General features: G+C 38.0%; 1 protein-coding gene and 1 non-coding gene across 3 annotated transcripts; one reads left to right on the top strand and one right to left on the bottom strand.

Annotated features, from left to right (window-relative positions):
* Positions 1 to 24,595: 24,595 nt before the first annotated feature.
* Positions 24,596 to 27,364, bottom strand: LOC111025607 (trihelix transcription factor DF1). 2 transcript variants are annotated; one of them, XM_022303496.2, is made up of 3 exons: positions 26,879 to 27,364; positions 25,238 to 26,547; positions 24,596 to 24,865 (listed from the first exon to the last, which is right to left on the bottom strand). In XM_022303496.2, the coding sequence occupies exons 1-2, from the start codon at positions 27,094 to 27,096 to the stop codon at positions 25,278 to 25,280; spliced, it is 1,488 nt and encodes a 495-aa protein (XP_022159188.1). In that variant the 5' UTR covers positions 27,097 to 27,364; the 3' UTR covers positions 24,596 to 24,865; positions 25,238 to 25,277. The 2 variants fall into 2 exon arrangements, with proteins under 2 accessions (XP_022159188.1, XP_022159187.1); XM_022303495.2 differs by lacking the exon at positions 24,596 to 24,865 and having other exon boundaries at positions 24,909 to 26,547.
* Positions 27,365 to 50,284: 22,920 nt separating this feature from the next.
* Positions 50,285 to 50,391, top strand: LOC148212910 (small nucleolar RNA R71). The gene has a single exon (XR_015789576.1). It is a non-coding gene; the product is annotated as a small nucleolar RNA R71 (small nucleolar RNA).
* Positions 50,392 to 72,089: the final 21,698 nt, after the last annotated feature.

Raw genomic sequence — 72,089 nt, 5'->3', positions numbered from 1 at the left:
TAGCCTTTTCGGATACGAAGGCACAGGGGTATATTTTGCTGGAGCAACCACTTGTATGGTTGCTTCAGCTTTCCAGTTACTTTAGGTATGGATGCCCCAACAATATTTCTCTAGGTGCCTCAACTTTTTCTTCCTCTCTGTTTACTTCCTTTCCCTTAAGTTCTGTAGTCTGAGTGTCACTACTTGTTAACTGCCTAAGGTTTGTACTTTTTTTTTTACTGGTATGGTTATAGGTGTCCTGTCTAACTCACTTTCTTCTTCTTTTCGCGACCTACTTCCTTCATCTTTATTTAATTCGTTATGGATTCATAGAGCATTTGGATGGGCAGGAGGCAACGCCTTTCTACTCCTCAAAGTAATAGCTTTACATTGCTTCTTACTATCTCTCTTGGGTTGTTCAGTGTCACTATGTAGAACTCCTCGTGGGCGACTCTTTAAATCCATAGCTAGCTGTCCCATCTGCACTTTCATATTCCATAAGGATGCTGCTTGAATTTGAAGCAACGCTGCTTGCCTCTGCACAGTTGCATCATTTTTCGCCATATATGCCTCATTCTTTGTCATATACGCTTTAAACATATCTTCAAGGATCATAGTCTCCGATTGCTTCTAAACTGCTACTTGATTCTGCCTTGAGAATCTAGAAGAATAATGCCCTTTTAGCTGATATGCTAAGGCATTACTGGTTCCTCCATTTTACCCTGCTTGATTTCCACCCTAGTTAAAATTATAGGGATTTCTCTAGCTCAGATTGTAGGTGTTTCCATAAACATTGTTCCTATTAGGCTGTGGATTGCCCAAATAGAACACTGAATCTGGGTTATCTAGAAAATCTTCAAAATGATGTTCTCCTTCACAATAAGAGCATGAAACGCTCTACACATTGTTTACTTTAGCTGTGAAAGCTCTAGTCTCAACTTGAGTAATATTCTGCGTCACAATGTTTGCTAGTCGTGAAATCTTTGATTTCAGGTCTGCCACTATATAGTCATCTACCAAGCCTTTGAATGTCTTTGCTGAAGTAGCTCGTGATTTTTACCACTGATGCTTGTTACTCGAGATTCTTTCCAAAATATCAAAGGCTTCCGCATACGGCTTAGATAGCAATGCTCCATTTGCGGAAGCATCGACACCAACTATGTAGCCTCATTCAAACCATTGTAACAAGTCTCTATCTGATAAATCGTGGAATACCATGATGTGCACACCTCTGGAGTAAGCCCTTAATCTTTCCCAGAACTCACTCAATGACTCTCCAGGAAGTAGTTGAAAATTATTTATATTATTCCAAAGTTGCGCATTCTTAGATGGATGAGAGTATTTCAGTAGGAACTTCTCTGCTAAGTCATTCCATGAAGTGATGGACTCAGCTAGTAATGCATCTAGCCATGCTCCAGCACTATCCTTCAAGAAATAAGGGAATAGCTTTAGTCTCATTGCTTCTTGAGTTACTCCTTCTAACTTAAATGAGTTTGCCACTTGCATGAAATTGTTGTGTGTGTTACCCTAAACTTGTAGTTTGTAATTTTGTAAAAACAAATTTATATTCAATAAAGTTATGTTTTCTTATTCAATCAAATTTTTGTTGAGTTTACAACATTACATGGTCCAAATCTAATAAACTAAACATCCAAGGTTATTATCATGTGAACGGAACAATATATATACTGGGTATATATTTGATATATCGTCGATATACAAGTGGATAATGTCTCAGGAATAACCTAAAGGGTCTATAGTATATGGATAAGGCTAGGTACCAGATCCTAGCAACACTCAGATACGACCCAATTTGTAAATGTTACAAACGATCCAATCCAGGTCGATCGTGTGAAGACATGCAAGTGTGGGTATCCTATACAATGAGTTTGTATAAGACCGGACCACGAAATAGCCAATCTTTAGATGTAACGCCGTTAATTAACAGATTGTTATTTCATAGGATGACCAAACAACTCATTCTCAATTCTGAGTGAGTTATAGACTCTTGCCCGTGAGGGCTCGTCCTTTGATCTGTATTGGTGAGAGTGGCCCGAGTCGCCGACTCAACATTCCTACCATTTTGGGAACATGATTGAGTGGGGAGCTGGGAACATAACTTCACAAGATATAATTCACTCCTCCCCGACTTTAGGGGAGTAGATGAGTGTTCTCTTAAATGCTGACTCCGGGACTTGAACAAATGGCCCCACCCTCTCACTGGCCCGAGAAGAACTTTCGGTTATTGGTCGGAGCATAACCGGGTTGTTCACTAGAGGAGCAGTGGTATTTAAGGAGTAAGATGTAACTCATGGGTAAAACGGTAATTTGACCCAGCTAGAGTTACGAACACTCATGAAGGATTGACTTGCGGTTAATAGTCGATATCCGTGGATATAGAAATATTCTATAGTGAGAAGAGTGCAACTGTGGGTTTTTAGTGGAGTAACCTGCAGTTAACGAATGTTGATTAACTCGGTTAATGAGTTTGACCGATTAATCTCGCAACGTTACAGCTTCTGATCTATAGGTCCATTAGATCTACCCGCTAGCTCACAACGGGTAAAACAAGGATCAAAGTTTTTTGAAAGAATTTGAATTGTTCAATTTAAATGAGGGATTGTAGTTTAATTGTATAAGATACAATTAACATAATGTATATAGATACATTATAATATAAAATTAATTATGAATGACATTCATAATTAAACTATATATGATGGTAGGTATATTTGAATTACATTCAAATAATAATTAATATGAATTGGATTCATATTAAAACTATAGGTTAAAATTAACGTGAATGAGATTCACATTAAAACTACAGGTTATGAGAGAGATATACATAATAATATCATTCAAATAAAGCTTCAACTAAATATATGATATCTAGTTATTATTATTAATTTATTATTTTTATAATTAATCAGCAACCCACTTCCTTGCATGGGAGGGTGAGGAGGTTGCTTCCTCCCTATTCCTGTCCCTGTCTATAAAATGTGAGAAGTTCTATTTTGGCAAAGGTTGTTGAATTTCTCTCAAAAGCTCTCTCTTGTAAATCAAATTCCCTCCATTTTCAAAAAGACGGTTCCCACAAACCGATCATTGCCTATAGAATAGCAGGGAAGACCCTTTAGTGGTGTCGAGGTTCATCATCATCGATTTTAAGAACGGTCTTCAAAGGTAGGTTTTCTCTTGTTCTTTGCATTGCTTTCTTTTCTTAGTAGCTTTTCTAAAACAAAATCGAAGCACAAGCATTCACGCTTTTCCGCTGTGGAATTTGATCCCTTTAGAAATGTTGTAGGTGTCAATGGAGATCTTATGATGAAAGGCCATGAAATGGTCCTACAGTCTAGATCATGTGGAACATAACTGGCTTCAGCTTAAATCTATCAGTTTTGATATTTGGGTTAGCAATTACTGGATTGAAGTCATAAAATTCTAGAGCTTTTAAATCCGAGAATTGAAGTCTTGGTCACCCTTCAAATTCTTTGTAACCTCCCAATTGTAAATGAAGCTTCACTTTAAGTAGTTTGAAGTGTAGTTCCATTAATTGATAGATGACTTGCAATAAATGAAGCTTGAGATGCACTTAAGTTTATTTAATGCAACTTGAGTTCCTTGAATCCAAATTGGTTTATTGAATGCAACTTAAGTTGAACTCCACTTCAACTTCAGCTCCTTTAAATGAACTTAGAGTTCTAATGCCTCCCTTAAGCTCTACTTGAAAGATATTGAGTTGAAAAGTTCCATCTCTCTCTTGATCATCCCTAGTCGAGCTCACCAAGTGTTGAACATGTGAAAGTAAAGCTTGTTGAAGTTTCTTGGCTCTTGATCTCGTTATGGGTCCTTGAGGCATGACAATGCCACTTCCTTGGTTCACATCAAGTTACTACGCAGGCTCAATAGGCTCCAGCATAGAAACTCTGCCTAGGCTCTAGCATCCCTTTAGCAGCCTTTATAGCTTCCATCTCAAATGTCCCTAATTCTGCAAATCACGCCAAAATAATCAGATAATTAGCTCAACTTCTTTCAAATCAGGATTATTGAGGATTCTAACAGCTTAGGTGCCTACTTAGCTAAATGCATCTCTTTTCTTGCTAATTGTCTAAGGACTCTTACGTTTACACCCCAAAATTGCACAATTTATGCCACAAAATACTCTCTTATGGTGAGTTATCAACTTGTCGAAGTCATGATAACTCAATGGTAGTTGTAACTAACATACAATGCTTAGGTTTAGTTGATGAGCAAGAAACAGTGGATTGTTTCTTTTCCAACTAGGAGATAAGGTTGGAACCTATAAATATGACATACCAATGGTGGATAGACAATCAAAGGCATACCTGCCCAATCAAAATCCAATAAGGTACGAAGGAGAGAGAACTTGGCGAGAAGCAAATGCCCTAAGTAATGGTGCCTTTGACATATCTGTGTATTCATCTAACTGTCATGAGATCAACACTAATTCAATTAAGCATTTGTTGATAGACTTTATTCACTGCAAAATAGATGCCTGCTAGAGAAAAAGTAAGGTATTCAAGCGCACCAGCTATCTGTCGATATAATTGTACATTAGCACTTGAACACAACACAAATGTGGTTGAAGAGGGAACCTTTAGGGCACTAAGAGTGAGACACGATTTGGCGTCAATCAAGCCAAAGCAAACCGGTAGATTAGGAGCATATTTAGACAATGTAATACAGAGATCACTGACTGAGTTATATATCTCCCAACCAAGGAAGTATTTAAGGGCTGCCAAGGTCAGTCATGTCAAACTTGGTCTGAAGCTTAGAGATAAAGTAGTTGACAAATAAATATACATCAATATTACTAGTGAGAATGATGTTGTCCACGTAGAGAAGCTAAAATGTAATAGATCTTTAACATATTGAACAAACAAAGACAAGTTAGCACAAAATGGAGCAAAGTCAAAGGTAGTAATAATGTGCCCTTGAAGACATAGAGTAACTTGTGGAGCTTGCATACATGATGAGGAAGTGTTGAATCACTGAATCCCTAGTATTGAGTCATACAGACCTCTTCAAGAAGATCACAATGGGGAAAGAAATGTTTTACAACTAGTTTACATAAATGCCAATTAAAGGTGGTATAGGAGCCAATATGAGGCGCACGGTTGGTTTCTTGACAATGGGGCTGAAAGTTCCACTATAGTCAATATCATGTTCCTGATGAAAGTCATTTGTCACTAAGCATGCTTTATGAGTGTGCAATAGACCTATCAGGTAGACGTTTGATGGAATATACCCACTTGCAATCAATAAAAAAATTTTCCAGAGATAGAGGAACCAAGGACCACCTTGTTTCTGTAGAGTGGAAAATCCATCAGTCATATACTCTTGTCATTCAATAAATTTGTGTACAATAGTTAATCAACTGGGTTTACTGTTTAGGTTTGGAGTGGCAGGCAAATAATACATTTGGTATTAGAGACTGTTGACAATCCAAAATGAGCTTATGGCAGAGGGTGTGGTTCAAATGGCAAGGAGGAGATGGCAATTTAATGTAATGAGATGTATGTCGAAATGGAAGAAGAATTATTTGAAGGGACAATCGGTGTAGTATTGGTGGAAGGGAAATCATGAGTGGCTGTAGTGGCAGTGTCAACACCTGAGCTAAGAGAATAAGTGATGGTTGGTGTGGATAGTGCAGTGAGCAAGCTCTTAGGCAAATCACAAAAAGTCAGTTGCAGGGTAGAGATCAAGGGGTTTTGAGGAAAAGGTAATGACGGCAATGTCGGTGGAGTGATGATGACAGAAGGAAGAGAAAGTGGTGTGTGGGCTAGGAAGGTTTGGAAGATAGAGCTGAGGGTAGTTCAGCAAAAGGGAAGCAAGGTTCATCAAAGATCACATGACAGGTGACAGAATTTTCGGAGCATGGATCAAAGTAAATGTAATCTTTTTTCTCGAAAGGATATCCAAGCAAAACACATCGATCAAACCACTCAAGTTGGACCACCCAACCAAACCAGACTTGAGCCGACCAGATTCGGTCGAGCCAGTCCGAACTAAACCAAGGACTCCCTTTATAAATAAGAGGCGAGACTTGGGGTGTGAGGTATGCTCTCATAATCCTACTTTGCTATTCTTCAATTGAACCCTTTGCTGATTTAGGTATCAAAGTGTGTTGACTTTGCACCACATTAGTGTGCAGTTTTCTCTTGTGTACAAGTGTTCTGTTGTGATATTCCAACTTACACTAACAGCACAAACACATCCAAAAAATATATAATACCAACAAGCTAAGTTTCAACAATAAATTCAATAAAGTAAATAAGTAAGACAGAAGAAATGACACACTGATTTATAGTGGTTTGATCAACGTGATCCACATCCACTGTGACGACCCATCCATTCCATTCATATCACCAAGAGCAACAACAAAAATACATGGAGTCTTCAGGGAACAAGGAGTAGAAAATTTCAGCACCAAAATCGCCTAAAACAACGCATCACTCTCACTCACCATCAATGGAGTTGATATAAAGGAGAAAAGAAGTACCCAAGGGAATTTTGCAAGAGAAAACCCACTCAAATCTCTCTAGTTTTGCTCACACACTTGAAGGAAGAAGAAGGAGAAGCTCCCTCTCTTTGCTTTCTGTACAGTCGCAAACCACCTAAAAAAAACCAAAAATTTATTCTCAACTTTCACCCATGAGTGGGGTGTCCTAGGCACGTGTCTTCTTCAAGATCCCACATGTTTGTACTTACTCCCAGCCCATGAAGATACATTTTCAGCACAGTTCAATTTAGGCCCAAAGCTAATACATTGCCCAACAAATCTCCACCTTGCTGAAAAAAACTCCACCTTGCTGAAAACTCCACCTTGATTCAAGAACAAATGAATGAAACGCCACTTATTTTCTGATTATTAAGGTCACTGTTTAGCCTGCTTCTAGTTGAAACAGGTTCATGCATTTCTCAAATTTCCTGGATGGTAAAGTCTTTGTAAATGCATTAGTAATATTATCTTCAGTAGAAATCTTCTCAAGAACCATAGTGTTCTGAGCAAATACCTCCCTTACAAAATGTAACCGAACATCAATATGCTTCATTCTCTCATGATAAACATGATTCTTTGAAAAAATGAATTGCATTTTGGGAGTCACACCATAAGATAACAGGATCATCTATGAATCAATTCACCAATTAAGCCCCTAAGCCATAATGCTTCTTTAACACTATCAGCTAAAGCTATGTATTCAGATTCAGTAAATTAAAATGCTACTATATGTTGTAAAGATGTTTTCCAACTAATTTTGTTACCAAATAAAGTGAAAAACATACCCCGATGTACTTCGCCGTTTGTCTGGATCTGCAGCATAATCTGCATCCAACATATCCCACCAAAGGATAAACACCTCTGTAATCTTAGTATATGCTAAGTCATGACTGTTAGTTCCTTTCAGATACTGAAGAAGCCATTTCACCGTTGTCCAATGAACCTTCCTTGGATTTGCCATAAATCTGCTTACAACACTCATACCATGAGCCAAATTTGGTCTAGTGCAAACCATCGTGTACATCAAGCTCCCCACAGCACTATTATATGGAATATCTTCCATATATGTCTTTTCTTGCTTATAACTTGGACACTGTTTCATAGATAATTTGAAGTGTGGCGCCAAAGGAGTTTTTACTACCTTTGAATTTGTCATATTAAACATGCTCAGTAGTTTTGAAATGTACCTCTTCTGAGACAAAAATAAACGTTTGACATTCTGATCTCTTGAAATTTCAATGTCCAATATCTTCTTTGTTGTCCCTAAGTCTTTTATTTCAAATTCTGAGCTCGACTCCACCTTCAACTTATCTATCTCTGTTTTATCCCTGCAAGCTATAAGCATATCATCAACATAAAGTAGCAAATAGAGTTTGGTTGCATGCCCTACCTCTTTAAAGTACACACAATGATCAAACATATTTCTTTTAAATCCCTTAAACAATACAAAGCTATCAAATCTCTTGTACAATTGTCTAGGAGATTGTTTAAGTCCATAAAGGGACTTCTTCTACAAACATACTTTGTCTTCTTCACCTTTTATCTCAAAACCTTGTGGTTGCTTCATATATATTTCTTGCTCAAGTTCACCATGAAGGAACGCAGTTTTGACATCCATTTCCTCAAGGTAAAGATCAAAGTGGGTAGTCAAAGCTAATATCACCTTTATCGATGCATGTCTGATAACCAGTGAGAATATTTCATTATAATCTTCTCCTTCTTTCTGTGTGTATCCCCTTACTACCAGTCTGGCCTTAAACCTCATCTCATCATCATCTATCAGTCTAGGTTTAAGTTTATAGATCCATTTACAATATACAAGTCTTTTACCTTTTGGTTTGCTAACAAGCTCCCAAGTCTTGTTCTTATTCAATGAATCAATTTCTTCCTTCATAGCTTGCTCCCATTTCTCACTATCGTTGCGTTTTATAGCTTCAATGTAGGTGGATGGCTCAAGTTCTGTAAGTTCATCAGTAACTGCTAGTGTATAGGCAACAAGGTTTGCTTCACCATACTTCACCGGCCGTTTAATGGTCCTTCTCACTCTATCTCTGGCAAGGTTATAATCACTCAAATCAGTACGCTTAGTCCCCTGTGCTTTTCATTCTTGATCACTACCATCGTCCTCATCAATCTACTCAGTACTAACTTCTGGTTCAGTACTTGTTGATGTGTTCGGTATGTTGTTAGAAGTGACTTGCCTTTGGATTGAACTGGGCTCTACCTCAATCTCAAATGTATCTAAGCCTTGAGATGTTTCATCTGTTGATGTCTTCAATTTCGAGTATGGCATACTCCATTCATCAAACTTAACGTCTCTACTTATTATACATTTGATTCTATTCGGTTCCAAACACCACAGTTTGTACCCCTTTACTTCTTATAGATAGCTTATAAAGACACACTTTAAGGTTCTAGGTTCAAGTTTACCTTGATTTATGTGAGCATATGTAGTACATCCGAAAGCTCTCAAGTGAGAAATGTCAGATTTTACTCTACTCCATATCTCCTCAGGCGTTTTGAATTCAATAGCTGATGAAGGTGTTTTATTTATCACAAAACATGTTGTAGCTGTTGCTTCCCCCAAAAACGACTTAGGCAAGTTTGATTGTGTTAAATTATAGTTTATTTTATTTTAAAGGTTTCCTATTTTATTTAGGTTAGGGTTTTATTGTTCTAATAGGTAAGTATTTCCTTATCCTAATAGGCAAGAATTTCTTTTTAGTTTCTTCTTTGTGACTGGTATTTATATAGCCTTTGAATCAATCATTTGGAGTAATCGAGGAAGAATTATTTTCTTTTCTTATTATTAACATGGTATCAGAGCTCTAGGTTTATTCTAAATTTTTTTTTTAACTTAGTTTTTGTGCCCTTAGGTTTTGTGCTCATTAGGGTTTTAATGCCCATTAGGGTTTTTGTCCATTAAGATTTTGTTCATTACTGTCACCGCTCAACAGACGACCACCGCCGGCCACCGCCGACCGCCGCCGGCCACCACTGCCGGCGCCGTTTGCTGATTCGCCAGCGCTGCTGTTTTTCGAGTGCTGTTCGTGGGTTTCGTGTCGCCGTCCTTCGTCACCTACAACGGTCACCGTCACCGCTGTTGTTCGTCGCCGCCACCATTGCCGTCGTCTTCCTTTGCTGTTACGTCCGGTCCAGTTAACCCGGTTCGTCCAGTTCGGTTCAGATAGTCTGGTTCAACTGGTTCGGTTCACTTGGTTCGGTCCAGCTAGTTCGGCTCCTTTAGGCTCGGTTCAAATCATTGTTGGACTGGTTCAGCGTTTTTCAGTCTGGTTCAGTTCATTGTCGGATCGTTTCGACAGGCTTCAGTTCGTTTCAGTCAGATTTGGTTTGGTTTGGAATATTTTGGTTCGATTCAACTGTTTTTGATTCAGTTCAGCCCTCTTTCGGTTCGGTACAGTACTGATTTTTCAGTTTTGGATCTCCATTTTTGAGTTGCAGTTTAGTCTTGGTATCAATGTCACAGTCGTCCAAAATTACAAAAAACTTGGACATAAATGAGATCAAACAATTAAGGAGCTTCTTAAAAACTTTGGATAATGCTCCTAGTCAAGGTACAGGTTCGGTAACTTTGACGAATACAACTTCCTAGCCTAAACTTTGTACCTGGATTATTGATTCTGGTGCAACAGACCATATGACGAATAGTAGTTGTTATTTTATCTCTTATAGTAGTTGTTCGAGCAATAAGAAAATTTCTACAGCAGATGGTACCTTGGTAACAGTAGCTGGTCAAGGAGACATCAAGATAAATTCAAACATTACTTTAAAGAATGTGCTTCATATACCACGTTTAACTGTTAATTTGATATCGGTAAAGAATTTGATCAAAGATTTAGGTTGCAGAGTAACTTTTTCTGATTCTTCTTGTATTTTACATGACCAGGACAATGGGAAGATTATTGGACTTGCTAATGAAAAAGATGGACTTTATTATCTTAATGAACTTGTCAGTCAGACTAGTGTTCCAGTCTCCTTAACCTCACAAACTCATCATCCTTCAAGTAAGCTTTTGTTGAATCATTATAGACCTGGACATCCTTCATTTCGAACTCTTAAAATATTGAGTCAATTCACTGTGAAGTTTGTGAATTCGCTAAACACAAGCGTGTACCCTTCCCTAGTAATAATAAACGAATATCAGTTCCCTTCTCTCTTATTCATACTGATGTGTGGGGTCCATCCAATGTTCCAAATGTTTCCAAATTTCGTTGGTTTATTGTGTTCATTGATGACTGTACTCGAGTCTTATGGGTTTATCTTTTAAAACAAAAATCTGATGTTGGTTCTACCATTCAAACATTCTTTCATATGATAGAAAACCAATTCGGAATCAAACCCAAACGATTCCGTTCTGACAATGCTCGAGATAACTTCAATCAAAAGTTAACATCCTTCTTTCAAAAACATGGAGTCATCCATGAGTCGTCTTGTGTCGACACTCCTCAACAGAATCGAGTGGCCGAAAGAAAAATTGGTCACATCCTTTCTGTGACACGTGCCATTCTTTTTCAAAGAAATGTTCCTAAATCCTTCTGGGGGGAAGCTGTGTTAACATCCACTTATTTAATCAATCGGTTACCATCTGCTACTCTAGACCATAGAACTCCTATGAATATCCTATTAAAATATTATCCTGATTTTCGAACAACAAATAACTTGACTCCTCGAGTATTTGGTTGTGTAGCCTTTGTTCATGTTCACAGTCATCAGTGAGGTAAACTTGATCGACGAGCACTCAAGTGTATTTTTGTCGGATAGTCGAACACTCAAAAGGGATATAAATGCTATCATCCTCCTTCAAAAAGGTTCTTCATCTCTGCTGATGTTACCTTTTATGAAGACACCAGCTTCTTTACCTCACCTTATCTTCAGGGGGAGGAACTATTATTGGAAGATAAGGATTTGCCCATTCCCAACCTCACATTTCCTATATCAAATCCTTTACCACCACCCTTAGACACCTTACCAGGACCATCTAACCCTTCTACTACTAGACCATTACAGGTTTATTCAAGAAGGAACACTAAAAAAGATAAGCACGTCCAAGAGTCTGAACATATCCCTGTAACTGAAATTGACGAGAAAATAATCAATGATGAATCAGACATTATAGTATCTACTAATGATGAGTCAGACATTACAATATCTGCTAATGATGAGTCAGACCTGGATTTGTCGATTGCTTTAAGAAAGAGAAAACGGACTTGTACTCAATATCTATTGTCTCACTTTGTATCATATGACAAACTCTCAAGTCAGTACAGAAGTTTTATGGTTAACCTTACTCAGATAAATATTCCAAAAACATATATGGAGGCAATACAACATGAAGAATGGAGGCAAGCAATGAATCTTGAAATGCAAGCTTTAGAAAAAAATAAAACAAGGGAGTTGGTTACTATGCCTAAAGATAAGAAAGCTGTAGGATGTCGATGGATATATACTGTAAAGTATAAAGCAGATGGAACACTCGAAAGGTACAAAGCACGGTTGGTTGCTAAGGGATATACTCAAACATATGGAGTTGATTACCTTGAAACCTTTGCGCCTGTTGCCAAGATGAACACAGTATGAATACTTCTATCTCTTGCTGTAAATCATGGATGGGACATGTTACAATATGATGTAAAAAATGCTTTTCTACATGGTGATCTTGAAGAAGAAATTTATATGGAGATTCCACCTGGATATCAGCAAGCAGGAAATAAAGTTTGTAAATTAAAAAATGCGTTGTATGGATTAAAGCAATCTCCTAGGGCATGGTTTGGTAGATTTTTTCAAGTCATGAGGAAGATGGACTATAAACAAAGTCAAGGAGATCATACATTGTTTATAAAACATTCTGCTATAGGGGGAGTAACAGCATTGATTGTTTATGTGGACGATATTATCGTCACTGGCAATGATAATAATGAGCAAGAGAAACTGAGAAATTGTTTAATCCAAGAGTTTGAAGTTAAAGAATTGGGAAGACTGAAATATTTTCTTGGGATAGAAGTAGCCTATTCTAAACAAGGCATATTCTTATCACAACAAAAATATGTGATTGACTTACTTTCTGAAACAGGAAAGCTTGGCAACAGACCAATAGGAACGTCGATTGATCAAAACCATAGATTATGTGCATCTAAAGAGAGTCCTCCAGTAAATAAGGAAAGTTACCAGAGGTTAGTTGGAAAATTAATATATCTTTCTCATACGAGACCAGATATTGCGTATATTGTAGGAATGGTAAGCCAATTTATACATAGTCCAAAAGAAATTCATCTTCAAGCTGTGTACCGAATACTCCACTATTTAAAGAACTCCAGTGGGAGAGGATTGTTGTTTAAGAAAGGCGAGAAACTCAATCTAGAAGTTTATACAGATGCAGATTATGCAGGATCGATAGACGATAGAAAATCCACTTCTGGCTATTGTACTTTCTTTGGTGGGAACTTAGTGACATGGAGAAGTAAAAAACAAAATGTAGTTGCAAGATCAAGTTCAGAAGCGAAATTTAGAGCAATGGCATTGGGCATCTGCGAATTACTGTGGATAAAAATTATTTTTAGAAGATTTGAAGATTCCATGGGAAGGGCCTATGAAACTTTATTGTGATAACAAGTCTGCCATCATTATTGTACATAATCCAGTTCAACATGACAGAACCAAGCATGTTGAAGTTGATAGACACTTCATAAAAGAGAAGTTAGATAGCGGCCTCATATGTACTCCATTTGTACCAACAAACAATCAAATAGCAGATATTCTTACAAAAGGATTGAACAACAACTTTGAGCATTTGGTTAACAAGCTGGGAATGAAAAATATTCATTCACCAGCTTGAGGGGGAGTGTTAAATTATAGTTTATTTTATTTTAAAGGTTTCCTATTTTATTTAGGTTAGGGTTTTATTGTTCTAATAGGTAAGTATTTCCTTATCCTAATAGGCAAGAATTTCTTTTTAGTTTCTTCTTTGTGACTGTTATTTATATAGTCTTGTATCAATCATTTGGAGTAATCAAGGAAGAATTATTTTCTTTTCTTATTATTAACAGATTGAGATAACAAACACCTTACCCTTTCCAAAATGGTCCTATTCATGCGTTTAGCAAGGCCATTTTGTTGTGGAGCGTAACCAACAGTTAAGTGTCTAGCAATACCATGCTTCGAATAAAGTTCATTAAACTCTCGATTCACAAACTCAAGTTCTCTATATTTTCTTCACTTTCTACTCAGTCTGATTCTGAACTAAAGTAATTCAATTCCTGAACTTTGACCTTGTCTCACCTTTATGCTTCAAGAAATAAGCCACACTTTTCTGCTGTAGTCATCCACAATGGATAGGTTGTACTTGGCTCCTCCATGAGTACTCACATTTGCTGGCCCCCATAAGTATGCATGAATATAATCAAGCTTTTCTCTTGTGCAATGTGTTCCCTTTGTGAATTTTACCCTTGTAGACTTGCCAAAAATGCAATGTTCGCAGATAGAAAAATCATTCACTTGCTTCAAATTCAGAATCCCTTGATTGTTAAGTTCTTTCATGCCTTTCTCACTAACATGTCCCAAACGTAAACGTGTATGCCAAAGTTTGGTAGCTCTAACATTTCTATCCACATCATCAGAGACAAGTGAGAGATTTCCTAATACCATCTAACTACTCAGCACATAAAGCCCATTTTTCAGCTTTCTCTTTAGCTTCAATAGTGAGCCTTTATATATCTTCATCTCACCATTTGCTATCTTGTTGGTATAGCCAAGCTTATCTAAAGTTCCAAGAGAGATAAGATTTCTTTTCAAGTCAGGGACATACCTCACATCAGTCAAAATTTTCACCAAATTATCATGAAGTCTCAATCTCACCATGCCATCCCTTTGATCTCACATATCTGATTGTTACCAAGGTAAACTTTTCCATCTTGCAATGGTTTAAAGTCACTGAAGTATTCCCTTGAATGTGTCATATGAAAAGTACAACCTAAGTCCAAAACCCAGTCATCTGACCATTCATTCCCTGAAACCAACAAAACCTCAGTTGATTCGTAACCATCCAATACATTTTTGAACTCTCCCCCTCGGCCTTTTCCTGGTTAGACTATTTGTTCTTTGCCAACAAAGGACAATTTCTCTTAAAATGTCCTTCCTTCTGACAATTGTAACACTTCTTACCTTTGGCTCTCGATTTTGATCGTATTTCCCTCTCTGCTTGCTGTAATTTTTCTTCTCTGCTCTACCCCGAGTATGCAGTGCTTCAATGTCCTTCTTTTCCAGCTTGATCTCAAGTTCTTTTGATTTCAAAGTATTCAAAACTATCTCCATATCCAAGCTGTCTCTTCTGTACTTAATTGCTGTCTTGATTTCTCTATATGAATCGGGCAGTGAATTTAACAAAAGTACCGCTTGATTTTCATCGACATTTCTTCTCCAATGTTGGCTAAATCAAGGACAATTTTATTAAACTCATCTAAATTTGCATATAATGGTTTTGAAGGATCCATCCTAAAACCAAAGAATTTCTCCTTGAGATATATCTTGTTCAGCAAAGTCTTAACAAGATATAACTTATCTAATTTTTCACATATCTCTAAAGCTGTGGTGACATCATCGACCTGTCTTAAAATATTATCCGAATAAATGTACTAAAGGTTAAATCAAGCATTTCTTCCTGCTCTTGTTCCATCATTTCAACTAGGTACCTTTTTGGATCATCAAGAGCTTTTGCAACCTTTTGTTGCACTAAAAACACCCTCATCTTCTTTTTCCATAATCCAAAATTACATTTACCGTCAAATTTCTCTAGTTGAAACTTAGTAGTCATATTCAAGATTCACGAATAAAAATCTTTCCAAATTTTCTGAAAAATGCTTGCTGTAAAAAATGTTCAAACGAGACTCTGATACCACTTGTTGGGATATTCCAACTTACACTAACAGCACAAACACATCCAAAAAATATATAATACCAACAAGCTAAGTTTCTACAATAAATTCAACAAAGTAAATAAGAGAGAAGAAATGACACACTGATATATAGTCACTACTAGAAATATGAGTTTTAATGTCGGACAAAAAAAAACACGGAGGAATTAATGTCGGACAAAAAAAACTGGAGGAAACAATGTCGGTCAAGTTAAAAAATGCGCTAAATCAAAAAAAAATTATAATTTATATTTCAATGTCGGGCGACGCCTGACATTGTAAATCTACCTTTAATGTTAGGCCCAGCCCGCCATTAAAATTCACTTTACTTTTTTAACCTAACTTTTATTTTCACCACGAAAATGTGTCGATCTAAAAAATTTTTGCCTTCATCCCTACGCAAATAAACCAGCTCTATTGTCGTGCGAATCGAACTTCACTGCGTGCGAACGGCGACGATTCGGCGGCGACAACTTCCATCTCTTCGAACGACGACGACGTTCATCCATTCGACCGGCGGTGACCTCCATTGTTCGGAGCGGCTCAAGCGACGACGAACCCACGAGCAATCTGGCGATTCTTCAAGGTGAGAGGCAACCTCCAATGATTCTGAACGTTGTAGTTCAAACTCCGATGATCATACACCAACCAACCAGATTTGCGAGCTGGAGCTCCTAAGACCTCAGATTTGTACTGATCGACTTCTTTTGGCACTCATCCAGTGATAACTCAAGCTTTTCGGTAAGGGTCAGTAGGTAACAACCATCTTAAATCTCTTTTTTAGTTTGATTAGAGTATTATGAAGTGAATTATGGCCCTCTTAATCGTCTCTAGTACTTTGAATTTAAATTAAAATTGTATTATTCTCTGTGATGGTGATGTGTTCTGAAATCTTGTTGTGAAGGATCTAAAAACATCTATGGTAGTAGTGTTTACATAATTCTAAAGAGTTGGGGGTGTTGGAGAATTAAAGTTTTCGTTGTAGTTTATGCAATGTGTTCTTTGGTGTTTGGAAATCATAATTGAACTCCAAAATTGGTTCGTGCTATTGAAAAATGGATGCAATTCAATCGCGAACCTGTAAGCTGAAAAGGCCCGTTGGTTGGCTTAGAAAAGTTTAATTGCTACCGCTTAGCTTGATTTTTTCACTTTCCTAACTTGTTTCAACTTTCAAATTTTTTTCTTTGAATTTGAGATGTATTAATCTTTTTCTATTGTATTTACTTACAAGCAAACTAGTGGAGTCGGAGAGTCTTTATTTGGGACATGAGCAGTGGTTGTCAAATCTACTTAAGGTGCAGAAACCTCGATCCATGTTCAATGCAGCATCATTAGCATATATTGGTAATTGCATCTACGAGGTACGTTTCGGGCTCTTAAACTTTTTGGAATTGATATCCTTTTGGAATGTAATGTTTGTATTTGATGCCTGAGTTTGGAAGCATTATATTGAAATAGATAGCAACTTCCATGTCTAGAATTATGTAAATATATGAAATGTGAAGTTTGGTTGTCCTCATTGGCTTACCCAAGACATCTTATCGATCTATTTATATCTTTGCTCATTGGAGTGGTAAAGTAACAAATTTTTTGTCTTGAAACAGGGTTCAATTGAAAATATTTCGCTCTTTTCAATTATAAGAGTCATGTCCTTTTTCTTATTGGCTCTTATGGCTATCTTTATGGAAGGTGTCAAGTTTACTCCTGCATGCCTTCAATCAGCTGTGAGTAATTCATGAACCGAAGTTCTGTAGAAATTTCCTTTAGTTTCATATCTTGCTCTTCAATGGTAGTTTCTATCATTATTACATGGATTGAATGTAAAACAAGTATATACTAGTTCTCCTCTTGCTGCCCTTTTCATCCATGCATAGCAACATGTAAGATTTCAAATTTCATGGGTTCTTTCTATTATTTGCAAAGCTCACGAGTCCTGAGTTGTTTGCATTCCAATTTTTAAGTTTCTTTTGTGCCTGCTAAAGGGCTTTCATTGACATGAACATAACTTTTGGGACCGTCCAAATTGTTGTCATTGGTATATTATTTGTGCTTACTTATCTTTAACATACAAATTTTGTAGTTAAATAGTTCCTTGGGAGTCTTGCAGTTATTGGTATGTGTAGTTAATGGTTTTTCTACTTTAAGCTATTAAAGATGGGTAATTTGGTGATAGGAACTCTAAATCCTGTTTTTATTAGAACTCAAGGATACATTAGTATTCTATTCAATAAGGTCGTAACTCTAAATCTTGTTTTTAATGATTTGGCTATATAAAATGTATTTGTTTGTCTCATTAACGTTCTTAATAAGGTCGTAACCCCATATATGGATCGATTTGGCTGCTATGGAAGGATGATTTTCCAGCTGCTTTGGAGGTAATATTGAGGGAGGTTTTGACATTCCAAGTTGTACTTTAAACATTCCATTTGATGTTAAATATGCAGCTAATTGTGTGATGCAGATTTTTCCTCAGTAAGTATGCATTGATCAACTATCATTTGTAGCAGTTGTTGGCTTTTATCTCTGTCATCAATTCTTTCATTTTTATACTTGAGCTTATATATTTTGTTTTATTGAATAATTCATGTCTCCGTGAAAATTTTGTGCGCATCTCAGATAATCTCTTCAATCTGATCATCATCTCTAATGCACTGTTATTTGAAATTCATTTCCTTGCATCTGTTATTCCCTGATGATTTGATTGATTGGTTTTTTTCCTCATTTCCACTACTAGATGTTCACGCAATTAAGATATTTTTATTTACAACATTCAACGTAAGGTATTTCTATATTGTGGTTGTTCTAGATTAGACATTTATTTGTTGATAGGTATCAGAGTAACATAATGTTTATTTTGATTCTTATCATAACAATTTTTTGGTTTCTTCCTTTGACTTATCGGATATGATAGTCTTTTTTTCTTATGTTAATTATAATTGACATTCTTTTTAACTCAATGATGAACATGTGGTTTCTGTAGCAATTTGGGTCATGTTTTCAAGTATGCTTCATGGAGTTTCTGCTCGACATTTCTTTTATGCTATTCTGTATTATGTAGTTGAATTTGTTCTTTTAATCTTCTTGTTCTGTTGAACAATTTTTTTGAGATTACACCATTTTCAATTTTACTAGTGGTAATACATTCTTTCTTGGATTTCTTATGTTATGTTTATGTTTTGCTTTATGAAAAATGAACTTATGAACTTCAGTTTGTCTTCTTCTTTTTTGAACAAATTAGTGTAGCTTACAATTGAAAATGTGGCAAGCCAAACATTCTACTCAACAATCTCGCAGTACTACAATTTGGAAACCTGTAAAGGTAAATTTGCATAACTCATATCAATGTCGCAGTAAATCCTTTGTATAACTCATAATTATGTTATTTTTCAAATTTTCTATATGTAGTGTCCTCGACAATCAGGTTCTATCGAGTGTGGGTACTATTTGCAAAAGTATATATCAGAAATAGTGCGGAACCCTGGTACTCCTATAACTGAACTTGTACGTATTATCATATACCTTTATGTGTTTATATATGATTTGCCCTTATATTAGTATTATCTTTTTTTTTTTGTACTTTAATACAAAAAGTGTCTATCAACAAGAAGAAATCGACGAAGTTCGAATAGAATGGGCATCTTTTGTTGGGCGATTTGTGTAGTACCTATGGATTCATTAGTTTTGTTTATTTGATGTAAGTATTTGGTTCAGACTACTTTCTGTCGAGTACTTGGTAGATTAGAAATGCTTTGTCTTGTTTATAATATGTAGAAGTTTGAATGGTGTATATATGGTATTGCATAACAGATTAGTTTTGGATTATTATAGAAGTATTTGACTGATGCTGAATGTGTTGGATTGTTTTGTTTATACTATATAGAAGTCCGTATTCTTATTATGAATTTAGTTTTGTTGGAAAGACGGGCGGTCCCATTTGCTCTTGTGTGGAAGGGTGTTAATATAGAAGTGTTTGTTTTGTTTATAACCATGCTAGTTTTGAGTTATTCTAAAAGTGGAGAGGTTATGTTGAAATTTGTACTTTTTGATTATTTGTGTTTTGAGTCTAAGGTTAGTTCTTGAGTTAAGTTTTAGAAGATCATGATGTTGAAATTAGTTTTACTTGCATATTAGTTTTTGAGTTTCAATAATATTGAGAATTATTTTGTGAGAATAAGTTGGAAGGAGATATATTGGTTGGTTACTTTTGAGTTATATTCTAAAGTGGAGAGGTCATGATGAAATTTGTACTTACTCTTGATTGTTTGTGTTTTTGTTAAGCTTTTATAGAATAGGTTGGAATTGAGAGATATATTGTTGGCTAGTTTTGAGTTATTCTAAAAGTAGAGAGGTTATGTAGAAATTTGTACTTTTAATTATTTGTGTTTTGAGTCTAAGGTTAGTTTTTGAGTTAAGTTTTAGAATTGATATTGTTTTATAATGGATGAATGTGTTAAAAGTTTTAGTTGCATATTGAGATATTATCATAGGTGTGAAGGAAATATATATAGTTGGTTAGCCACGTCTGGGCAACCAACTATTTTTTTAATTTATTTATTCACAAAATAATGACGGTCAATATTTGTCACGAAATATAGTCATTCCATGACGCACATATCGATGTAGATATAATGACGTACAAACAATGTCACACAAAAGATGTCGTACAAACAATGGCGTACAAACAATGTCGCACATAGAATGACGGTCACAAAACAAGGACAGTCATAAAGATGTCGGTTGTCACCCGTCATGGTTATCCTTTCATGACAGGCACGTCCGTCATGGAAAACGCTATACATGACGGACACTGTCCGACCTTAAAAGGGTCGTTTCATGACGGCCATGTCCGGATGGAAAGAGAATATACATGACGGGCAATGCCCGACCTTAAAACTGTCCGACATGAAAGGGAAACAAGAACACTCGTATAGATGTCGGTTAGTGACCGACATGGTTAATGTTTAATGTCGGACAATGCCCGTCATGAAATAGCAGATTTGTTGTAGTGAGTGGTTCGATCAACGTGATCTACATCCACTGTGACGATCCATTCATTCCACTCATATCACCAAAAGTAACAACAAAAATACATGGAGTCTTCAAGGAACAAAGAGCAGAAAATTTCAGCACCAAAATCCCCTAAAACAAAACACCACTCTCACTCACCATTAATGGAGTTGATACAAAGGAGAGAAGAAGTATCCAAGGGAATTTTGGGAGAGAAAACTCACTCAAATCTCTCTAGTTTGGCTCACACACTTGAAGGAAGAAGAAGAAGCTCCCTCTCTTTGCTTTCTGTACGGCCTCAAACCACCCAAAAAAAAGAACCAAACAATTTTTCACCAATTAGTGGGTGCCCCAGACACGTGTCTTGATCCCACATGTTTGTATTTACTCCCAGTCGGTGAAGATAAATTTTCAGCACAGTTAAATTTGGGCCCATAGCTAATACATGGCCCAACATGTTCATTAGAGCTTTCGTCACGGGAACATTGATCCAAATTTCTGTAACGACACTCGCTATTATTGTTCATTATCATAAATGATGGTCACTCTCCCAGACCTGTTGGTTCTCACACGTCCATTTATTTTATTTTATTTTATTTTATTTTTTCTTTTAAAAAGGTAATACGCCTGTTTAATTTTGCACCCCTCATCCTCCACGTTCAAGCCTTGAAACCATGGTATGGTAACCTTTCCCATTTCTTTATTTTTAAAAAAATCGACATTTTATTTTTTATTAAATAATTTATATTTTTGCAATAAAAATGCATATCTATTAAATAAAAATACCAAATAATAATAAATATGTAATATTATAGTGTTTATTTTATTTTCCCAGTCTCATATTTTTATATGAATATTGTTATGAGTAGCTTCGGAATAGGACACGTGTTCGTCCCTTCACGGATGCAGTCCCATTGGGAACCAATTCTCAGTAGGGATGTCGCCGAACAGAAGGTGTGTCTGCTCACGACGAGACGAACATCCCAAACGATTACGCCCTGTACGTATCCACAGCTGGCGGTGCGTGCTGTCAGTACGATGGACGCATCCAATGGTCCTGGACGACATGCTCAATGGACGCAGCGGGGCTATTCTGCACTGTCAGGGACGCACACCTCTCTGCCCTATCGTACCGCGCGCAACGTCACTACTACTTCCAACTGTCATCCTTCTTGGTCGACCCTTCGGGACTATAAAAGGAAGGGTGATCCTCCACACCAAGTAAGTGAAAAACCTGTCACTGAACCCTCTGGCGTCTCATTCCTATTTTTACTTTGATTACTAACTTGAGCGTCGAAGTATATTAGGCGGGACATCGCACCAGCGTCGAGTTCTTTGGTTTCAGGTTCGGTGGATCCATCTCTGAACTTCTCGTCTTGAGACCGTGTGGCCCTTAACCAAAATTCGTCGTCAACTGAAAATAATTTTTTTTATTAAAAAGGCCCTGACTTAATATTTCAAGTTTTATTATAGGGATAATTTAATCCTATTTTATTTCGAACAAGTTAATATTAAATTATGTATAAATACGATCATAATTTTTAGTATTTATTATATAAATTCGTTTACTATTTATACTAAACAAATTAATATCAAATTATGTATAGATAACGTCATAATGATTATTATAGTTTAGTTTTCAATATTACTCAATAGAAATGTTTAGATTAAATGCATCTAAAACTACATTTGAGAAAATATCAATTTTTACTCTTAAATTGGATAAGTTGTATCAATTTTCATCCCAAACTTTTAATTTCAACAAATTATCCTAAACTTACAACAAATTGATCTCTAAACTTAGAGAAGTGGCAATTGTTACCCTTCACTCAATTTGCACTAGTTCAACTATTAATCAAGAAAAAAAAAACTCATAATTTAATAAAAGTCAAGCTTTTCCAAATTTAAAGTGCAATTTGATGAAATTGAAAATTCATGATAAAAATTCAGTGTCTAAGTCTAGTGTTAAAATTGATTTTTTTTCATTATATTTACATGAATTTGTCACTCTCACACAAAAGCTTGGATCTACCACCATTGTGGTATTGTTTAACATAGCACACTGGTATTGTAACAATGACTCCCATTTTGTCTGGTCCTTCACTTGCTCGGGTGAGACTCAACTCTCCGACTCAGCACCTCAACACCAGCGGGATGGCAACGGAACGGGGCGGGGCTGGGGTCATCCTCATCACCGTCCCATTTGGGATTTTTTCTCATCCCTGTCCCCGTCCCCGAAATTTTGGAGGCAGGGACAGATCAGGATTCCTCATTAAAATATATCTTCTTATAATTTTTTATTTTATTTTTTAAATTTTTAATTAATTTTTTATTACTAGTGTAAGAAGTGGATAAGAAGGGAAGAAAAATGGTTAATTGGGTTATTAGGGTAGTGTTTTGTTTTATAATTTAAAAAGTATTTATCAATTTTATATATATTAATAATATAAAAAAATAGGAAAAAAAATATTAAACGGGACGGAGACGGGGTGGGGAATCCTCCCCCGTCCCCGTCTCGGACCCCGGTTAGGATCCGCGGTTTGACACCGTCCCCGGTCAAATCTAGGATTCCCGACCCGATCGGGTCGGGTCCGACGGGTTTTTTTTTTTTTTTGTCTATCTCTAACACTAGCCCAAACCAAGTCCACCCTTGACCACGAGTCTTCTGTAGCCAACCCAACTTTAAAATATCGATACGTCGATGAAGATTTTATTCCATTACGTTTAATTGAAATTATCCAATATATAGTATTGTTTATGGTCATTTTCAAGTAAAAAATAATACTTAAAAGAATGAGGATCCGTGCTAATGGCTAAAAGTAGGAACTTTATTTTTTTTGACCTCGTATTGAATTAGGATTTGATTTTTATTGTCTTTGTTGATGTCAAGTCTTTAACAATAATTGATGAAATTAAATAATTTCGACCAAGCTGAATGATCCTAGAGAAATCAGTGTCATTTCAACCTCAAAAGGTCTTTTTAGTAATTAATTTCATGATTTATTAAATTATGTATTTCAATTCAATGTATACTTGAGAAATTGAAAAATATTTTTCCTCTTATTTCTTATTGGATGTCTCTTAATCTATCAAAACACTAAAAAAGTTACTATTTCTGTCATTTAGTATTAATATAAAAAAAAAACAAAATAATCTTGAATAATTTATTTTTAAAAATTAATTTTCTAGTAATGCTTTTAATATTTTATTCAATACTTTTGGAACAATAAAGAAATAGTTAGCAGATGCATTTATATTCTAAGTAAAAAGAAAGAAAAGGGGGAAAAAGAAATATTATCACACACCGTTTGTTTTTTACCTGAACTCTTAAATGTTCTATTTATAAATTTGGCATGAAAAATTATAATTTGGAACTAAAAAATATATTAATTATGTTCGAGAGATATCTTTTGTTAATTTATTTGGTAGATTAAATATCTATTTAATAGATATTTGAAGGGAATTTCGAAATTGATGTAGATTTTTGTTAAAACCATTACGTAGAATTTGATTTCAATTAAAATTATTAACGAAAAACTAATAACATCGACCAAAATATTTCGTACAAAATTTAGAAACTAAAATGAATTACTGAAAAATTCAGAATCATAATAAAAAATCTAAGAGCTTAAAAATCAAAACAAATTAAGTATAAAAATTAATTATCAAAACAGTATTTAAAACCCCCAAAGGAGATTGAATATTTCTAACTGCATTCAATTTTTTTTAAAACAGTATTTACCCGTACTTTCAATTTTTAAATACAATTTTTTCTAGTCCAAGATGTTAAGGTTAGAGAATTCGAACTCACAACCTTTTGATCGGATATAAATACCTTAACCCATTGAGCTATTCTCAGGTTTATCATTTTAACATAAATTTATAACTACATTTCAACAAATAAATATAAGTACCATTATTGCTAAATTTATGATCAAAAGAAATGAGATAAAAATTAAATGACCAAAATAGTCACTTTATAAACCATCATGGGTGGCTCATTGGTCCAACACGACTAAAGTTAATTAAGAGGGATGGGTTCAAACTCAAGGATAGCCACCTACCTTAGGAATTAGTAATTTCTATGTGTTTCCCGACATCAAATATTATAGAGTCAGGCAGTTGCTCCATAAGATTATTCGAAATGTGCATAAGCATCGAGAAAAAAAACATCACTTTATAAAAGTATATAGACCAAAATAGTATTTAAAAGAATAATATTTCATCATTGAATTATTACTCACTTTCCAAACAAGCTCTGAATAGCAGGAAGTCAATGTCAACAAACAATTAATTCCATTTCTAATAAGTGAATAATTATATTTCCCATGCACGAGTGAAGGGAATGTCAAAGTTGATCACTTTTTGTGCTCCCTTTAGCTCCCCACGAGTGCTATGATTGATTATTCCCACTTCTGTTCTAAGTTTTCTAATCAATAAAAGAAGAGAGAGAGAGAAATGGAAGTATATAGTAAGATGAATGAAGCTTTTGCATTATGAATAAGAGGCTACTACAGCAATTTTTTTACCAGCAAAATAATTTCTGGTTCTTTTTTTTTTCTCTTTTATTGATACAGAGACAACAAACAAACAACATACAGAAACCAAACATTTTCAACTTTTGCACACAATAAACAATTCAAAGTCCTACCCCCACCCATCATTATTCTCTCTCTCTAACCTACAAGTATCATCACCTATTCAAGAAATAAAGAAAGATATACATAATATATGTATATAGACAGATTCCAATTCCAATTCCCATTAAGTTGTATCAAAATCAAGAGCTGAAGGATCTGACCTTTTGTGAGATGATATGAGACTTCACTGGTTGTCTGTTCTCAGCTAGCTACTGCCATTTGATTGCTGTTGTTGTTGGCTACAATCTGGTAGTCTTCGTCCTCGTTTTCTTCTTCGTCTTCTTCGCGTTCGTCTTCTTGATTCTGATCGGCGTTCTCAGGTTCGCCATCGTCCGTTGCTGACTCAGGTTGCTGGTGGCATTCCTCTTGGCCGCCCATCATGTGCATCAACAGCTCCTCGGGTTTTAGTTCATAATTGGGATTGGCTGAGTTGTTGTTGGTGGTGTTTGCGACTTTCTTGGATTTCTCTTTGTACAAAGCGTCGAGCTGCTGGAAGTACGGGCAGGTCTTCGAGTCCTCAGGTCGTTTTTTGTTGCTTTCCTTAACTCTTTTGAAGTATTTGTTGATGTTCTCCCATTTTTCCTTGCACCTCTTTGCATTTCTGTCATACCCAAGTTTCTTCATGGCTAGTGATATTTCCTCCCAGAGAGGACCTTTAGGCCCATTCTCTTGGTACTTCATCTGTAGATTAGTCCTGAGCTGAATCAGAGCATCGATCTCTTCTTTCGGCCATCGAGACGAACTAATCTGATTCGAATTTCCATTGTTGCTGTTTTCTTGATTGCTGGTGTTTCTGTCAACATTACCATCATCTTGCTTGTCCATAAAATGCTCCATTAAAATCGAGCTCTCCGGAAACTGCACTGCGCCCACCTGTTCAGAGAACATCTTCAAGAATGAAAGAACGGCTGCGTCTTTTGCAGCAGCAATTGATCTTTCGTGATTTAAACGCTCTCGCTCTTTCTTGATTCGAGCTAATTCTTGCATCTTCCATTCTTCTTCTCTAGCTAACCTCTCTTGTTCACATTTCTCCAATGCCTCCACAAACTTCTTTTGCAATTTCTCCTGCTTCTCAATCACCTCATTCATCAATCTCTCAAAGAACTCCACAAACTTCCTCTTCTTCTTCATCGTCCCACCCGACTCTTTGCTCGAGCAAGACGTCGCGGAAGTCGATATCGAGGTCGTCGTCGTATCAACAAAATTCGAACCCGGATTTACAACCGAACATGGAATTGCATTGTGAACAATATTGTTTGGGATAATCCTTGGCATTTCTTCCATTGAGTCAGCTTGAGAGGGCAGCAATGGATGATTATCTAGAGCCTCTAATTGCTCAAAATACCTATAATTTTTCCCATTCGCTTTTCCTGATCGGCTATCTTTAGTCCTTTTGTGATACTTGTAAATGTTCTCAAACTTCTCTTTGCATTTTTTAGCACTTCGATTATACCCAAGCTCAGCCAAATTCCTAACAAACAAAAAAATTCAGTTCCAAAACTCCATAGCTTCGATTCAAAAAATTCAATCGAGAAACAAGAAACTCGAAATTGGAAGAGCATAGAATATCATAAGTAATCGACAAGAACTAGGCTACAAGCGGATAATAAATCAGGAACCAGATAATTTTCCGGAAAATTGATCAATAGAAGTGAAAATCCGATTACAGCAGAAACCAATCGAATAGAGAATGATCAATTTTCAGTTCACGAACTCACAAACCACGATTCTCCCAAATTTTCTCGGTAAACAAACAGAAAATATCACAGAAAGAGAGAAATCAATCTTCGATTTGAACTGACCTGGAAACTTCTTCCCATAGAGGAGCTTTAAGGCTTGCATCTCTAAACGCAGTGTCCATACTCGACCTTACCTTCAGCAACGCCATAGTCTCCTCCCGCGGCCACCGGTTACCGGCCCAGCTCCGGTCAGCCTCCTCCGCAAGTCCGACGGAGCCCCCCGCAGCGTCCTCCTCGGCGGCGGCGGCAGAGTTCTCCGGCGAAGCCGAATTTTCCAGCATCAGTTACAGGAAATTTACAGCTTCCGAAAAAAGATTAATAATGGATAAACAGGAACCAACAAAGTATGTAATCCGTGGGGGTTGAAAAGAAAAGAAAAGTGATGTAAATAAAAAATTCTAGGGTTCTGTGAAGATGTCGGTAAAGGGTAAATTCGAGGAGGAGGATTTTAAGAGGTGGGATTCCATAGCTCACTCGTAGCTTCAAGCTTCGTGTCCGCCATTAATTTTCCTTCCTTTCCTTCCATTTCATTGGCTCCACTCAATAACCCAAGCTAAAATTTTAACTTTATAAACGACAAGTGGTGAATTAGGGTTTTTTTTTTTTTTTTTATATATTTTGAGTAAAATTATACAAAATAAAATATGTTCAATTAATTTCAAATTTCACTTAAAACTTTTTTTATTACCGACAAACGTAGAGTATGGAGATTTGTAGCTCGATAAAATTGAAGAGATTAAAACAAAATAGATATTAATGTAAAAATAATTTAAAACGATAACAGAAATTTTACAAAATAATATAAATTTAATGTAGTTTTAAAATTTTCACCATTGTTCCTTTTTTTCTAAGTATAAGTGCTATTTTTTGTAAAATTTTAGATTTTCTGTTATATTTTTATTTTTATTTTATGCAATATATATAAATATAAATACTTTTTAAAAAAGATTGTCATTCTGATTTTTCTTTTTTTATACCATTGTCCCTCTTTTTTTTTAATATGAAACTGAAGAAACGATTTTGAATATATATATATATATATATATATATATATATATATTTATTTATTTATTTATTTATTTATTTAGAAGATTTCTCTTAAATGTGATGCCTTTATGGAATAAAAATTCGACTCATTTTTTTTATTATTATTATTATTATTATTATTTTGGAAAGAGATATCGATAATATTTAAGATAAATTTGAAAAAAGAAAAAAAGATGATAAAGAAAGAAATAAAGTAAGAGCACTACCATTTTGAGGGGTGCCCCCGTAACTACCCAAATAAATAAATAACAGTTGTCAATTTTATTTTATTTTATTTTTGGTTAAATATAATTTTTTATTTTTAAACGTTTGCATTTACATCAATTTTGGTTCCTTTCTTTTAGAACCCTTTAATTTAATTTATTAATTTCTTCTAGTTCCTTGTTTTTTATCAATATTAAAAACATTTTGATATATACTAATTAGTATCATTCAAATTGAATAATTTTAGAGATAAAATTAAAAAATTAACTTAAAGGAAAATTGAAACAATTCTATAGAGATGAAAGTAATATTAATTTTTTTTTATTATAATTATGAAGAAAAAAGTTTAAGAAAAAATGTTGGAGTTGTGGTCAAGTGTGAACAAGTACAGCTGTGGTGATTTGAAATGTCAAATGTTGATTGGTGGATATTTATTTAATGGGCTACAATTTGCCTTTTGACTTTAGCTAGAGTGGATCCAAAATCATCGAGGTGTGACTTGCGGTCAAAATCAAGAAATTAAATACCGATATTGATAGAAATAAAATATTCAATGGACCCGAACATGGTTAAACGGTTAAGATAACTTTTTTCCTTTTTGTAATACAAATATTATGGGGAGATTTAAGCCCATGATCTTTTTGTCATAAATTGTTAAGGTAGGATTCTACCGAGCTATCGAAGTCAGCCACTTGACAACTAGACGAGCTGACAAAGTGCGACTTTAAACAAAGTAGGACTTGCAAAAAGGGTACAAACACTCTGATGCTAAAGTCAGTACGGCATGAGCTTAAGTAGACCATTATTTGAGCATAATCGCATACCTGAATGAGTTGGGGGCGCCTCTTCGATAGGCAGCGGTGCAGGGGAGAGGACTGCTCTGACTAGCAGTTACGGGGTATCGGGCCCCATGTCGAAGTCCTTGATTTATGATCTTTAGCTCGGTCCTAAGGATAGGTCTGCCTTCTCCATTAAGTTAGTTTGACGAACCTGGTCATTTCAGGCTAACTTGACTAGTCCACGTGTCATGTTGTACTTTTCCCTCCAACAAAAATAAATGGGTTGAGTTAAGCTCAGGTTGGCGGTTAAAACGATAATTCTGTTTATGAAATTCAAAATTTTTGGATGAAATTCAAATTTTTGCATAAAATTTAGGTGTTTACGGGTAAGTTACCATCATTAAAAATTTTACAGTTATTTATTCTATTTTCTCTCCCTTCTTTTATTCATTCATCTTTCTAAGTTGTAAATCTTTTCAACGGTGGTAAGCAAAAGATACCTACTTATCTGTAAATACTTAAGTTTTATTCTATTTTTTAAGATATTTTTATAATCTATATTATTATTTGAAAAGTAAAAGAATTAATGATAACAATATTGCAATAAGTATATAACATTTTTAAAATATGATATGTATTATTTTTTTCTATTGTTGATGTTTATCTTTATGATGCTAATACTTTTTAAAATATTTTACGGTATATCATAGATATTGACTCTTTAAATTACTCAATTTGTGGAAATGGATGACAAGACTCAAGAGGAATGTGTATAATGATTGAGGGTAAAATGGGGAAATTGATACTTTTAGAGGGAAGATTTAGATTAGTCAACTAATACTTATCATTTAAAATTGGTAATAAAAGATGTCGTAGAATTTTCCCCTTATTTATTTATTTATTATTATTATTTTTTTTTTGGGGCTGATGGGCCCACACAGCCCATCTTTCACTCTTGGTCGTTCGTGCTTTCCCACTTGATACGGCTCTCATTGGAAAACGATTTTACGTTTTTACCCCTATACTATTACTTTGTTTTTCTTCAAAAAAATATTTTTCGCCTGATTTATGTCGGCATTAAAAAAAAACTATATTGTAATAATTAATTGGTAAACAATCTGTAATATTTAAGGTAAATTCTAATTTAGTTTTTAATATGTTCAAATTCTCAAATATACTTTTGATGTATTAAAAAAATTTTAATAAGTCCTTTTTTAAGTAAAACAAAATCATAACATGTAGAAATTTGGCCTCCTGTAATTCCGTCAAATATGCATCAATCTTCTAAGATAAAAGGGATCGACAAGACCTGCAAAACATAGTAGCACTTACCGGTGTGGTTCTTGTCAGGCTCCGATGCTTAAGTCAGAATTGGAATAGTCGAGTATGGAAAGTAAAGGTATTTCGGCATAGAAAATAGTAGAGATTTGTAGCATAGCAAATAGTAGGGACTTGTAGCGTACTTTCATTATGAGTATTTACCTTCTATGTATCGAATCTCAATCCTTTTACGATTAGAAGTCGAATCCTAATGTGCTCAAGAGATCTGAACTCCTGGACCCGTGTGTTTCGTCGTGGGCCTAATGTTCAATCGAGGGTCGAGACAAGATAGCTTCGGGTCGGGTTGCACAGAGGTCGAGAGAGAATCGCCAAGATTCTCGACCGATGGTCGAGAACTCCTCAGCATCGAGACCTGGTCGGTCGTGGTCGACCCAGGCAGTTGGGTTCCGAGTTACTTGGTTTGTGCGTAAGGTTGTATCCAACCCTTTGGAAAACTTATTGCGCAGCCACTCTCTTCGCGATGCCACGAAGCAACAATCTCTAGTATTTGTGAAATGTAGTTACAAATTTCTATTACATCTTCATCGTTACGATGAGATCATTAAACTATTGTTATATTGACATAGTGGACAGGTGGACATATCACTTGAGTACTGTGTAACACAAAATATAATGTGTAAGAAAATTTCACATCGACAAAATTTGTTTATTCTAAATATTGTGTCCACATATCTAAATATGTTAATAAAATAAAAATGTCATCTGACTCCAGTTTCATGTTAACAAATTTTGACTTTTTTTTAATCTTTTGGAATCAACTAAATGATAATTTTTAATATACTGGGAGTTTGAGCTCGTTTACTGCTACATCTAGTAATGGCACCAGGCATGGCACCAGGCAAGGGCACCGCTATGCCCTGCAACTGCGACCTTCATTTGATTCTGACGGCGGTCATAGATCTCATGAGACCCGCCCACTATTACGACGAAAAAACCTTACCCTTTTCGTTTGCTACTAGAAGAGTCCGCTAATTCTATTAGCGTCGACCTTGAGTCGAATTAATCGTGTATCAAGTGCAACATCCATCAATGATGGTTCATTAATGTCCATTGATTTAGACTCCTTTCCCCTTCATAACTACGAATAAAATCGAGAGGAGCCAGACCAAGAATGAAAACGGATTAGATTCACTCTCGTTGGATAACCATTTTGTTTTCTGTTTTTGGGTTTTGTTTTTTAAAAACGGTTTTGAAATTCTATATAAATTTTTTAAAAAAAGTAAAAAAAATTTCTATTTTTCAAAATCTCATTTTTCTTTTTAATACTCATTTTTTCTTTTCTTTGTAAATATTTATCTCTAAAAAATTTCTTTGTCACTCTAAATTCTTCGTAAGTTTATCTCTAAACTTTTTTTTTCTCCCCTAAAATTTTAATATTTTAAATATTTATTATTATTTTTCTTCCTCTTCAAATTTATGGTTGTATTTTGTCTGATAGATCCCTATTCTCTCTAAAAATAATATTTTTCCAAACTTTTCTCTCTCTAAAATTTCGTCTTTTATAATTTTTTTCTTCCTAATCTATTTTTTCTCTGCATTTTTTTTTTTGACAAAATTATATTTTCTTTTCTGGTTCAACTTTTTCACTGTAACTTTTACTTCTCTCAGTATTTATTTATTTTCTCTAAAAAGTATATGGCGAATTGGTTTTTATCACTAAATTTTTTTCTCACTATAATTTTTCTTTCTCTTTCTAATTTTTTTTTTCTTTAACATATATTTTCCTCTCAACTTTATTCTTTTTCTCTAAAATTGGTCTCTTTTTGTTTTTAACTTTCCTTTTACTAATTTTTTTCCTAAATCTTTTTTCTTTATCTCTCTAAAATTTATCTTCTAGAAGTTTATTTCATCTCTCTAAACTTGTATTTTCATGTCTGTACATTAGAAATACAAAAATTTCTACAGGATCGAGTCTCCACTTCAAGAATAGGAAATGCATGTCACAACTCCGTTTCTGATTCAATTTTTTATTGACATATTTACTAGATTGTGAAATAAATATTAAATATTTTTTAAAACTAATTATTTATACTAGTAAATAATAATTCTAAAAATACTTAATACATATTTATTACACTTTTTATTTTTTAAATTATAAAAATAATTAAAATTAATTATAAAATCAGTAATTTTTCCGCGAATATACCAGTTGGCAAATAAAGATTCTTTTAACATGGATCTCAATTCTTAGACCAAAAAATTAGGTGGAGATAGAGAATTAAAAATTTTCATGACCAATAGAAAGGGAGAGGGCATCTCACTCACGCCCTACATCATCACTATTGTCATCTCTACCTATTTTTCTATCTCTAACTTTTTAAAAATACAAACTAAAAAAAGTTACCAAATATCTTTGGTTTTCTGTTTTTTAAAAATAAAAAACAAAAAAAAGTTATCTGGAACAAATATATATAATACTCGCTCTCTCTTTTCGGAATACATAATATTTTCTCTTATTTTTAAGTATAAAAAAACTATCTGGAAAAATTAAATTCTTTTACTGGTAAGACAACAAAATATTAGTTCTGGTTCTTTTTCTTATCTTTTCTTTTTTCTTTTCTGATCTCTTACCAAAAAAAATAAAAAAAATACAAGGCAGCTTTTTTTTTTCTTTTTTATGTTTTCTAAAACAAAAAATTACTTTGTTAGTCCGTAGGATAACAATTTCTATTTTTAATTTTTGGTTTTTTTGTTTAGTTTTCAATTTTTGAAAACACAAAAGCCCACATATGTTTGATAACAGTTTTTTGTTTTTTTATTTTTGAAAAACATGTTTGGTAACAATTTTTAGTCTTCTGTCTTACAAAATTTAGAAAATTGAAAATATATATTAGACAGATAAAATTTTATGTTGAGTAGGGATGACAATAGTGTGGGATGGGAGTGAGAATGTCCTCCCCATTCTCCTACTCGTTAAAATTTTTTATTCCCTCGTCTCCACCTCGTTCTTCGATCCGGAAATCAAGATCCAAATTAAAGAATCTTTATTTGGGGACAGGGATATTCGCAACAAAAATTATCGATTTTATAATTAATTTTAATTATTTTTTAAATTTAAAAATAAAAAAGTTTAATAAATATATATTGATTATTTTTAGAATTATTATTTACTAGTGTAGATAATTAGTTTTAAAAAATATTAAATATTTTATTCACACTTTAGTAAATATGTACATAAAATATATATTCATTATTTAAAAAATGGAATCGATGATGGGGTTAGGACATATATTTTCTATTTTTGGTGTGGGAATCTCTTTCATCCCTAATGTAGAGACATAAAAATACAAGTTTAAGAGATAAAAATAAACTTTTGAAAGAGAAATTTTAGAGAGTTAAAAAAAAAGATTTAGAAAGAAAAATAGTGAAAGTAAAGTTAAAGAGAAAAAGGGAAAAATTTTAGAGAAAAATAGTAAAGTTGAGAGGAAAAGATATGTAAAAATTAAAAAAAAAGGGAAGTTATTAAAGAGAATGAAAAATTATAACGAGTACAAAATTTAGAGATAAAAACAAGATACGAAATATAATTTTTAAGGATAAAAATAAATACAAAGAGAAATAAAAGTTATAGGGAAATAAAATTGAATGAGAAAATAAAATATAATTTTAAGAGAACAAATAGATTAGAAACCGAAAGAAAAATTATAAAAGATGAAATTTTAGAGAGAGAAAAGTTCGGAAAAATATTAAATTTTTAGAGAGAGAAATGAGAATATATAAAAGAAAAAAAATACATAGAGATGAAAACCTTGTGGAGAGAGAAATAATAATAAGTATTGAAAATATTAAAATTTTAGAGAGAGAAAAATAAATTTTTTAAAGAGATGTTTACGAAGAAAATTGTTTTAGAGCAAGACGGAGATGGAAATTTGTAAGAGATAAATATGTTAAAAAGAAAAAAAAGTTGAATGTTAGAAGAAAAAAAATGAGATTTTGAATTTCAAAATCATTTTTGAAAAACAAAAAACTTTAGAGTTGGATTAAAATGGAAAACGAAATGGTTATCACACACACCCTTAATTATTGTTGTAGCCTTCGAATAATTTGTCTTTCTCTAATTAAGAGAAAGAATATAATATAGATACTAGATTGAAACTTTTTTTAAGTACAACAAGTGAGGATGGACAATTTGAACTCATAATTTCTTAATCAAAGACAAGTGACAATTATAACTTAGCTAAGTTCATGTCTGCGATTCGAACCTTCTATCAATAAAGAAGACTACAAATTTTTTAAGCTATGTTTAAATTCGTAGAAGCTAGGGGTGTAAAAATCTCGATTTGGCTTGGCTTTCGGGTAGAGAGAAAAAAAAATCAAAATCGATTCGATTAAGAATTTAACTAATATAGCTAATATATGAAGTAAGAAAAGACGTACCTAATATGAACGAATATTAATCACACTAAATATATTAGTGATATACTTCATTTTTATGTATATTACTATATAACTGATATACTTGACACGAAGTATATAATTGATATACTTGATATTAGGTATATTAACATGAGAGTTTGGTTCATTACCATAGAATCGATCACTTTAAGAATTTAACTAACTTTTTAAATTTGAGATCGACCTCCATTTTTTGCTATATTAACAAATCAAAAAAGTAGTTGCTGTGTTTGTAATTAATTTTTCTTTTTTGCTACATTTGAAAGGGGATAAAAATAAAAGAAAAACAGAAAAATTTTTATGGGAGAGAAAAAAAAAGGGTAAAAAGGTAAATGTGTTGGTCAGATTTACTTTTGAAGAAAGCAAATGGGCGAAAAGAAAAGGCAAAAGAGCCCACAATGATAAAGAACAAAATAAATCCCAATGGTTTTAATCAGAGTGTTGAATTTGTTCACGTAATTGAGATACAATTGCACGTTCGTGTGTCATTTTCAGTTTAAACTAATTTTTAATTCACACCAAACTAGAAAATAATATGTATATAATTTTAAATTCTATTTTTTTTAATACAACATACGGGATGGGAATCGATCTCACAGATTTGAGGTATATGCCAATTATAGGTGAGCTATCCTCACTTTGGCTTTTTAAATTCTATTTTTATCTTATTCTAGCTCCTTTTATATATATATATATATATATATATATATATATATATATTATACATGAGTATTTATGTCAAAGCCCAACAAACTACAGATAAGTTTAAACTGGGCCCGAAATGGAAATCAACTAGGAGATCAAGAATCGATAGGAAGCTACCCGGATCGGCCGAAGTTGACTTGGGGTCGACACCAACCAGTTCTCGGCCAACCAGAACACTCGACGATGCACATTTAGCGGTTCGAACCTACTCCAGCTCGATAAAAACCTACTATGGGCCGACGACCCTTGAACTCGACATCTGGCACACAACTAAAGCTCATAATGGTACGTACTTTCCTAAGGACATTACAGTTTAGCTTCTATGAAGAGTGAGTTAAATGCTAGAGCTACGCAAGATATACCTCACTCTTTCTATTCAACTATTTCAATTCTAACTTAAGCATGAGAGTCGTGTGGCTATGACCACGTCTATTCCGTGCTATTTGGTTTTGTAGGTTTAGTTTTATAGGTTGGCGTTCGCTGTTAATTTCATTATTAACAATTGATGCGAATTTGACGGAGTCTTAATAGACCAAATTTCTTATCAACAATATATAATTGTTTAAAAAAATGAAAATTGATTTGGTAATAATTTATTGTTCGCGTTTCCTTTATCCAATAAAGAAATATAATCGGGTTGGTAACCCTTTTAAGTTTGCAAAAAGTGTAAGTCTTACTTGAAAATTATTTTTTATAAGTAAAATATTAAAAAGTTATTAAAGTGACGTTGTATTTAATTTCTTAATATTCTATGCATTCTGATAAAAATATGATGAAATAATTTTCTTATTTATATTTTGAAGAACTGAAATTGAAAAGCAAAAAATAAGAAAGAAAAAATTATGGGAGATGTCTTTTGTGATATGATAAAATGATATTTGTGTAGACGATTATTTTATTTTTATAACAATGATTAAAAAATTATTTTATGTAAAGTTCATGGAATAAAATATAAAATTTTAAAGTTTTTAAGATTAAAGTACGAAAATTCTTAAAAAAAAGAGGCAAAAATTTAAAGTATGAAATATTAAAAATTTTATGAGAGTTGATAAACCAAATAAATTAAAAACTTTCTGTAAATTTTTTTTAAACTAAATAAATATATATGAAGTTATAAAAGATTATTATAAATTAATACACGTGCATCTAAAAGAAGCCACGTGCATCAATTGATTTTTTTTCCCTTGACACCAGATATGGAGTGTGATTCATAATTATCTGACACGCCTCTCTAATTTCGTTTTCCCATAATCCGTTTAATAACCATTTGGTTTTTGGTTTTTCTTATTTTTAGTTTTTAGTTTTTGGTTTTCGATTTTTAAAAAATAAAAACCATACATGTTTGATAGTCATTTTTTGTGTTTTGTTTTTAAAAAACAAAAAACCAAAACATGTTGGTAACCATTTTTAGTTTTTTGTTTTTAAAAAGTTAGAAAATTGAAAATACATATTAGAGAGAGAAAATTTTATGTAGGGTAGAGATGACAATGGTGCGGGTGCGAGTGAAGATTCTCTCCTCCATTCTCGTGCTCGTGAAAATTTTTAGTCTCCGTCTCCACTCCGTTTAGGGGTCCGAGAGATGTTCTCGAAATGGTTTTATAATTGTTTTTAATTATTTTTAGAATTTAAGTATAAAAAATTTTAATAAATATATATTAATTATTTCAAAAATAGAATCGGGGACGAGGTCGAGACATGCATTTCCAATTTTTGGGACCCGTGGAAATTTTTGTCATCGTGTATGGACATGAAAATACACGTTTAGAAAGATATAAATAAAGTTTTGGAAGATAAATTTTAGAGACATAAATATAAAAGATTTAGAAAAAAATATAGTGAAAGAAAAGTTAATGACGGAAAGAGAAACATTGTAGTGAAAAAAACTAAAGTCGAGAGGAAAAGATTGTTAAAGAAAAAAAATTATAAAAAAAGAGAGGAATTATAGTGGAAACAAATTTAGAGATAAAAACAAGATTCAAAATATAATTTTTAGAGAAAATAAATAAATACAGAGATAAATAAAAGTTACAGTGAAAGATAATTAAACGAAGAAATAAAATATAATTTTCACAAGAAAAAATAGAATACGATAAAGAAAAGTTATAAAAGATGAAATTTTAGACAGAAAAAAGTTAAGAAAAATATTAAATTTTTAGAGGGAGAAATGAAACTGGTCTATTAGGAAAAAAATAGAAAAAATAAAAATACAGAAAAAATCGGAGGGATACAAATAATAATAAATATGAAAAATATGAAAAATTTTAAAAAGAAAAAAATAAAGTTTGTATAGAGAAATTTAGAAATAAGAAAAAATTTTAGAACGAGAAAATAAATTTTTTAGAGATAAATATGAGGAAAAAAATTGATTATTAGAACGAAAAATCAGATTTTGCAAAAAAAAAAACGTATTTTTGAAAACTACTTTTTTTTCTTTGTTTTGGAAATTTACATAGAATTTTAAAATGGTTTTTGAAAAAAATAAAAAATTGAATTGGTTATCGAACCATCTTTTAAAAAAATTAAAAAATTAAAAATAAAAAATAAAAAACAAAATGGTTAACCGGCCTTAATTTTACACAATTATTTATTTATTTTTTATTTTATAGCTTTGTTGATTAATTGTTTTGATAATTTCTGAAAAGATTGATGTGATTTCATATAATTGTTTATCCTCTTTCACTCAAATTTGAATCTGTACTTTAATCAAAATGGATATGTTTGAAATTGGAGTAATAATTAATTAAAAATTCCCTCTGATGAATAATATATTAGTAACGAAATAAAAAAGTTGTTAAGAACTAATTCAGACTAATAAGGATGTCATGGAAAATGCTATGGTTTACAATCTCATACTACTGCGTCACGAGTTTTTCTTTAGATGATATTGGGAGATGTCTATTCTCGAGAGAAATTATGGATAGAGGGACAAGTAAATTATGTGACTGACAGTTTTATATTGTTAAATTTATGAGAGAAAAATCGTAAAATATCTCAAATCTCTATCTAATGATTAGTATGAGGCATGAAAAATTTTGAATCTGTCCAACGATTATTAGAGGCAGGTATATTATGGTGGCTTCATTCAATAATCTTTCATATTCCAAGGCGATTGAAAGGGATATAGTGGAGATAAGTTGTTATGAATGACACGACCTAGAAGAACTTTCGATAAAAGGCTTGATTTACACATGTGTATGCAAGACCGCTCCTGTTGTTCAAGACAAATAAGGGTTGGCTGTCCACTCACCCTGGGTAGGTGCTTGCCACTCCTAGATGGTTGTGATGCTCATCTCCTGAGTTGTATTGTCGTATCTAACATGACTTTGAGCATCCGATTTCACCACAACTACCTGCTCTCTCCTCGTTCGCGACTATGTAAGTTCTAAAAAATATCTTCTCCGACATACGTGCCGCCGTCGTCGACTCCTGTGATGGGTTCAGCTTGGAACATGTTTCATTGATTTTTCTTTTTTATTTTGGACTGCGACAGTATTAATGTGTTTTTTTTTCTAATATATATTGATTTTGAAAAGAAAAAAAAGAAGAAATCAAAAGGCAGATATAATAATTAAAAAACAAATGTACAATTAATTTTATTCAAGGTGGGTTTAATTTTATTTTAGATCTAGTAATGTTTTTAATGCAGCAGATTATTTATGTGGATAATTTATAAAATGAGCTTTAGGATGTGATTTTTTTTTAGTGGGTCAACAGTGTGAGAGAGATGATTCTAACATTTCATCTTTAGAATATATGTATAATATCTTGTCCCATCAAGCTCATGAAATTTTATTTTGATAACGTTGAATTGGATATCAAAGACATTACTTTTACCTTAAAATTAAAACTAAGAAATATCAAGGGTTTTGAAGTACAACAAAATACAAATAAAGTTGATTAAATTTAATTGAGGCCTTCTAGAAAACACTAAAGAAATTAAAATAATAGGAATATTTCTAAAGTTTGTACTCACGGTCAATGGTCATACATGGATGTCTTAACCGAGCTATGTTCGGATTGACGAGGTGCAACTTTTTATAATATAACAAAAAAACAAAGTGATATTAGAAATTAAAAAAAAAAAAGGAAAACACAGTTGGAGATTTCATTGGGTTTGAAAGAGTCAACTCTTTGAAAAATCACACATTGGATAAAATTCAATTTCTAGGTTTTTCCTAAATATCTCAAATTGGGTGGTTCAATCTCGAAGAAAAAGAGGAAAAAGGTTGGCGTGGTTTCGGAACATTGTGAAGGTAAAAATGGGACATAATTGATTGAGACCTAATATCCTTCTCTTTCAACAGTTATTACCAAGTTTTTTTTAAGTATAATAGATAGGGATGAGGGATCGAATTCACAACCTTTTAGTTCAAGATATATGTCAATTACTGTTAAGCTATGCTCACTTTAACACCGTTATTATCAAGTTACGATGAAGAGGAGAAAGAAAATAATGGATCACAAATTCATCTTAATTCTTCGACCACTAATAAAGCTACAATAGTCTTATAATAGTCTCATTATAACGAAAAACTATAGTGAAAATAATGATAATTAACAACTCAACAACCTATAACAGTTCAATAACTAAAGCATAACAAATCGGCAGACTATCTTAATACCCTTGAAGCCAACATCAGGAGGAGAAAATACACTGAGCTTGAAAGATAGCGAAAAAAAAATGATTTAGTAAGAAAAGGCTTTGTAAGTATATCAGCCACTGTTCGATCAAAAAATTGACCACCTCCGCGAACCTCGGCTCGGATGTAGGGTAACCTGGAAGACGAGCTAGAAATACGTTGAACAGGAGACTTGCAAAACAGAAGACACGCTGATGCCAAAGTCAGTATCTGGCCGAGCTAAATTTGAGAGAGAATCTAGTGTTCGCGTACCTGAAAATGAGGCAAGTGCGTTCTATTTATAGGCGAAATATCCGACAAGACCTCAACGACTCTTTAAGGTAACTGGGAATCGCGGCATGTTGTCGTGGAGTCTGTAGGAGTCTGGCCCTGAGCCGAAAGGAAGTTGATAAGTTCAACCAGTAAATGGGAACGAAATCTCAAGGAAGCTTGGTCGGCTCGACCATGCTTTGCATCAGTTCAGTCATAGGTAATAGGACCAAGGTAGAAAAATGAGCCTTATCGACCATGGTCACATGTGACTTTTATTATCCAATCAAGATGTGCCACGCGTGAGCTGAAAATCATCTCCAACATTGGTCCCCAATGTGATGGTTGAGTGGTACAACGATGTGAAGCTCCAAACAGAAACGATGGAATTTGAAAAGTCGAGCTGATGTGGGATGACGTCATATCTAGCTATCTTTTGGAAGGATTGAATATGAGTTGTTAAATTCAAATCTCACGGATGGCTGAGATGAAACTTCCATTTTATTCTATAAATAGGACAGTTCACTTCTCCATTTGTTTGTATGCAACTTTTTGAATTTTCCCAAATTCTCTCTCGCTCTCAAGGTGTCCTCGGCTCAGGCGTTGTTTTAGGTCAGTTGCTCTCTACTTTATTTTCTCCATGAGTGGGTCATCCTCGGAATCAGGTGGTGTTATTATTAAGGCCTGTATGAGTCAGGGTGAAGGTACCTCAGTCCGTAGGGTAGATCCGAGTCGTAGGGTAGAGCAAAATATGGGTGGAGCGTCAACCTCTGGCCAAGACGAGCCTTGCCCTGAACCATAACCTTTAATCTGTACCGAAGCTTACCTGCCCAAACTCTGAGAAAACTATTGGATCCCGATAGGATATTGATGAGGTTACCTCAGGTCGGCGAGAGTTTGGATAATCCTCCACCGGGTTGGGTAGATTTTTACCCCAAGATGTTCAGTCGTGGGGTTTGTTGGGTTTTATGCCCTAAACTCGTGGTTTGTAAACATAAAACAAATATTCATTCAATAAAGTTGTTATTGATAGAGTTGCATTAACCCAAATTCAATAAACTAACATCCAAGGTTATGTCATGTAACTGGAACAGTATATAACAGATATACAGTATATATTTAATATAAAATGTATATATTTGATATACAGTGTATATATATACGGTATATATTCGATATACAGGTGGACAATGTTCCAGTAATAACTTAAAGGGTCTATAGTATATGGATAAGGTTGAAACCTTATCCTGACAATACTAGGGATAGGGTCCACTTTGTAATAGTTACAAATGACTTGATCCAGGTCGTTCGTGTGGAGACATGCGAGTGAGGGTATCCTATACAATGAGTTTGTATAAGACCGGATCGAGAAATAATTAATCTTTAGCTATAATACCGTTGGCTAGTAGATTAATATTTCAATAGGATGACCAAGTAACTCAATCTCAATCCTGAGTGAGTTATGGACTCCTGCTTGTTAAGGCTCGTCCTTTAATTTGAATGGGTGAGAGTGGCCCGAGTCGCCACTCAATACGCCTACCATTTTGGGGACGAGATAGAGCGGGGAGCTGGAAACATAACTACACAAGATGGAATTCACTCATTCCCGACTTTAGGGTAAATAGATGAGTCCTCTCTTAAGTGCTGACTCCGGGACTTGAACAAGGGGTCCCACCCTCTCACTGGCCCGAGAGGGACTTCCGGTTATTGGTTGGACCATAACCGGATTGTTCATTAGAGGATCAACGGTACTTAAGGCATAAGATGTAACACAGAGGTAAAATGGTAATTTGACCCAACTGTGGTTATGAACACTCGTGAAGGATTGACTTACCGATAATGGTCAAAATCCATGGACGCAAAATATTCTACAATGCGAAGAGTGCAACTGTAGGTCTTTAGTAGAATGACCGACAGTTAGCGAATGTTGATTAATACGGTTAATGAGTTTAATCAATTAATCTCGTATCATTGGAGCTTCCGATCTCTAGGTCCATTAGGTCCCCTTGCTAGCTCGTAAAGGATAGTTAAGAACAGTTAGTCTTGAAAAGAATTTGAATTGTTCAAATTAGTTAAAGGGAATGAAAGTTAATTGTATGAGATGCAATTAATATAATGTATGATGATACATTATTGACTGGGCGTTTTGCTGAACGCACGCACTAAGCGTGGTAACAATTATATAGATGCAAGCGCACACCTGTCAGAGTAATATAAAATGGATGGAGTATCCAAGTATCGATCCTCAAGGACTTCTAAACAATTTCCAAACTCTGAAGTTTTAAAGAATAGTGAATGTTGAAATGAGTGATTCTTGTAAATGGGAAGTGGTCACAAATAATGGTTTGGATTTGAGATTTGGACTTATAATAATAAAACCTAGCCCGAATTACTTCAAGTTAGCCAACAAAGAATCAAGGACATGCTAAGGATAATATGCATTTTACTTTAGAAACTAACGACTACGCTTCTCACTTTACTTATGTCTAAGCAAGTTCAAAGTCCTAAGACATTCCCTAATATGTCTATTATGAGATATATCTTAGTTTTAGGATGGAAATAGTCGCAACCTCGGGTTAAGGTCCTATGTCTAGGCTACTTAAGCGGAACCCTTATGTCTAAGGCGCTCCTCTCCTCGGTTTAACCACTCAACAATGCAAATAAGCAACCTTTTCAGTATTGACTTGTTAAGACTTACAGTGGCCTTCTCTAAATCCTAACTTTTTGGGAAAACATGTTGAGCAATGAATGGAAAGTAAAAACACTACTTCTTAGCAACCCTTTTTAGACATAAAAGGCTAACTATCCATAACCGGGCTAGAGACGGGAATTTAGAAAGACATATTGAAGAAAATACAGCAAGTAAAATGGTTGAATGTGGAATGCATGTGTGAAAAACAAAAGTTAACTAACGGAGAGTTTTTATCGGGATTGAGAGCTTCGCCCTTCTCTTTCAAGCAAGGGAGAGTGTCACGTGCTCTTTCCTCCAAAAACACAACTCTCTTAACTAAAAATAAAGTAAAGGCAAAGAGAAGATAAGCAAAGTGCTAGATTTTTATATATTTGAATAAGTAGAAAATAACTAAGTACAAATGGAAACAAAACAAAGCTCAATAAAAGAATGTAAAGTACTCGGGATTTAAAAACCAAAAGCAACTAATGAAAGCAACTCAAAAGTACTTAGAAAGCAACAAAGAAACACTAAAAATGATCAAGAGAAGGAAGCAAGGCTTGATGAATTTGGTGGAGAAGTTGCTGGAATTTATAGCTGTGCAGAATTGGTTAGGTAGGTCCTAAAACGATGGTGAATCACCCATTTCCAACTCCTTTGACTGACCAAATCGTGCTCAAACTGATAGTGGAACACTTCTTCTACACGTATGCATCGGTTGGAACCACCAAAACGCATTGGAAGACGCGTTTCATTAAGGGCAAAGTTGGAAGAAAACCTGTTTTTCTGCAGGCATCCCAGGCGCCTGGCGCCTCCTGAGGTGTTTTTTCGTCTTTTCGCTTCTTTTGATTAATTTGCACTCCCAAATGGTCCTAAAATGTCATAAATACAACATAAGCCATCCACAAACCATAGTATATGAATTTTGCATGAATTGGAACTCAAATGATCGAGAAAAATCCGAAACAAAGCCGAAACATAGTAAAAATAGCATCTAAAACCTTCTTTTTACGCATGTAAACAAGCGTAATCACACCCCCAAACTTAACTTTTTGCTTGTCCTCAAGCAAAACTTAGCAACTTTAATCAGCTTTCTAACACATGGACAAGGAAAAGCAAAAGCAACCGAGATGTTCAATCATAAATTGTCTCAGGGAAAAGATGTCAAAGCCTACCATTCTATTGCCTTTGTAAACTTAGTCACTATAAACCAAGTTTGAAATGATAAAAACTTTTTCTTTCAAAATCTTTTTTCTCTTTCAAAAACAGAAAACGTTTTCAAATACCCCTAAGGAATCTGCACACTCCCTTCTTACACTAAGACTTTTACATCTGAAAGACCGGCTACTAGCCCCTGAGGTTTCCACACACTAACATCGGTTTCAACCACAGCTACTCGTAGAAAGACTTTGAAACTAACAGCTAGGTCATAAAACGACGACAATGAGAAACACGAAGTCACTTATCACCATCCTTACTGCTATTTTCAAAGTCAACACCCAACCTAAAACTAAATGGGTGTCTACAGTAGGACTCGGAAATCATAACTACATTTTCTTTAACTCTCATTGTTTTTACCACTCTTTTCTTTCTAACACAAGTTTTTTCCCCACTCTTATTTTCTCTCAACAAGACTCTTTTTACTCTTTTGCAACTTTTTTTTTTTTTTCTTTCTTTCGTTTTTTTTTTCTTTCTCGGTTTTTAAGCTAAGTGCTTTTCAACACTTTCTTTCTTTCCAACTGACTCTTTTTCAAAAGAAAATAGCATGATTTTTCAAATATAAATAACACTTTATCTTTCTGAAACAACGACTGATACAACGACTGTCCCCCCCAAACTTAAGAGAGACAGTGTCCTCACTGGAAAAAGACTTTTGCATCGGATGAAAAAGGCTTAACAGTAAAAAGGACAAGGACTTCCTATATAGGGGCAAAGAAAAAGCTTAAAGTCTGTAAAGATCAAAAAGACATAAAAGAAAATGAGTTTATCACATAAACAAAGGAAATAGCTCAAAGCTTAGTCAGGCATAGAACAGAAAACTCAACAATCTCTTATAATCATCATCGACATGAAATCACATGCACAGCACAGATGCTTCAAAATAGGCATGTGAAAAGCTAAACTAAGGTTAAGTGAAGGCATACTTTAAGTGATCAGAAGATAAACGATACTAATTTATTCATGCTTCAACTGAGCTCGAAACATAATCTATACAAAAAAAACATGCGTAGTAGTGCTAAAATATGCAAACTACGTCATTAACAAAAAGAAGAAAACACAAAAAATAGCAAAGAAGAAACCTCCCCTTCATGAAGTCGGAGGTTGTGGACTAGGATCAGTGTCAATGCTGGGAGATGGATGACCAAGGATAGCAGCTAGCGCTGGAGGCCATGAAGGTAAAACCGCAAAATCCAATGAAGTCCGTAAGTTGTAGATATGTTGCACGACTTCTCGAACCTGAGAGTTTTCGAAATGCTGGAAAAACAGGGCAGGCGCCAGGCGCCTGCATAATTCTTTTTTTTTTTTCAACGTTTTCTTTTTTTCTTTTTTTTTCAACGTTTTCACAAACATTCTCTTAATAAGAAAAACTTTATAATTAAACAAAAAGAAAATACAAGATACAAAGACTTCCTTCCTTTACTTTTGTTCTTTCAAAAACGGATAAGAAGGAAAAAACATTTTTCGCAAAAATTTATTGACCTGAAAGTTGAATAGAGGTTTTTCCTCTATCCACTGGTTCTCCAAAATACGGCTTAAGTCTCTGCCCATTTACTTTAAAAACATTTCCTTTAGAGTCAACTAGATCCACTGCCCCATATGGGTAGACTTTAAAAATTTGAAAGGGACCGGACCATCTAGACTTAAGTTTTCCAGGGAAAAGTTTCAACCTAGAGTTGAATAACAGAACCAGATCACCTTCTTGAAGATTGTTCGGCCGAAGACGCCTATCATGCCACTGTTTAGTTTTTTCCTTAAACAACTTAGCATTCTCATAAGAAAAGTGCCTGTGTTCTTCTAATTCCAACAATTGTAACTTCCTCGCTTCACCTGCAGCCAACAAATCAAAATTTAATTTCTTAGTAGCCCAAAATGCTTTATATTCTAGCTCAAGAGGCAAATGACATGCTTTTCCAAAAACTAGCCTATAGGGGGACATGCCGAGGGGAGTCTTAAATGCTGTCCTATATGCCCAAAGTGAATCATCAAGCTTAAAAGACCAATCCCTACGGTTAAGATTTACAGTTTTTTCTAAAATGTTTTTTATCTCCCTATTAGATATTTCGGCTAACCCATTCGACTGAGGATGATATGCTGTTGCAACCCTATGACGCACATTGTATTTAGTCAGCAACTTTTGCATAGACCTATTCACAAAATGAGCCCCCCCATCGTTTATCAGACAACGCGGGGTTCCATAACGCGTAAAAATGTGCTTTTGCAGAAAACGAATGACAACTTTGGAATCATTGGTAGCAGTTGCAATGGCTTCTATCCATTTCGAAACATAATCTACTGCTAACAATATATAAAGCTTACCATTAGAAGATGGAAATGGACCCATAAAATCTATACCCCACACATCAAATATTTCAATCTCCAGGATCGGGGTTTGAGGCATTTCGTGGCGTTTAGATATATTACCTGTCCGTTGGCATTTGTCACAAACCTGGGCAAACTTATGTGCATCTTTGAACAGAGTGGGCCAAAAGAACCCACTTTGCAAAACTTTGGCTGCGGTTTTGTGTCCTGCAAAATGTCCTCCATATGGAGACATATGACAAGCGTCTAATATCGCCTCGTGCTCTTCTTCTGCAACACACCTGCGTAAGATATTGTCAGGTCCTAGCTTATATAAAAAAGGCTCATCCCAACGATAAAATCGAACTTCATTTAGAAATTTCTTTACCTGTTGCTTGTTGAACTCATAAGGAACTATTCGACTTACCAAATAATTTGCTATATCGGCATACCACGGAACTGAATCAACTCGCAAGAGTTGCTCGTCAATAAACTGTTCACGTATAACAGTTCCATCATCACAGAGCGGGGATTCCAATCTAGACAGGTGATCAGCAACTTGGTTTTCAGTACCCTTCCTGTCCCTAACTTCAATATCAAACTCTTGAAGTAACAAAATCCACCGTATCAAACGTGGTTTAGCATCTTTTTTAGCAAATAAATATTTTAAAGCAGGATGGTCAGTAAAAACAATGACTTTTGTGCCTATCAAGTAAGACCTAAACTTATCAAAGGCGAACACAACTGCTAGTAGTGGTGTAATTGAGTTGTGCACCAGTCAGAGTCTTACTAGCATAATACACAGGATGCAAGATCTTGTTTTTACGTTGTATAATCACTAGCATCACACATGAGCTCAAAAGGTAAATCCCAATTAGGTTCGATAATTATAGGAGCTGAACTTAGAGCAACTTTCAACATTTCAAATGATTTTAAACAGTCATCATAAAAAACAAATGGTCTATCATGTTCTAACAATTGACACAAGGGTTTAGAAATTTTAGCAAAGTCTTTTATAAAGCGGCGGTAAAATCCCCCATGCCCTAAAAAACTTCTAATCCCTTTGACATTTGTAGGAGGAGGTAGCTTTGAAATGATGTCTATCTTAGCGTGGTCTACCTCTATTCCTTGCTTGGAAATTTTGTGACCCAAAACAATACCCTCTTGTACCATGAAATGACACTTCTCCCAATTTAGGACTAGGTTTGTTTGTTCACATCTTTCCAATACTCTCTCCAAATTAACTAAACATGCGTCGAAAGAATTTCCAAAAACAGAAAAGTCATCCATAAAAACTTCTAAAATATTTTCTACCATGTCAGAGAAGATGGCCATCATACACCTCTGAAAAGTCGCGGGTGCATTGCATAGTCCAAAGGGCATTCGCCTAAAAGCGAACGTACCATACGGACACGTAAATGTTGTCTTCTCTTGGTCTTCTGGAGCAATAGTAATTTGATTATAACCCGAATATCCATCTAAAAAACAATAGAAATCCTTACCTGCCAGACGGTCGAGCATCTGGTCAATAAACGGGAGAGGAAAATGGTCTTTCTTTGTTACCTTGTTGAGTTTGCGATAGTCAATGCAAACTCTCCACCCGCTCACAGTTCGGGTTGAGATGAGCTCATTCTCCTCGTTGGCCACCACGGTTATACCCCCTTTCTTTGGTACACACTGTACTGGGCTTACCCAGCTGCTGTCGGATATTGGGTATATAACACCGGCGTCAAGCCATTTGAGAATTTCTTTCCTTACAACCTCTTTCATCTTCGGGTTCAACCGCCTTTGACTCTCAATAGACTTCTTAGCATCTTCTTCCAATAGAATTTTGTGCATGCAAAAGGCCGGGCTTATCCCTCGGATATCTGCTATCGTCCATCCAATGGCCTTTTTGTGCTTCTCCAAAATCTGCAATAAAGAATATTCATTAGTAGGTGATAAATTGGAAGCTATAATAACTGGTAAAGTGTCGTTATCCCCTAGATACGCATATTTCAAATGCGACGGCAATGGCTTCTGCTCCAACGTGGGTGGTTCCACTATGGACGGAAGTAACGACTTGCATTCTTCTTTTTGTATTTTTTCAATAGGATTAGCCATATCTTCTGGTCCTTCTGCTATCTTATCAAGCTCTTCTTCAATCTCTGTAACTAACGAGTCATAAAACTCATCAAACATAATAGGATTCAAGCTATTTATAGCAGAGCACTCTTCAAAGTCTCCTGGTAATTTCATGGCATCTAGAACGTTAAATTTAACTTCTTCATTATTTACCCTCATTGTAATTTCTCCCTTCCTTACATTAAAAACTGTATCCCCAGTGGCTAGAAATGGTCTTCCCAAAATAATGGGAACGTCTAAGTCTGCCTCGCAATCTAGAATGATAAAGTCCGCAGGGAAAATGAATTTGTCCACCTGGACTAAAACATCTTCTATCTTTCCCTCAGGTCTTATGATAGATCTATCTGCTAGTTGGAGGGTAACCGTAGTAGGTCTAGCTTCTCCTATGCCTAAAGATTTGAAAACTGATAATGGCATAAGATTAATGCTAGCGCCTAGATCACATAATGCCCTACCTAAGTTTTTTCCTCCTATGGAACATGGAATGGTAAAACTGCCAGGATCATTACATTTCATGGGTAGCGGGCTGCCTACAGCTTCACTACTACATTTTGTCATGGCTACCAGTTCATGCTCTCCTATTTTTTTCTTCCTAGAAATTATATCTTTCAAAAACTTAGCATAATTTGGCATCTGTTCTAGAGCATCTACTAATGGTATATTTATATGCAGTTGTTTTAAAATATCTAAAAATTTTCTAAACTGGGAATCATTATTTTTCTTTACTAATCTTTGTGGAAACGGGGGAGTAGGGGTAAAAGAAGGCTGTACCTGTGGAGGAACACTCGGGGTGTCCTCATTACCTTTTCTAATATTTTCTTTTTCTGGTGTTGTTGGATTTTCTGGTATCTTTACAATTGGTTCAGTGGACGGAATCTGTACATCTGTTGTTGGCATTGTTGGTCCATCATATGCCAGTCCACTCCTGAGGGTGACAGCTTTGCACTGTTCTTTCCCTTCTCGTTTTGGTAATTCAGTATGGCCTGGAAAAGAACCTTGTGGTCTATTCTTCAATTCATTGGCAAGTTGTCCCAATTGGGTCTCGAAATTCCTCATTGATGCCGCTTGGGATTGTATCACTGCGTCGGTTCGGGCCATGTACTCCTTCATCATATTCTCAAGATTTGAGTTGTTATTGTGAACTGGTGGAGTCTGTGTTCTCTGATTATACTGCTGTTGCGGTGGTGGGATGTATTGCTGTGTAGGTGGAACATATGGCTGCTTGTTCTGTTGGCTCTGCCTTTGATTAAAACCGTTCGAACCTCCTTGTCCTCCCCATGAGAAATTAGGGTGGTGCCTCCAACCTGGGTTGTAGGTGTTCGAATATGGGTTAAAGTTCCTATTGTTCCCATGTCCTACATAAAAAACAGAAGCAGGGTTATGTGGACAATTATCATAAATATGGTTTTCACTGCAAAATGAACAAATGAGATCGTTGACTTGGCAAACAGGGGCAGGAGTGCAATAATCCGACTGCACAGGTTGTATCGGCGTGGCTAATGGATTTTTTATTCCCAATGCCATCTCTTTCAGCCTCTGGTTCATTGTAACCATCTCTTTTTGCATCGAGGTCGCAATGTCCAGAGCCAAAACTCCAGCTGGATCTTGCTTCTTTGGTGCTGCCCTAGATCTTTGCGAACACCATAGTTCGTTATGTGAAGCTAAGTCATTTAGGATGTCAACTATCTCGTTGAATGTCTTCTTTGTAAAGGCTCCGTTGGCAGCATTGTTTAGCATCATCTTAGTAGGATGATCTAAGCCTCTAAAGAAATGTTCTATCTGGATGCATGCCGGCAAGCCATGGTTCGGACATTTCCTGATTAGTTCTTTAAATCTCTCCCACGCCTCGTGAACAGGTTCACGATCATACTGTCTAAAGGAGATGATCTCCTCTTTGATATCAGCGTGGCGAGTAGGTGGGAAGAATTTTGTTAAGAACTTCTCCACTAACGACCCCCATGTGGTGATGGATCCCGGTGGAAATGCATTGAGCCATGCTCTAGCTTGGTCCTTCAAAGAAAATGGAAAAAGTGTTAGTCTCAGAGCATCGTCTGTTATACCAGGTAATCGAAATGCATTTGCAATTTGAATGAATGATTTCAGATGATCATGTGGATCCTCATGTTCCTGCCCTCCAAAATGTCCAATTGTCTGCAACATTTGGAACATCATTGGTTTAAGCTCAAAGTTTGCGTGGGCTGGAATAGGGTTGACTATCCCTGAATCAAAGTTCTGAAAAGCCGTGGCGGCATATTCTCGCATTGCCACGTCTCTGTTGTCCGCCATCTGGATATGGTTGAATTCATCATTTCTCGCATGATCCCTTATATTACCGTTAACAGCAGGTGGATCAACCGGATCACGAGGTGGAATATCTGCCATTGATGTGCTTGTACTCTCTACCTCACTTTCAGGACTGATTTCACCTTCTCTCTCTTTTTGCTTTTCTAGTTGTTTTCGAAGTCTTTGCTCCTTTCGAGTTTTTCGAAGGGTCCGCTCAATCTCAGGGTCAAGGGGTAGAAGAAAAGATCTTGTGCTCATGCACTTTAACTTACCCTTGTGAGATAAACGACCAAAAATATAGAACAAAAACGGTGGATGGAAATTACACCCAACAACAATTCACAAAAATAAAAACTAAAAGAATTTGAAAATAATTTTAAAACTAAAGTCCCCGGCAACGGCGCCAAAAACTTGACTGGGCGTTTTGCTGAACGCACGCACTAAGCGTGGTAACAATTATATAGATGCAAGCGCACACCTGTCAGAGTAATATAAAATGGATGGAGTATCCAAGTATCGATCCTCAAGGACTTCTAAACAATTTCCAAACTCTGAAGTTTTAAAGAATAGTGAATGTTGAAATGAGTGATTCTTGTAAATGGGAAGTGGTCACAAATAATGGTTTGGATTTGAGATTTGGACTTATAATAATAAAACCTAGCCCGAATTACTTCAAGTTAGCCAACAAAGAATCAAGGACATGCTAAGGATAATATGCATTTTACTTTAGAAACTAACGACTACGCTTCTCACTTTACTTATGTCTAAGCAAGTTCAAAGTCCTAAGACATTCCCTAATATGTCTATTATGAGATATATCTTAGTTTTAGGATGGAAATAGTCGCAACCTCGGGTTAAGGTCCTATGTCTAGGCTACTTAAGCGGAACCCTTATGTCTAAGGCGCTCCTCTCCTCGGTTTAACCACTCAACAATGCAAATAAGCAACCTTTTCAGTATTGACTTGTTAAGACTTACAATGGCCTTCTCTAAATCCTAACTTTTTGGGAAAACATGTTGAGCAATGAATGGAAAGTAAAAACACTACTTCTTAGCAACCCTTTTTAGACATAAAAGGCTAACTATCCATAACCGGGCTAGAGACGGGAATTTAGAAAGACATATTGAAGAAAATACAGCAAGTAAAATGGTTGAATGTGGAATGCATGTGTGAAAAACAAAAGTTAACTAACGGAGAGTTTTTATCGGGATTGAGAGCTTCGCCCTTCTCTTTCAAGCAAGGGAGAGTGTCACGTGCTCTTTCCTCCAAAAACACAACTCTCTTAACTAAAAATAAAGTAAAGGCAAAGAGAAGATAAGCAAAGTGCTAGATTTTTATATATTTGAATAAGTAGAAAATAACTAAGTACAAATGGAAACAAAACAAAGCTCAATAAAAGAATGTAAAGTACTCGGGATTTAAAAACCAAAAGCAACTAATGAAAGCAACTCAAAAGTACTTAGAAAGCAACAAAGAAACACTAAAAATGATCAAGAGAAGGAAGCAAGGCTTGATGAATTTGGTGGAGAAGTTGCTGGAATTTATAGCTGTGCAGAATTGGTTAGGTAGGTCCTAAAACGATGGTGAATCACCCATTTCCAACTCCTTTGACTGACCAAATCATGCTCAAACTGATAGTGGAACACTTCTTCTACACGTATGCATCGGTTGGAACCACCAAAACGCATTGGAAGACGCGTTTCATTAAGGGCAAAGTTGGAAGAAAACCTGTTTTTCTGCAGGCATCCCAGGCGCCTGGCGCCTCCTGAGGTGTTTTTTCGTCTTTTCGCTTCTTTTGATTAATTTGCACTCCCAAATGGTCCTAAAATGTCATAAATACAACATAAGCCATCCACAAACCATAGTATATGAATTTTGCATGAATTGGAACTCAAATGATCGAGAAAAATCCGAAACAAAGCCGAAACATAGTAAAAACAGCATCTAAAACCTTCTTTTTACGCATGTAAACAAGCGTAATCAATTATAATATAAAGTTAATTTTGAATTGGATTCAAAATTATGAGAGAGATGTATATTGGAATTTGATTCTAACATGGTTAATTAATTTAAGTTTAATTTGATTTAATTAAATTAATTAAATTAATGGGATATGTTGATTAATTTAATTAAACTGATTTAATTAAATTAATGACTTATGTTAATTTGGTAAAGTTAAATTTGATTTAATTTAATTAAATTAATAATTCTTTTTTTGGTAATTAATTAAATATGATTTAATTAATTATTGATTTAATTAAAATAGTTTTAATTAAATTAAAATAAAAAGAAAAGGGAAAAAAATGGAAATGGGAGAAAAAACCTCCAACTTTCCACCATTAATGGTGGGAAGTGGGGAAGTTGTGACTTTCCCACCACTCTTTCTCCCTTATAAAAAGGAGGCTCTCCCCTTCCATTTGGTTCCCCGGTTCCCGAGAATATCTCTCTCGCTCTTTTGATTTCCCGTCCAATTATAAGCCGCTTCCCACAAACTGAGTTCTTAACGTCCAGAGGATAACGAGGAAGACTTTGTGGTGGCGTTAATATCTACATTGAAGAGATGTCTTCAAAGGTATGTATCACTAACTTCCCTTTATTCATGCTTATATGTCTTTTCTTTGTTGTAATTTTAAGACAAGATTGAAGCAAACGCATTCGCGCGCTTCCACTACGGGATCCGATCCCTTTAGGGTTAGGTTGCCCTTACAACCTTTCATTCAATGGTTCTTGTCTGCCACCAATCTGGCCCCGGCTCAGCTGGCACGCAAAGAGTGGGCCATTCTGCTCGGCTTGTGGTTCACCTGATGGAGATTTAGCGCAGACGATGAAAGTATACTCTTAGATGTAGGTAAATTCTTTGCTACCCATATCATCAAACCTTACAAGGAGTCTTCGGGTCGATATTAAATTTAGGCTCATAATAGTTTCTGCAAGTTTGTTGACTCCTCCTCGGCCAATAAGCACCGACAAGACAAATGGTTTCTCGTCTAGAGTGAATGGCTTGTCACTAGGAATAGAGAGCCATACTGTCAAGTCCCTAGCGAGTTTGGGGAATTAGGTATATATACCTCGGGTCAGGTGTTGTAGTAGGGCTGTTCAGTTTTTCTTTTTTAATCTCAGACTAGCAGTTTGTTTGTGCAGCTCTGCCTCGACCTTCGCCTCAGATCAGAGCTAGTTCGGAAGAGATCAAGAGTTGTGTGGAGGGCTTCCCCAAAATTTGGTACTAGGGGATCTTGGACAACGTCAACCTAGACTAGTGCGGCCTCGCTGAACTCAACCTGACCTGAACTGCTCGTCTTAACAAGATGTGTCGAAGTTTTACGCAGCAATGAACAAGAAGAGATCAGCTGACAAGCCGACCCCCCAGTGGAAAGAAGCGCGGAGAACTGAATCTGTTCATGCTCCTTCAGAGAGTTCTTCTCGGCCTATCAAGCCGACCCTCTCCAAACAATTATGTTCTTCCCTTCGACCTCGAAGAGAAAAGACCAATCATCATCCGATCTGAAGAGGAAGAGGTCAGATGAAGCTTCTTTTCACTCACCTCCAAAGACACTAAACCTGACGTCTGAGCAAGAGCCTTCTAGGGTAGTAAAGAAATTTGATTTCGCATACCCCTTCAAGTTCAGCTTCAATGCCGAGACCATTCGAGACTCGACTACCACGACACTCCACAATTGCATGGCTCAGATGCTGAAATGAGAGGATAACTCTGTCTTCGAGAAGCTAGGGGACTACATGCAGGCCCTTATTGACTAGCTCGTTGATCTCCACTTCACTACTTGCCATACCGAAGCTTTAGTCAGCAAAGAGCTGACCTCTAGGAAGGTGAGCTTCTCGCGCGAACGTGAGGCCTCTAAGACCATCGAAGAGCTGACCACCAAGCTAGAAAAAGTCATGAACGAGCTTTTGGAGTTAGAGAAATCTAACTCCTCGTTGGCTAATCACCTCAGTTAGGCTAGGGTGGACACACGTGCTGCTGAGAATTGAGCGAAGGAAGCCAAAGATCGAGCTAATAAGGCCGAGGACATGTTGGAAGTTGATCAAGTAGCTCAAGAGAAGAAGTGGGTCTTTGTTCCATGAGTTAGAGAAGGCAATAAGGGTCTTGCCAGAGTTTGCTAACCTGGCCGGGAACATTGCCAACCGAGGTTTGACTTCGCCACTGACGGAGTGAGGAAGTTGCGCCTGAGCTAGAACTATCCTCAATCTACAAAGCTTATGAGGCCGAGCTGGACGAAGATGAAGACGAAGAGGGGTCCGAGCTGAGGACCCGACCACCGGCGAGGACCAGGGTGACAAGTGAGGCGATGCTCGGCTATGTCGCTCGAACTTTTCTTTTTGCTCTCCATAATCTCTGTTTGTGTTGTTTTTTTTGAAACGGGTCGGAGCCAATGTGTTTTGGCTCACTTTGTAATTGGCTGAGGTCTATACGCTTCAGCCACAATTCTTCAAATGAATGAAAATCCAACTTTTTGTTTGTCTATTTCTGCATTCTCTTATTTTTTTTTGTCACCGTTGGAGTATTCGACTGACCCGACATACATTTAATGCGTGTTATGATTTCCTTTTAATGCTTAATGAAGGGGGAACTGATCCGAGCTGACTTGTGTGTAGTTTGACGCAATCAACTCTAACATCGCTCCTCGATCCCATTTAAGTGTAGCTCAGCAATCTGAGATAGACTTGAATAACAAAGGAGACATTTATTAAGAATGTATACAACCTAGTTACACCTAGATTGTTTTACATTCATTGAAAATAAATGCGCAAATGGTCAGCATTCCATGGATGAGGCAATTTGTTGTCGTTCAGGTCAGTGAAGACATACATACTGGGCCAAACAACTTCACAAACCTTGTACGACCCTTCCGAATTTGGTTCGAGCGCTCCCACATGATGTAGAACCTTTTTGAGGATAAAAGATCGCCTGCTTTGAATACTCAAGGCTTGACTCTGACATTGTAGTACATATACGGTTTTGGTACTTGGCTCGATGGAGCTGTGACTGAGCTCGCTTTTCTTCTAGGAGGTCAAGGTTGAGTAGAAGTGCTTCGTCATTAGGTTACCGACCAAAGCTTTCAACCCTCATGGTGGGTAGACCAATTTCAACAGAAATTACTGCTTCCGACCTGAAGGCTAGACTAAACGGGGTTTCGCCCGTGGACCCTCGAGCGGTGGTTTGGTATGACCATAACACTTCTGCAAGGTCTTCGGCCCAGCGACCTCTCACTTCTGCATTCAGACTTTCTATGTCGCAATTACATTCTAAGTTGTCTGGATGACACCTTGTATAATGTCTACTGCAATGCCTTTGATATTTCAAGGCAATTGTGGGAGGCATTAGACAAGAAGTATAAGATGGAAAATGCTGGTACTAAGAAATTTCTTGTTGGAAAAATATTAGATTATAAAATGGTTGATACCAAGCTAGTAGTCAATCAGTTGGAAGAATTGTAAATTATCATTAGTGATTTGCAAAGTGAAGAATTTATCATTAATGAACGATTCCAAGTTTCTGCTGTGATTGAGAAATTGCCTTCTACTTGGAGAGAATTCAAATGTTATCTCAAAACAAGTGAAAGGAGTTATCTATGGAGAATCTTACTGTGAAACTTCGCATTGAAAAAGACAATAGAAAGGGAGACAGAGAGCCACATAAAGCTGAAGCTAATGCACATATTGCTGAAGCTTCAAGGTGTCATCCCAAGAAGAACCAATCTAAGACAAAGAACATAAATCTTGGGCCTAGGAATGACGCTAATAAGCGCATTCGTGGAATCTGCTGGGTTTGTGGTAAGAGCGGCCATATAGCTGCAAACTGTAGACACAATAAGGGACAAAGCTCCAACAGCCAGACCAATATTATGGAAAATGATAATCTAGTTGTTGTCATCTCTGAGGTAAATATGACCTCTAACACTAAAGGATGGTGAATCGATACTTGTGTTACTAGGCACATTTGTGGGGACAAATCATTATTCACCCCTTATGAGAAGCTAGATGACAGTGATAAACTATACATGGGAAATGCTTCAACCTCAGCGGAACGTAAAGGAAAAGTCCTGCTGAAAGGGACTTCTGGAAAGATAATTATTCTCATTGATGTGTGGCATGGGCCAGAGATTCAAAAGAATCTTGTGTCAGGAACCCTACTAAATAAAAACGGGTTCAAACTTGTATTTGAGTAAGATAAGTTTATTTTGACTAAGGAGGGCATGTATGTCGGAAAGAACTATCTGAATGATGACATGTTCAAATTGAATGTACTGGTACAAATCCCCAAGAATAATAATAATAACAACTCTTCTGCTTATATTGTTGAGTTGTGTGATGTATGACATTCTATGTTGGGGCTTGTCAATTATCATTCCTTACAAAGAATGGTAAGTTTAGGACTATTGTCTAATTTTAACATTGATAATGAACACAAATGTGAAATTTGTGTTGAATCAAAGTTTTCTAGAAAGTCATTTTCATATGTGGAAAGAAGTAATGAGTTACTTGATTTAATCCACAGTGATGTATGTGACTTGAAAAGTACTCCTACAAGGAATGGTAAGAGATACTTTGTCACATTCATTGATGATTGTAGTAAATATTGCTATGTATATTTATTACATAGTAAAGATGAGACCTTAGATATTTTCAAACCATATAAGGCAGAAGTTGAAAATCAACTTGAGAGGAAAATAAAAGTACTTAGATCAGACAGAGGTGGAGAATATGAATCATCATCACTTTCTGAATTTTGTGAAGTTAATGGTATAATCTATCAAACTACGGCACCTTATACACCACAACATAATGGTGTAGCTGAAAGAAGGAACCTAACTTTGAAGGATATGGTAAATTGCATTTTAAATAGTTCAGTTTACCCTATAATTTGTGGGGGTGGCTTTGCTTACAACATATTTTACCTTAAATAAAATTCTACATAAGAAGACTAATAAGTCACCAATGAAGTGTGGAAAAGGAAGTTACCCTAATGTAAAATACTAAAAGTGTGGAAAAGGAAGTTACCCCGATGATTAAATTATAAATACTTGATTTTAATAACAATACTATGGAATCTGTTTATGCAAGGATATGCACAACAATGTATTTCAGATTGCAGCTCGAACTCGGCCTCCGGACCGATCTGAATACTTGGGCGGACCTGCACAAAAAGATGAGCACTCCGACGATCAAGTCAGTATAGGTCGGATTCCCAGTTTAGTTCGAGGTCAGAAATCATCGTACCTGATCGTGGAGTGAGGTCCTCTACTTATGGGTGGTAGTCCCGCTAATCTCGCGACGGTTACACCCGGTAATCTCGGGACCGTCGGTTACACCCGGTAATCTCGGGACCGACGGTTACACCCGATAATCACGCCGCTGACAGTAGCTCACATCGGCCCCTACCGAGCTTCCCGGTAGGTCGAACCTCGGCCAGGTTCACCTCGGCCCTCATACTTAGCATCTGTCAACGCTAGTGGTGGTGATCTCGGCGGTCCGAGCTGGGCATGACTCATGAGTCATCTTGGAGCACCAATAGGGTTCCTCCACGTGTCCAGGGTGTTCTCTTCCCCAAACATTGGCCCCCTCTCTGTCTGGTCCGATCTCGACCTGGCAGAGAAGTTCATTCGACTTGCTTTGGACGCGTGGCGACTTCCTATTCGTGGGAAAATATAATCGTTGCGGTAGATTTATCGTCGGAATATTCAAATATTCCGACGCTTCGGATTTTAGGGAGGATCTTAGCATCTCGTTGATTACACATGTACGGTGGGGAAATTTTTCCGACGAGCTATAAATACCCCCAATCCTTCAGGTCATACCTTACGTTCCCTGAATTCTTGGAGTTCGATCTGAAGGTAGCTCGAACCCTTGGTAGGTCGGTCTCTTCCCTCACTTTCTGTTTCGAACGTAGTTGCCATGTCATCCTCTTTTAGCAGCAACTTAGGATCCAATGAGGATTTAGCTCGTAGGTTAGAGTCCGAGCTCGAGGAGATAGAAAACTTTAGGTTCTCCGATGACGGGGAGGATAGTGATGCCTTCACCTCGGGTCAGGGTTTGGAATACCCTTCTAGGCTACCTGAGCACTACCTCGGATCCCTTCGTAGGGGGTTCGCTATCCCTGAGAACATCCTCCTTAGGATTTCGGAGGAGGGGGAGAGAGCTGACAATCCTCCAGAGGGATGGGTCACTCTCTACTTCAAAATGTTTGAGTACGGCCTCAGACTTCCCCTTCACCCTTTTGTCCAAGAATTTCTCTTCCGGACTGGGTTGGCTCGAGCTCAAGTGGCCCCCAATGGGTGGGGTGTCATTTTCGCTTTGGCCATCCTTTTTTGGCTACGAGCTCGGGATAGTGAAGAGGCCGAGCTGTTAGACGTAGACCAGCTGCTCGCGTGCTTCGAAGCGAAAAGGATAGCTAAGAAGCCTGGTCGGTTCTATATGTGCGCAAGGAAAGGCGCATGCGGTATAGTTAAGGGGCCGACCTCCATCAAGGGATGGGTGAGGAAGTGGTTCTACGCTTCTGGGGAATGGCTTGCAAAGGACGAGTCAGGTCGTTCCTTCTTTGACGTTCCCACTAGGTTTGGGAACCTAGGTACGAAATAGTTCTTACTTCTTGTGATAACTTTCTTTCTTGTTATTCAGGTCTGACTCAAATTTTGTCTTTGTGCAGTTTCAATCCGACCAGTCCCCGAGCTTACGCAAGCCTCCTTCGACACGTTGAAATATTACAAGGAGCGTTTTCCGAGGGGTAGGAAGGTCGGAACCTTGGTGACTGACAAGCTGCTGCTTGAGTCCGGGCTGCTAGATTACAACCCCGCAGTTCATCCCATTGAATCCTCAAGGCCGAACTCCGAACTTGGTATGCCGAGCTTGCTTCCCTCCTTTTTCCTCTAACCTTGTGTTGACCCCTGTTTTTATTTTGCAGCCATGGTTTGCGGATTTGCAAGCAATGTGAAGCGCAAGTCCAAGGGCCGAGCCCATGCTCTTGAGGCCGCCCAGAATTCGAAACCTGCCACTCCTGTTGTGGTAGGGCCAGCCTCGGAAGATCCAGCCCCAGTGATCGAGCTGGAGTCTTCTGGGGGTCCCTCGAGGGAGAAGCGCCCCAGGGATCAGACCGAGGCGGTGGACGTCTCGCCCTTGGGCGAGGAGGTGAGGAAGGAAGTCCCTCTGAAGCGAAGGAGGAAGAAGAAGAAGACCACCTCCCCCTTGGAGGTCGGAGCTCGTGGGGTCTTGCCTGCGAGCTTCACAGATCGGGTGGACGATCCTGAGGCCAGGATGGGCGGGACGTCCGATGTGACGGCACGGTTCAGAGTTGAGCCGTCAAGTTCTGGGGTGAGGGACCAGGTGTCCCGCATCTCGGCCGCAAGTTTGGACCGCTGCCTAAGGAGGGCGTCCAAATTTGTAAGTGACCCAAGGTCCGTTCTGCAGAGGACCACCGACTACGCCGCTGAGGTAAGATTGGTGTTTTTGCTCAATTTACCTAACAGGTAGCTCGGTCTAACTTCTTATTTGTACCTTTTCTCAGGCGTTCGTTGCTTCCATTCAATCGGCTCTGGCCGTGAAGGCCGAGCTGGATGGGAGGGAAGTTCTGGCAGCGAGGGAGAAAGAGGAGTTCTCTGCTGCCTTGGAGGCTGCTTCCTCCACCATGAAGGATGAGCTGCTGAAGGCTCACTCTGAGGTGGAAATTTTGAAGGCCGAGGTGGAGACCAAGGCCGAGCTGCTAAAGAAGGAAGAAGACAGACGCAAGGTCCAGCTCCGAGCTGCCCATGCTATCACCAAGGGCTTGGAGAAGGAGAAGTTCCAACTCCTCAAGGAGAAGGACGACATGCTCCAGGCGCTTGAAGTGAAGGAGGAGGAGCTGAAGCATGCGACTGCCGAGCTGGAGACGGTGAAGGAACGTTTCAGCAATGGAGCCCTATTGGAGGAATCGTTTAGGCAACATCCTAACTTCGATGGATTTGCCAAAGACTTCTCTGACGCGGGCTTCAAGTTTCTCATGAAGGGCATTGCTTCCGACATGCCTGACCTTCAGATCAATCTTGGTGGTCTGAAGAAGAGGTATGCTGAGCAGTGGGCGTCTGGGCCTAGCTGCACCCCTGGCCCCGAAGCGTTGGTGGATAAGTACGTCAGAGATCTGGACTCTGACTACTCCGACCTCGAAGAGGATCAGGTCGACACCACTCAAGAGGGCGCTCCTCAAGCAGGCTCTTAGGTGACCACCCTTCAAGAGGCTTTTCGCTGTCTTTCTTCTCTTCTCTTTTGTTTTTTGTTTGTAAGTGTCAGGGCAGAGCTGCAAGGTCTATAAGCCTTGGCTCTGCTCTCCATTCAATAAAGAAGCTCCCATTTGTTTTTACTTTGTTGTTGGCAACATCTTTCCTTTCTTTGCTTTTTCTTTGAACTGCAGCCAATGTCACCTCGCACCTCTTACTTTTGAGGTCGCGCCTTCAATTAAAATAATTTGAAAGTTTGAATTTGAATCTCTGTCTAGCATTCAATGCATTGCACCAACTCTGGATTTTTTAACATCACACCCTTAACTTAAAAACGTTAAAAGGCTAAAATCCTAAGTCCGCAGCTGTTCTTCATATCGTACATCGTACCCTCAGGTTCAGAGGCTTGATCATTTTGAACTTTTCACATCGTCCCTTTACCTTGAAGGTTTGAATTTTGAGTTCATCAGTGGTTTTGGCATCGCACCTCGTACCCTTAGGTTTTGGAGGATTGAATTTTAATCGACTGCTGGAATGTGATCGCGTGGGAGTCCGTGGCCCCCATTTAATTTCTGGTCAAACTCGGAATCATGAAATTAAATCATCACATTTATTTCGATCATAATTCTTTTGAAACAGTTTTTACAGATCCATTGAAAACCCTTTTGGCATTTCAAGGATAATAACGCTTCAGGTGCTCCGCGTTCCACGGGTGCGCGAGGACGTCTCCTTTCAGATCGGCCAATACGTACGTCCCAGGTCGGACTATGCCCTTGACCTCAAACGGGCCCTCCCAGGTCGGATCAAGGGCACCCACATGGGTTTGGACCCTCCTTAAGACCAGATGTCCGACCTGAAAGGTCCGAGGTCGAACGCTGGCATTGTAATGTCTGGCCATTCTGCCCTGATATTCCGCCAGGCGTAGCTGGGCCATTGCTCTTCTTTCTTCCAACAAGTCGAGGTTGAGGAGCAGCTCTTCCTCATTTGCCGTAGGCTCGTAATGCTCTACTCTGTCAGATGGCATGCCGATCTGAACCGGGACTACAACTTCGGAGCCGAAGGCCAGGGAGAACGGGGTCTCACCCGTCGATTCTCTTTGGGTGGTCCGGTACGACCATAGAACCTCTGGTAGCTCCTCGGCCCACCTGCCTTTCTTGGAGTCCAGTCTAAGTTTGATGCCGCGCTTGATGATCTTGTTGACTGCCTCCACCTGCCCATTTGCTTGCGGATGTGCGGGGGACGAGCTAAGGTGACTTATGCCAAGCTTGCTGCAAAAGTCTTTGAACTTGGCGTTGTCAAACTGCTTCCCATTGTCTGTCACAATGGCCTGCGGTATACCAAAGCGACATATGATATTTGTCCATACGAATGACGTGACTCTGGATTCCGTTATGTGGGAGAGCGCCTCGGCCTCTGCCCACTTTGTGAAGTAATCCACAGCAACCACAACGAACTTGGTCTGGCCCTTGCCCAAAGGGAAAGGACCAATGATATCTACCCCCCACTGCCCGAATGGCCACGGGGCCAAGATGGGGGTGAGCAGCTCGGGAGGTTGGTGGATTATGGTTCCGTAGCATTGGCAATTGTCGCAAGTTCTAACGAACTTCTTGGCGTCCTGGCTGAGGGTCGGCCAATAGTATCCTTGTCGGATCACTTTGGTTGACAGCGACCGGGCGCCTGAGTGATTGCCGCACACTCCTTCGTGGATTTCTCTGAGGACGTACAGGCCCTCTTCAGGGGTTAAACATCTCAATAGAGGCAGGGAAAAGCCGCGTCGGTACAATGCTTCACCTCAGACCACGAACCGAGCTGCTCGGGGAACCCGGCTTACTTCGTAAGTTCGAAACTGGGCGAGGTACGATCTGACCTTGCCCAAATACTTCTCCATTCGGGAGTCGCTGAAGACCTTAACACAAGAGGCCCCCAATGCTCTAGCGATTCGCAGGCTGGCAATAAATGCTTCATATTCAGCCTCGTTGTTAGAAGTCCGGAAGCCGAACCGCAAGGCATACTCAAATCGCTCGCCTCTTGGTCCAATCAAGAGGACCCCAGCCCCGCACCCCTTCTCGTTGGAGGATCCGTCGACATAGATTGTCCACGGTAGGCCGGACTCGCTCAGCTCGGAAGGTGGTGTGAGCTCGGCTATGAAATCTGCCGCTGCTTGTCCTTTCAACGCAGTTCTGGGTTCGAACTAGATGTCGTACTCACTTAGCTCCATTGCCCACTTCATCAGGCGTCCAGAAGCTTCTGGCTTATGGAAGATGTTTTTTAGGGGCAAGTTAGTGAGCACCACCACAGTATGGGCTTGGAAGTATGGTCTAAGCCGTCGGGCCGAGGTGACTAAAGCAAGAGCCAACTTTTCCATTTGAGGGTATCTGGTCTCGGCTTCGGTCATAGCCTTGCTTGTGTAGTAGACCGGGTTTTGCCGCGCTTCCTCTTGCCTGATTAGGGCCGAGCTGACGGCGCTGTCAGACACTGCTAAGTACAATTGGAGTTTGTCCCCCGGCATGGGCTTGGCGAGCAAAGGTGCCGAACAGAGGTAGCTTTCAACTGCTGAAATGCTTGCTCGCACTCCGCTGTCCATTCAAACGGCCCTTTCCTCCGTAGGACTTTGAAGAAAGGAAGGCACTTATCTGTCGATCTTGAAACAAACCGGTTCAGGGCCGCAATCCTGCCATTGAGGCACTGAAGCTGCTTTAGCGTCTTAGGTGCCTCCATCTCGAGCACGACTTTAATCTTTCTGGGGTTGGCCTCGATTCCCCGGTTGTTCACCATGAAGCCAAGGAATTTTCCCGAAGAGACTCCAAAGGCACATTTAGCTGGGTTGAGCTTCATTTGATATGTCCTCAGAACCTCGAAGGCTTCGGTCAGATCGGAGAGATGCGACTTAGACTGCTTGCTCTTGACAAGCATGTCGTCCATATACACTTCCATATTCCGGCCGATCTGCCTGGCGAACATTTTGTTCACCATTCTCTGGTAGGTCGCTCCTGCGTTCTTTAACCCGAACGGCATGACCTTGTAATAGTACAGACCTTGGTCTGTTATGAATGCAGTATGACCTTGATCTGGGACATGCATCTTGATTTGGTTGTACCCAGAGTAGGTGTCCATGAAGGTGAGCAGTTCGTGCCCGGCTGTGGCGTCCACGAGCTGATCAATCCTCGGCAGTAGGAAGCAATCTTTCGGGCATGCCTTATTTAAGTTCGTAAAATCTACGCACATTCTCCACTTTCCGTTAGATTTTTTAACTAATACAACATTGGAGAGCCACTCGGGATACGAAATTTCTCTTATGTATTCAGCTTTCAAAAGTTTGCTAACTTCCTCAACAATTACATCACTCCGCTATTTGTTTATAGGTCTTCTTTTTTGCTTTACAGGTCGGAATGACGGATCTATGCTGAGGCGATGCGTCATAATTTTCGGGTCAATGCCAGGCATGTCCTCATGGGACCACGCAAAGACATTCGAGTTGGATCTGAGGAAGTGGATTAGCTCCTCTCTGTCGGTGGCCCCCAGCTTGGTTCCTATGCTTACTTGCTTCTCGGGACTAAGCAGAGGAACAAGCTCGAGCTCCTCAGTGGGTGTGGCAAACTCCCTCCTCGGCAGGTCGGCCTTGAACTCGAGCGTCCCATCCCTACTGGCGAGAGTTTCAAGGGCGCAGACCGATGAGCCTTTGAGTGGGGAGGCATAGCACTCCCTTGAAGCGGTCTATTCTCCTCGGACCGTGCCCACGCCATTGGGGGTGGAATACTTCAAAACTTGATGAAGTGTCGAGGGAATGGCTCGAAATGAGTGGATGATGGGTCTCCTAAAGATGGCGTTATAGGCCGATCCACCGTCAATCACCACGAACTCGGCCATTTGGGTGACCCGAGTTTGGTCCTGCCCAAGCGTGACCGGCAAGTCGATGCAACCCTCTGGGATGACCGATTCTCCGGAGAACCCAACCAGCGGCGTCGGGCTTTTCTTCAATTGCGACCTCGTCCATCCCAGGGCGAGGTAGGTCGGTAAGGACAGGATGTTAGCAGATGTGCCTCCGTCTACCAGTACCCTCCTGACCACCACATGATCAATCAAGGGAGCGACCACAAGTGCATCATTGTGGGGCAGGTGGACCTCCTTCAAGTCTGCACCGTCGAAGGTGATTGAGCAGGTCGGCCTCTCCTCCCTGATGATGCACACCTCGCGCCTGGCTGCACGAGCTAACTCCTTTCTTTTATGTCCGGACTGACCCCCGCTTGGCCCTCTGAAAATGGTATTGATGACCGCAGGTCGGTCAGTGCGCTGGGCCGGCGTCCTCGAACGCTTCCGCTCTTCCTTTTTCTCTGCCGAGCTGGTCCTGGGCTTTCCCACAAATTTCTTGAAGTAGCCATCTTGAATTAGATCCTCAATTTGGCGCTTCAACTCCCAGCAGTCCCACGTGTTATGGCCGTGCTCCCGATGGAAGCGGCAATACTTGTCCTTGCTGCGCCTCTCCGGGGCTCTCCGAAGCTTCTCAGGACGTTTGAGTAGTTTTTCCATTCCACACTCCTCGATGTTCGTTAGGATCTCGGAAATTGGAATCGTGGTCGGGGTGAAGCGTTCGTAAGGTCGGCTTCTGGTAGGTCCGTTCTCTGCCCTTCGATACTCAGCTCGGCCGCTGGAGAAAGATCCCTTGTCCTTGGACTTGGGATCTGCCTTTTCTATATCTTTTCCACTTCTGCCCCGGCCGATCTTTCGTTCTGGTCGGCCGGTTTTGGTTCGAAGGAACTCCTGTCCATCGATGACTTTCTTCGCCTTCTGAAGCACCTCGGCGAAGGTGGCCGGGGCCTCCTCTCCAAGCTTCACCGTGAGGGCTTCGTCGGCTAGACCGGTGAGAAAATAGCACATGGCCGAGTCATCGGAGCAGTGTGCGACCTTCAATTGCTCCTCTTGGAATCTGGTGACATATTCTCGCAGCGTCTCACCCTCCTTCTGTCTGATGGTGGCGAGATGGGTCGCTGTCTTTTTGTCATAATGCCGAGAAGAGAACTGGGCGAGGAACTCCATTCTCAGCTGAGAGTAGGTCGAGATCGACCTGGCTGGCAGTCTCTGATACCACAATCGCGCGCTGCCAGTAAGCGCGATCTGAAAGGCGCGGCATTTGATTGCGTCTGATGCGCTTGGAAATCCATGAGGCCTTCAAAGACCTCAACATAATTCTTGGGGTCCTTCGACTCATCATAAGGTTTCACGGTAGGAGCTTTGAACTTCGGAGGGATCGATGCTTCCAAAACGTCCGAGGTGAACGACGATTCTCCCAAGTCGCCATCGTTCAGTGGACCTTCCTTCTGCTCACATTTGGCCTTTAAGGCCTCCACCTGAGCGTCGAGCTGGCCCCTCAGCTGGTCGAACTCCTCCTTTGTAATCACTCCTGCAGGACTTACTGGGTTGCGAGAGGATTCAGCCTGCTGGTTGGAGCTCCTGTGTGAGCGGGATGGTGACTGTCCTTTTCGAAGAGATGAGCCTCTCTTTCTGTTGAGGTGTTCACGGAGGTCTCCTCTCTGGCGAGTGTGTCCCTCGCTCTCATTGTCTTCGGGATGTTCCTCCTCGACTGGGCCGAGGTGGGAACCTCTTTGCTCGAGTATGCCAACGCGCGTTACTCGGTTCTCAGATCGGGACCCTGCGCCTGCAGCTAATATCATTTCGTTATACATTTCCTCCATGGACCGCATTTTCGTGCGCATTGCCTCCATTTCTCTCTGGAGTGCGTCCAAGTTCTCACTTGTCGGGGCCGGGGCTGGACCTCGGGCGCCCTTCTTAGAGGTTCCACCTCGGCCACGGGTGGCCTTGGATGTCCTTGGGGGGTGCGTAGGTGGTAGGACAGGCGCGGTGATTCGTGCCAACTTGCGGAGGGGTTCTGTTGCTAGGCCGTCGTGACCTTGCCCCTCTACCACTGCTGCTCCGACCTCCCTCTGGTGGGCATCGCTGGCAGCTAGAGTCCTTCGATCTGCCGTATTGGTCGAGTTTGCTGGTTGAACCATTTTCGCTAGCGTATTAGTTTAAAAGGATTGGGATGACTTAGATTGTCGTTCCCACAGACGGCGCCAAATGTTTATGCAAGGATATGCACAACAATGTATTTCAGATTGCAGCTCGAACTCGGCCTCCGGACCGATCTGAATACTTGGGCGGACCTGCACAAAAAGGTGAGCACTCCGATGATCAAGTTAGTATAGGTCGGATTCCCAGTTTAGTTCGAGGTCAGAAATCATCGTACCTGATCGTGGAGTGAGGTACTCTAGTTATGGGTGGTAGTCCCGCTAATCTCGCGACGGTTACACCAGGTAATCTCGGGACCGTCGGTTACACCCGGTAATCTCGGGACCGTCGGTTACACCCGATAATCTCGGGACCGACGGTTACACCCGATAATCACGCCGCTGACAGTAGCTCACATCAGCCCCTACCGAGCTTCCCGGTAGGTCGGACCTCGGCCAGGTTCACCTCGGCCCTCATACTTAGCATCTGTCAACGCTAGTGGTGGTGATCTCGGCGGTCCGAGCTGGGCATGACTCATGAGTCATCTTGGAGCACCAATAGAGGTCTTCCACGTGTCCAGGGTATTCTCTTCTCCAAACAGAATCTATTGAAGCTGAATTCTGTGAGAATATATTTCTCTTTATATAAGAAAGACCAAAAGGTAATGGTTCCAAAAGAAATCATGAGGCTAGCTCTTCAAGAGGTCAAATTGATCAGGAAATTGGTATCGAACTTAGAAGAAGCAAAAAAGATAAGAAAGTTACGTCCCTTGGACCTGATTTCGTAACTTATATGATAGAAGAAGAGCCTCAAAATCTTAAAGAAGCTGTGTCATCTCCAGATGCACCTTATTGGAGAGAAGCTATCAATAGTGAGATACATGTTGTCGAACAATACCTAGGTATTGGTTGATTTACCTCATGGAAGTAAACAAAATAAAAGTAAATTGATTTTCAAAAGAAAGATAAAGATTGATGCCACTATTAATAAATATAAAGTCCGTTTAGTACTAAAGACTATCGTTAGAAAGAATGGCTAGATTTCTTTGATACTTATTCTCCAGTGACGAGGATTATGTCTATAAAGATGTTAATTGCTATAATAGCTTTACAAAATTTGAAAATACACCAAATGGATGTAAAAACTGCGTTTTTAAATGAAGATTTAGATGAAGAAATATATATGGAACAACCTGAAGGGTTTGTTGTAAAAGGACTTGAAAATAAAGTTTGTAAATTTGTCAATTATCTTTATGGGTTGAAACAAATTCCTAAATAGTGATATGAAAAGTTTGATCACACTATGTTATCTAATGGATTTAAGATAAATCAGTGTGACAAATGTGTCTATGTTATAACCATAGATCAAGATTGAATCATTGTTTGTTTATATGTGGATAATATTTTGATAACGGGCACAACTAGAAGTGTCATTGATTCCACTAAAAGGATGTTGAATTCCAACTTTGATATGAAAGACTTGGTCTTGCTGATATTATCGTTGAGTACCTGATGGTAACCTAACCTAGTTGATTGGAGATCCCAAGATGTTCAATAGGCAAACTGGCTGGATAATTCATAGTTAACACACCAAGAAACTAATAGTTTCTTCCCATTTTTATGATCTTGCACTATAGAAATATGGTCTTCTATGACAGTTATGAATAGTAAAAAAGTTTAGAGGAAAAAAAAATTGTCACAAATTTTGGGGGCGTGTTTTTGGCGAGAAAAAAAATGGAACTTTTCGGATTTTTCAAATTTTATGACAATTAAAAACTGTCACGAAAACTGACTTTTTTTTTTCAATGAGTGAAAAATTGTCACGAAATGGTAGAGGCGCTATTTTGGCGGGAAAAAAATGGAGATTTACGAATTTTGTCACATTTCATGACATTTTATAAATGTCACGAAAAATTAAAAAAAATTACATATTCTATGACTGTTAGTTTGATCATGTTGAGAATCTATGACATGAAAAACATGTCACAAATGGTCATTGGTCAATGTTTTAAATGTCGAGGTCTCAATTTCATAGAAATATCGATATCAATGGTTACTTAAAATTGTTGGGAAAGACGTGTATCTCCCGACTATTTAAAAAAACCGTCGGGCAATATTCTTTAATATTTTTTAAAATAATATAATGTATGACTATTGTTAAAAATAGTAAGGAGAAGTTACTCTTACCCACCGATGGTAATAAATAATATTAAGGTAGAATTGACTTTACCCGAGTATTTTGTCAAACTGTCGGTCTATATTGGTCTTTTTGTTTTTATACGTTACAACTTCAGACTTTGTTTAGAAATAACCGAGAGAGGTTAATCTTCCCTACTATTGTAATATGTTGTATTTGGGGAAGAAAACCAGAGTGCCACATGGAGGACAGTGATTCGCCCAAGTGAATATCCCATATGAATCTCCAGGCAAGTCCACCTCGGCAGGACAACCGTTATTTCTCTTATCAAAATCACCAATATTAAGGATAAATTGTTCTGGTTCGATCTGCTCAACCCGATAGGTACAACCTTAACTCCGATCAGGATAACCGTCTGTCGCAATCCCTATCAGAGCCTACACCTATAAATAGAGCGCCTCATTTCACCATCAGGTATCAAATTTCTCCTTGAATTTAATATTGAGTCTGAGCTACTTACTGACTTGAGCGTCGGAGATTTTGCCTTCTTATGCAGGTTTTCCTATTGTGTTCCAAGTCAGAGCAAGGACCGAGTTTGAGCTTGACCAAGGTTTGAAGTTGTGCAATTCTTTGCATAAACATTTGGCGCCGTCCGTGGGAACGGACAACTTAAGTCATCCCTAGCACGAACTAAACCAAGATGGTTCAACCAACCACTTCCGTCAACTCAGCAGACCGACGAGGTCTAAACGGCAATAATCGCCTCCAGCACGAGGTCGACGCCAAGGTAGTAGAAGATCAGGTCCGAGGAGGACAGGAGGTTGATCCACCTCGGAGGTTGGCTCGCAACATGAATCCAGTCTTACGTCCTGCTCATCCAAAACCCTCCACCGAGGTCGAGGTGGGGTGTCCAAAAGAACCACTACTCGGAGGATCGTACTAACTGCCGATCCAGATGTTCTCGCTACACTCTAGCGGGAGCTTGATGATATGCGCAATCGAGTGCGCACCATGGAATAGACCTACAATGAAATAATGCGGGCGAATCGAATTGGGTCCCAATTTAGGGCCCAAGGCAGAGTAGACGACCTGCAATATGATGGTGAGGATCAAGATCCCCCTCTCCACCCTAATGACGACGTGTGCGTTACCGATAATGGAGGGGTCGATTATAGTCGTCAAGAGGACGATCTGAGGAAGGTCCTCGCCGAGAAACAAAAAAAGAAGAACTCCGCGTTGCTGGGCGTGGATGTTTCTCCTTCATGTTCACGGAAGAACTCGAACTTCAAAGCCCAATCCCGGTATAATCCATTGACACCCGAAGGAATGATCACAAGGGACGAGTTCGACCTGATGAAGAACAAGTTCGATGAACAGGTCGAGGCTCTTAAAGTGAAGTGTGAGAAGAAGGAAAACCAGTTCGATTATGGCAAGATGGGTGAATCGCCATTCACTTCAGACATTCTAGAGAGGCCCATTCTTCAAAAGTTCAAAACGCTAACTATGAAATCCTATGATCGGTCTAAGGACCCAAAGGACTATGTTGAGGTTTTTGAGGGTCTCATGGACTTTCAGGGGCGTCTAACGCCATTAAATGTTGAGCATTCTAGATCGCTCTGACAGGAAGTGCTCGACTTTGGTACACGAAGCTGTCGGTTAGGTCGATCTCGACCTATAATCAATTAAGGAAGGAATTCATAATCCAATTCTCTTCCCGGCACTACGACAGGAAAACAACCACTCATCTCGCCACCATTCGACAGAAGAAAGGCGAGACAGTTAGAGAGTACGTGACCCGGTTTCAAGAAGAGCAGCTCAAGGTTGCGCATTGCTCGGATGATTCAGCCATGCGCTACTTCCTCACCGGCCTGGCCGATAAGACTTTGATAGTCAAGTAGGAGAGAAAACACCGTCTACCTTCATTGAGGTCTTGCAGAAGGCCAAGAAGGTTATTGACGGGTAAAAGCTGCTCAGAACAAAAACAGGTCGGATAGAAAGAAAGTATGACCAGAAGAAATCAAACAACAAGGATAAGGGGAAGTCTGATTCTAAGTCTAAAGACAAGGGGTCGTCATCTCAGCCCTCATAAGGCCAATCTGATTACCGAAGGTTGGATTCGGGTTTTAGCCGAAGAGGACTTGACGAACGATACACTCCTATAACCATCCCCATCTCTATGATCCTCACTAACATCGAGGAAACAGGGATGGAGAAGCTACTCAAGCGCCCTGAAAAAGTTAGAGGAGATCCTGAAAAACGCAATAAGAACAGGTATTGCCGCTTTCACCACAATCACGGTCACGATACCTCGAGTTGCTGGGAATTGAAATGCCAGATTGAGGACCTGATTCAAGATGGTTATTTCAAAAAGTATGTTGGTAAGCCGAGATTGAGCTCAGCAAAAAAGAAAGATGAGAGGAAGCGTTCAAAGACGCCACCTGGGAGGGATGACCGACCTGCAGTCATCAATACCATTTTTGGGGATTAATCAGGAAACAAAAGGAAGGAGCTTGCTAGGAAAGCTAGGCGTGCAGTTTGCGCCATTCAGGAGCAGAAGCCGACCTGCCCGATATCCTTCTCTTACTCCGACCTGATGATCTCTCCTCTGATCGACCATGATCAGGTCAGGAGAGTACTTATCGATGGTGGCGCCTCCACCAACATTCTATCCCTCACCACCTATAAAGCATTGGGATAGACCAAGGCGGAATTGAGGAAAAGTCCAACACTATTAGTGGGATTCACAGGGGAATCCGTAACCCCTGAATGACGCATCGACCTCCCCATCACAATTAGCCAGGGCGACACCCAAGTCACCCAAATGGCCGAGTTTGTGGTGATTGATGGCAGATCCACTTACAACGCCATATTCGGGCGACCGATCATGTAACGTCCCGCGTTCTCTGCCTCGTTTATTTTAAGAGATAAATAGTGTTTGGATTTTTCCCTAAGTTGATAACTTTAATTCTTGGAT

This window comes from Momordica charantia (genome assembly GCF_013281855.1).
Source record: "Momordica charantia cultivar OHB3-1 chromosome 2 unlocalized genomic scaffold, Mcharantia_2.0 BLBB01000002.1, whole genome shotgun sequence".
Taxonomy (NCBI): Eukaryota; Viridiplantae; Streptophyta; class Magnoliopsida; order Cucurbitales; family Cucurbitaceae; genus Momordica; species Momordica charantia.
Note: the sequence above shows the minus strand (reverse complement) of the source record. Positions and strands in the feature narration are given on the sequence as shown.

Excerpts from the sequence above, each read along its gene's own strand:
- LOC111025607 (XM_022303496.2), bottom strand. The coding sequence starts at position 27,096 with ATGCTGGAAAATTCGGCTTCGCCGGAGAACTCTGCCGCCGCCGCCGAG. Across the intron at positions 26,548-26,878 it reads CTATGGGAAGAAGTTTCCAG|GAATTTGGCTGAGCTTGGGT; the intron begins GTCAGTTCAAAT and ends TTTGTTTGTTAG.